Source organism: Citrus clementina, unplaced genomic scaffold (genome assembly GCF_000493195.1).
Source record: "Citrus clementina cultivar Clemenules unplaced genomic scaffold, Citrus_clementina_v1.0 scaffold_2, whole genome shotgun sequence".
NCBI classification, from domain to species: domain Eukaryota; kingdom Viridiplantae; phylum Streptophyta; class Magnoliopsida; order Sapindales; family Rutaceae; genus Citrus; species Citrus x clementina.
In genome coordinates, this window is record NW_006262688.1 from 15,698,636 (window position 1) to 15,768,361 (window position 69,726).

The window sequence follows — 69,726 nt, forward strand, 5'->3', positions numbered from 1 at the left end:
ACTGCAGCATAATGTGACAAAATTTGGAACATACAAATTTTAGTACTTTATTTTATCAACATGGATGCTTGTGGTTTTCATTTTCCTTTTTCTCATAGGACTTTTTTTTTTTTTTGGTTTTCCATTTTATTTTCTGGATAGGATATTACAAAGGTTTTCCTTTTAATTTCCATTCTTATTGCATTATTAACTTATGATCATATAGCCACCTCTTTGGTATGCTTCTCTTGCAGCAATGGTATGTTTTATATCCACAGGAATTTCCTTGGTATGAACTACTGGTCATTCCTTTACGGTTTGAGCTTCTTTGTTCCATCATGATCCCCATATCCATCAAGGTAATCTGCTAGGCATTTTGCTAATAATTTCAGTTTTTTGATAGTCTTTATTGTTGCATGGTTTCACATGATTGTCTTTTATCTTTTGATGTTACTCTTGGTATGTTTAAAAAAGCAAATGTGTATTTCCTACAAGGCTGTATGTGATCAATAGGATGAAAAATAGGCCAATTGCAGGAGAGAAAGAGATTGTGAAGCTAGACTACAGCCAAAAGTCACTTGCACAAACACACACTAAAAATACTACACTGTAGTGAGCCTTGGTGCATTAAAAGCTTGACTTCTATGTTATGTTTTGTAGTTCTGCATTATGCAATACTGAGGGAAGCTAAAAAGTAGTATGTTCGAAATTTTCTGATTTTATGCATTAATGTCAATACCTCCATCAATTTAGATAAACTTGTTTTAATGAAGAAATATTGATTATTTTAATATTTACTGGTCTAACATAATAATACTAGTTCAAAATATTTTGACAAAGAAAAATCTATCACATTACTTTATATGTGCGTAACATAATACTTTGGTCTAAATATCTAGAAATATCATCCCCTTCCACTGAATAGTTTAAAAGGGTCCTGCATGGTTTAAAGATGTGCTGTAATGGATTGAGCCAATAACTAATATATTTGTGCTTATTGGTAGAATGGTCAATTTTTGACCTCTGAAGCTCTGTTACTTATTATGGTTGTTTCTTTAAAAATTCTGTCATGGTGCATCACTTCACAGATTTTGAGAATTCCATATCTAGTTTACTGTAGCACTAAATCAAGTACTTCTATGTGGCAGGTATCTTTGGATCTTGTGAAGAGTTTATATGCAAAATTTATTGATTGGGACTATGAAATGATTGACCCTGAAACTGATACTCCATCCCATGCAACAAAGTAAGATAATGAGTGGAGGGCCATGATTTGTGCTGATTAAAAAAGTACTTTTTTCTACATGTACCTAAAGAGGGGTTTGTTATATATGGCAGCACAGCAATAAGTGAGGACTTGGCACAAGTTGAGTACATTTTGACTGATAAAACTGGAACACTAACGGAAAATAGGATGATCTTTAGAAGATGTTGCATTGGTGGAATTTTCTATGGGAATGAGACTGGAGATGCTTTGAAAGGTTGGTTCACATCATTATTATCATCAACATTTTCTTTCTTTTGGGACTTCTAATTTGCGAATGCCTTTTCTTGCTCTTAGGCAATGTTAGTATTTTTTGTTTACTAAAATTGAAGTACAGTTTAGGAGCATCTATGTTGATTCATCAACTATTTATGAATGTATACATTGGTCGTCTGCATTTCAGGTTGAGTTGTGGCTGTTGCCTGTAAAAATTCCATAGAGTTGAATGTTGCTTTCAAAAAAATAAGGCACGGTAGTCAGGTTTTTTAGATACAGCAGAAAAAGTTAAGAATTTCATTCCTGGAATATTATAAACGTCAAGTTTTCAATTTGGTTTTATGGCTTATCTTAATGAAAGCAAAGATGTTACATTTTACTTGATTAATTTTTCTACCTTTGGGAAAATTTTCTGATGCTAGCCGGTTATTGTAGTCAAGCAAATTTTGCAATCTTACAGCAGAATTCCTCACACTGCATTGCTTGGCTATCTGATGCTGCAGCCTGCCATCATGGTCAAGTGATTCATTAGAGCTCCATCATTATTTCCATCAATTTCCTTCCTCAAGTAGAATTTTAAATGTGGGAATGAGAATCTACTCAAAACTAGTACCATAGTTTGTTGCTGGAATTTGTCACTTGAGAGTTCAGTATAGATGTTATCTTATTTCCTATTTGTACATGTTGTTCAGTTCAATTGACCTGCTAAAGCATTTGAGTAATGCTCCATCATCTGCCTGTTGATCTACTAGCTATGAATACTGTTATGTGTAGGGATTAGAAATTGAGATAATTATGCCTGAGCTGTCAAGTTGAGTTTTTGACTCTGTAATCTCTAGTTTCTCGCTACTGTCTGTAAGCATAATTATTTTATTGACGGGTGCATCTCATTATTCATGCATATTTTATTTCTTTGTTTAATGCTATTTAATAACTATGGGGATCTCTATTCATGAAACATGTAAAGGGTGGTTTCTGACTATTTTACCATTCACATAGATGTGGGGCTGCTCAATGCTATCACTAGTGGATCTCCTGATGTTATCCGTTTTCTTACAGTCATGGCTGTATGTAATACTGTAATACCTGCGAAAAGGTAATAGTAGCTTCTTCTTTGGTAGAATCTAGCCTGGATATTCTCCTTCTAATTCAAGTCATTGCAAATGGTTCATTTCAAGATTCTTTAAGATTATATGCAGTTAACATCATTTTGAAACTTGTTTTCTGTAGCAAAGCTGGAGCGATCTTATACAAGGCGCAATCTCAGGATGAGGAAGCTCTTGTTCATGCTGCTGCGCAGTTGCATATGGTTTTGGTCAACAAGAATGCAAGTATTCTTGGTAAAAGTCTTTTGCTTTTGACTGTTAGGAAGAGGATGAAACTGTTAGTGGAGATGATGAAATAGTTTTTTTTTTCGTTTTTTCCGGGTGCCTTTCAGAGATCAAGTTTAATGGTTCAGTTCTGCAATATGAAATACTGGAAACTCTGGAGTTCACTTCTGATAGAAAAAGAATGTCAGTTGTCGTGAAAGATTGCCACAGTGGAAATATTAGTCTTCTCTCAAAAGGTGCAGATGAAGCAATTCTTCCTTACGCTCATGCTGGTAAACCTATTCCTGAATTTCTTTCTTTTCTTCATAAATCTGTATGTACGTATATCAAAATTATTCACATTTGAGCAAAAATTGGAATTTTCATTGAACAAGTGATGTTTATTTGGTCTGCTGGTACTTACTATGCTGGATTCATAAACTGAAACAATGAGATCAGCAATAAATCAGATACATTTTCAACACTAGTCAAACTGTATTAGGATATCTTAAAGTTGAAATCACATGGGAGTGGATGGGGACCCTGGCATGATGCAGTTGGACTGCGCAAGATAGTTTTCCGCTGTGAGAAACTAAAAATCTTCTGCATATCTATCAGCAGACCACATACTGCTTACGTATTAGTAAATAAAGTCATGACTATATTTTACCGTTGGTGGTGGTAATAATTAATCTGCATATTGGCAATGCTTTTTAAACTGTCTTTGATCTTGATCTTGTTGAATCATTCACGTAGTTTATATGTTTATGTGATGCTAAAATTCTTGCTGTGGCTTTTTGATGTCTGTGGGCCACCTCAAGAATGTTCTGCTACTACATCAATTTGCTCTTGTATTTGATAATACCAAAATTTACTTCAGGACAACAAACAAGGACTTTTGTTGAAGCTGTAGAACAGTATTCTCAATTGGGACTTCGTACGCTATGCTTGGCTTGGCGTGAAGTAGAAGAAGATGAATATCAAGAGTGGTCCTTGATGTTTAAAGAGGCTAGTAGTACATTGATTGATAGGGAGGTAAAGGGTACAATTCAATAATTTTGTCTACTGTAATTATTTGCAAAATTTGCTGATTGTTGGTAATCAACAAACTGAGATCCTCTGATAACTATTTTTATGCAGTGGAGGATAGCTGAGGTCTGTCAACGACTAGAACATGATCTCAAAGTTCTTGGAGTTACTGCAATAGAGGATCGTCTACAGGTGAACATTGTCACAGTTGTGGCATTGAAAAATGAAAGTGTTGCTTCTTATCTAAAATGTTTCCTGGTAGCAATCAGATAAAGTAACATTTGCGAACTTTTTATTCTTAATAAATTTTCAGGATGGTGTACCTGAAACAATTGAGACACTTAGAAAAGCAGGAATTAATTTTTGGATGCTAACAGGAGACAAGCAGAATACCGCTATACAGATCGCTCTTTCATGCAATTTCATTTCCCCTGGTATTTAAATCTTTTTTTTTCCCATATTGCTTTTCTTATGATATTTCATGCCTTGAATTGCTTGGTAGTTGTTTTTGTATTATGTTTCTGCATCCAGTTTTTATTGTTATTGTATCACACTATATTTACAAACTTTGGCTGGACTATGCCAGTCATGAGAGCCCAAATGCTATGTTGTTCATATTAAACAAATTTTTAAGTGTCACTAATTCTGTCCTCTGCCTCCTACTTCTTGACAGAGCCGAAGGGTCAGCTTCTGTCAATTGATGGCAAAACTGAAGATGAAGTTTGTAGAAGTTTGGAGAGAGTTTTGCTAACAATGAGAATAACAACTTCTGAACCAAAGGTACAGCTTAAATCACCTGATTGATTGTAGGTTCATATGTGATGACTTTTCTTTCTCTTTCTATGTTTTGAAAGTTATGCATTTGCCCTTATCATCTCATGATTTCTTTAAATTTGTGACACTCTGTTGTAGATTAAAGTTATTCTGTTATTGCAGTAATTAACCAAGTCTTTTTTTAAATCATAACTTAAGGCCCTGTTTACAATTCACAATCCTAAATGGAGCAGAAAACTAAAACTTTACATCAATTAACTGAAAATAAAATCACTTCAAATAAGAAATCTAGATCCTAATAGAATGAGATAACTTGCAAAATTCAAATTCCACTTGAACAATAATGAATCCTTATATTCCTAAATAAAATTTTGCCTAAATAAATAAGAAAACTCAGATTTTGATTCACAATCACCAAATATGTGCTTATTAATGTATTCCTAATTTTCCCTTTTCTTTTTCATTTTCCTTCCCCGCACAGGATGTGGCGTTTGTTGTCGATGGTTGGGCTCTTGAAATAGCTCTTAAGCATTACCGAAAAGCTTTTACTGAATTAGCAATATTGTCAAGGACTGCTATATGTTGCCGCGTGACACCATCACAGAAAGCACAGGTTGTTCTTACAAACAATGAAACCAAGACTAGATTCTCTCTCTCTAAACAATCATCATTACTGTACATTACAAAGTAATGATGCTTGTCATTTTCTACCAACAGACAATTAAGATTGATTGAATATTCACTTACCATGCCTTTTATCTGAAGAAGAATAATTGTTTAATGTTTCCATAACCTGTTGCAGCTAGTGGAGCTCTTAAAATCCTGTGACTACAGAACATTAGCCATTGGGGATGGAGGGAATGATGTGAGAATGATACAGAAAGCTGATATAGGAGTTGGTATTAGCGGCAGAGAAGGACTGCAGGCAGCTAGGGCAGCCGATTATAGTATTGGAAGTAAGTTTTTTGTGTGTGTGTGTGTGTGCATCTGTTGAAGGGATTTTCATTTATTGATTTATTTTTCCTTGGATAATCTTTTAAGGAAAAAGTTATAATAATTGTTCTGCCCTACACTAAACTTCATGAGTTTTTGAGAATACTTTCTTGAATTGCAGAGTTCAGGTTTCTAAAAAGATTAATACTTGTGCACGGACGGTATTCATACAATCGAACAGCATTTTTGTCGCAGTATTCATTTTATAAATCCCTTCTTATATGTTTCATCCAAATATTGTGAGTTCTGATTAATGCTCTTTATTTGTGTTGATTCTCTTTGACAAATGAGGTTTTTGATTTTTTCCTTATGTACTGACACTGGACTACATTTAGTTTCTCTTTTATCTCAGGTCTATCTGGAACTAGTCTTTTCAATTCTGTTAGCTTGATGGCTTATAATGTATTCTATACTAGCATTCCTGTTCTAGTCAGTACAATTGACAAAGATCTTAGTGAAGGAACTGTGATGCAGCATCCACAAATTTTATTCTACTGCCAGGCAGGAAGGTATGCAGCTTTTTTTTTTGTTGGGGGGGGGTGGGGTGAATTGGAATTTACTGCCCCATGCATTTTACTTCTGAACTTGCTGACCATTGTTCTTGAAACAGGCTGCTTAATCCTAGCACATTTGCCGGATGGTTTGGCCGGCCCCTGTTCCATGGGAGGGAGGTCATTTATTACTTATCATTTTCGAACCCTAGATATATAGGACTCAGAAGGTCTCTGTCGATTACCAGCAGTTATTATTCCAGCCTTTAAGGCAAACCCATATTGTGACTTAATGTTTATGATTCAATCTTTAGATATAAATTTGGAAATAGTTCTGAGAACCCTGCCGAATGAAATCAAACGGCCAACATAATCTGAAATGAAGTACTCTTATGAAGTAGCATGATCCTTGAGAAGAGATCTGTTTATTTTTTAGTTTTCTTAGTGGAAGGCTTGTGCCGGCGGAGAGACTTAAGAGTTTCTGGTACTCTACTGCTTGTTAAGGCATATGATGAGGATACAATTGTTTAATATTTTTGCAGATCAATTCTCTTTCATTCTTCTCTATTTTTATTTTTATTTTTATAGTTATTACTAATATAATGTAAAATAAACCTTGTAGTTGACTTAAGAGGTTTCTTTCCACCGTTAATAGGTGTGTTAGGAATTAGTTTTAACTCTCGCCGGATAGGGATAAAGTAGGTCTGAAGAGAAAAAAATGATCATGTTAGACACTGGACATGACTAAGAATCAGGAAATAGACCTGTTCAGAGAATCCCATGTAAATGGTTGTACCACCAGTATAGAAAATCATGAGTCGGGATAATTTTAAATGCTGATACTCGGAGGTTAGGGTGGGTGCATGGTAACTAAAAAAAATGCCTTCTACCATTGCCCCTTTGTAATATTTACTTGTCGATTCTACCATTTAATCTTGATGTGGTTGCAGGCAATTGTTGCATTTGTAATCAGCATACATGTGTATGCCTATGAAAAAAGTGAAATGGAGGAGGTTTCCATGGTAGCACTCTCAGGATGTATATGGTTGCAGGCATTTGTTGTGGCATTAGAGACCAAGTAAGCTTCCATGTCAAATTATGTATCGCCAATTAATTATTGAAAATAAACAAGGCCATTTCTCAGGTGGATTTGGTAAATTCTATCAATCGCCTGTTATAACAGCCATAAGTTTTGATTCCCATGCAGTTCCTTTACAGTGTTCCAACATCTTGCCATATGGGGTAATTTAGTTGCCTTCTACATCATCAACTGGATCTTCAGTGCTATTCCATCATCTGGGATGTACACAATTATGTTCCGGTTATGTTCACAACCATCTTATTGGATAACTATGTTTGTAAGCTCCATTTCCCTGTTAAAAGACAACTTTATTCACTTGTGTTATCATTTCATTATTATTTGGGTTGCCGACAAGAATGAGAGTGAGAAATTTAAGTTATCAAAGGTAGCCTAGCCCAACTGACCAACTCCAAATTTTTATTTGATTACAACAGCTCATAGTTGCAGCAGGGATGGGTCCGATTGTGGCATTAAAATACTTCCGGTATACATACAGAGCAAGTAAGATCAATATACTTCAGCAGGCTGAGCGTATGGGTGGCCCCATTTTGTCTCTGGGGACTATTGAGCCCCAGCCAAGAGCGATAGAAAAAGATGTTGCTCCTTTATCAATTACTCAACCAAGGAGCAGAAGTCCAGTTTACGAACCTCTGTTATCAGATTCTCCGAACACAAGAAGGTCGTTCGGATCGGGAACTCCATTTGATTTCTTTCAGTCACCGTCTAGATTGTCTTCTATTTACTCCCGAAACTGCAAGGACAACTGAGTGAATAATGTTCTCTAGTCATTCAAAGCCTGAGACCTTGAATAGGTATAGGAATAGTTTAGTTTATGGTTCTTTTTCGGGGGGTACTGCATTCGTTGTATAATTTTTAATGTATAATTTCACACATACATTTATTATTTGCTGCATCAAATTTTTTTTTTTTTTCATTAAACACTGAGGCCTAATGCTACATAACATTCTGAAGCTAATACATATTCTAAAAAATACTAATAATATATGGCATTTCTCCAATTGAGTGTTTTCGGTTCACTGCAGTTTACTGTCTTAATTAACAAATGGTGAGTGATTATTCTTCATTTCCTCTCTTGTTGAATCTTTGAAATCAAACTAAAGTAACGACAATTACTTTTATTTCAAAGGTCAATTTAATAAAATGTTCAAACCTTATTTTGTCTGCTTATTTATATTTTATAGGGTAAATGCCAAGTTAAGAGCAAAGGGAGGAGTTTGATAAGAATGTAATGTGTAAATATGTGTAATAATACACATCAAGTTACTCATAAATCATGGGAGATATGACTATAAATTAATTTTTTGGATCTAAACGAGTAGTAATATTGCATACTAGTTACCACGCCACAATACATAATGCTCCTTAATTAACAGAATTTATATAAATTCATAGTTATACCCCTTTTTTTAATATTATTTTATTAATTTTTTAAATGACTTTTTCCAAAATATATACAAAGGTTTTGTGAAATTTACGAAAATGTTTCAAAATTAGGATGGAATTATACAAACATTCCTTTCTTTCTTTTTTGCTTTAATAATATTTTTTGACAATAAAGCCCCTTAAGTGAAGATTCAAATCAACAATATTTGTTGATTGTGGTGCAACACAATCTGTATGTTGCAATTTGCAGAAGACAATGTTTTTTTTTTTTTTTTGAGAGAGGGAAGACACTATTTGTTAATCATGACATAACAATGTCTATAACAATATATTGTCTAAAGAACATTTTTCTTTAAAATGCTCATTTTAGCTATTACATAGTGAGAAAAATAATAAGTAGATAATATTTAAAATTTGGTCCTAATAGTTGATTTTTTGTTTATTTTTAACCCTAGACTCGATTTTTCTTAAGAAAATTATTCATTTAATTCTTTCTTTTTCTTGAAAAATAGTTGAAATAAAGTATTTTGCTGTGGGTAACATTTATTTTTGAAAGATCCATATGTTTAGTAATTTAAAAATTAGGGCTGGACATTCGGTTTCGTTTGAACCAAACCGAACCACATACCAAATAACCCACGTGGTTCAAATTACAAAAACAGAACCGTTTATGTTTAGTTCGGTTTTCAACCTTTTGGGGAAAAAAAATCATAAATACAACCGAAAGTTAAAAAGAAAAGCCAAAACACTAGGGACCAGGCGCTGCTTCTGCCGTCGCGAAGTCTCCGCAGCCGGCCGTGAAGGTTAGTTTCTGTTTGGCTTGTCTGTTCAATCTTTTTTAATTAAAGTTTTTGAAATACTTGAATGATGAAATTTGAGTTCTTTGTGTTTATTAATCCGATTATGTTTGTTGATCAGATTATCAAAAACCGTAGAACCCGTCGTTGCTGCCGCTGCCACCGTCGAAGGTTTTCTTCTACCCAGAATACTGTCCTTTTAAACTCGTACGTTATCTGGGTTTTGTTTGGAGTTGTCGTTAAATAGAACTTCTGCTTTCGTATGTTCATTTTTGTACCTATCTTATGTGCTTGCCATGAAATGATATGTGCAAGAGAATTAATGTATGTATATTTGTGCATATCAGGATGATACATGCAGCAGTATCTTGCTGAAACTTAGTATAGCTATACTTCAGAGTTCTTATTGCTCGTATGACATTTAAATAGTGAATTGTTTATTTGGATTGGTGTTTCCTTGAAATTTTTTCCCTTTGACTGGATTGTGCTGCTGTGAAAAATGGCCGTTTTTTAGAGTAATAATGTCGGGTCATTTTGGGAAGCATCAGAAATGCTTCAACTGAAAAAATCCAAAGAACCAAACCAAATCGATCTAATGCAGTTCAGGTTTTTTGAAGTTTGGTTTGAAACTTTCCAAATTGATTGGTTTGGTTTCTGAAAAAACCAAAGCAAACTTGAAGTGCCTAGTCCTAATTGAAGTTTCAAAGCTTTGTGTTATTAATTTTTTATAATTTTAAATTGTTGTTGGTATTGCTAGAAAGGTATGATTGGCTGAAATAGTGTTCTTGAATGCAGAGTGAGAGAATATTGTGTTTGAAATTTGTTAAGATTTGAGGAGTTAGAATTTTTAGCGTTTTCCGAATGTCGAGTAAGAAGGAAGATAAGGGTCAGGCTGCAGCTGAGAGAATCAAGGCTGCAGCCTTGAGTGCAGCGAAAGGTTTGAGTCGTGCTCAGGCAGAGAGGGCAGCCACTGCAGCTGCCCGAAACGTGAATGCCTATGGACAGAAGGAAGAAGGGCCAAGTAGATGGCAGGAGAAGAGGGAGGCAAAGAGGCAGATGTATTTGATGAGTACTGAAAAGGCGGTGAGATTGGGCGAAAGAAAGGATATTAAGTCTACAATGTCTACCATCGGTAGTGCAGCTTCCCAGTGCCAGAAGTGCTTTCAAATTGGGCATTGGACATATGAGTGTAAGAATGAGCGGGTTTATATGTCACGACCCTCAAGGACCCAACAACTTAAGAACCCTAAGTTGAAGATGAAGGTCTCAATCTCTTATGATTTGGATAACCCAGATGTTAAAGATAAGAAGGCTGAAGAGCGTTCCAAGAAAAGTAAGAGGAAGCATCGTTCTGATTTGGATTCCGGTAGTGATAGTGAGGCTTCAGTATTTGAAACAGATAGTGGGTCGTCATCTGTGACGGGGTCGGATTATTCTTCTCTTGAGAGTAGCTCATCTGACAGCTCATCATCTGACTCAGAGGAAGAGAGGAGACGGCACAGGAAGAAGAAGAGGCAGAGGAAGGGGCGGCGTAGAAGGTACAGCTCATCTTCTGATTCTTCTGATTCAGATTCGGCATCTGAATCTGACTCTGATGATAGGAGCAGTCGAAGGAAGAGCAGGAGGCACAGCAGAAAGCGCTGAAAGAGGCAACCCTGAAAGGGCCAAGCTACTGTGTTAATCTTTTCTGTGAGAGTTTGTCTTTTTAATTACTGGGAATCTTCATTGGCTCCATATATACCTTCTTTGAGTTCCATTTATAACTTCTTTGAGTCCATTTAGCCGCAGCTGTGGAGTTTACTAGGTGCAGATATTAAAGAATGTTGGAAATTGAGGTTGTAACGTTTCTAAAATAAGTTTGGTGGATGTTTCTTTAATATTTTAAGGCTTCTAAAATACTAATATATGCATTTTTTTGAGTCTTTTCAGTTCACTACAGTTAACTGTCTTTACTAACAAATGACGATTCTTATTTTCCTGTTAATCTTTGCAATCAAATCTCTCTGAGACTTTCGAGAGCCTTCCCCACCAAAAATCCACTGAAACGCACCAACCCAAAGAACTCTTACTCCATCTTTTTGAGTTCCTCCTGTATGGAGGTCGTTTATCCCCAAGATGGGTTCTTTCTTTTTGGATTTTGATGTTTGGTGGCTATGCTTCTCGCCAAGATCTAAGTCTATAATGGATTTTCAACATTTGGATTTAGATATTTGGTGGTTGTGTTTTTCACCATGATCTAAATTTGTAATGGGTTTTCTTCATTTGTATTCAGTCCTTTGGTGGCTGTGGTTGTGTTTGTTGTTGTTTTTATCTTTGTTTGTTATGATGTGTTTTTCTTCCAGGCCTGAACAGATTTGGAGAACTCCAAGTTGTAGACTGATCTCTGTTGATGATCCATACATCAGTTTATTAATTGGTAAATCCCACTATGATGGTGGAGAGTGAGATGAAAGAGCTAAAAGGATCTCTCAAGGAGACCTCTAATTTGTCATATGCTTTACTAGTAATCATAATCTTTACAAAGGTAACTCCTGTGTGCATTGAATTTCTTCTTGGTCCTTTTTATGATTTAGGTCTTGTTTGATATTGAGGTTGGGTAACTGTATCTCTTAAGCTACAGCATTAAAGTATTTGGTAAACACTAATTGTTGTAGCTTGAATGCTAAGTTGGTTTGATCCATCACTTGTATAATAAAAAATCTATAACATTTTTATTATTTTTGGCAAAATTATATTTAAAAATCATATTTACTACAGACTATTAACTTCTGTTTTATAGTTATAGTTTTTGTTTTTTCCATGTTGTTTTAGCTCAAAAGATACAACACCTTAATGACAATCAGGACTTTAGTGGTTTATCAATTGTGTAGTGTAAGAATTGATCTTGATGATCGTTGTTTTATTGGTATTACTTTGATCTAATGAAAAATATGTGGTTACTTGTTTCAAACCAAAAACACTAGAGAATACTTTTATATATTGGGTCTTCCTAAGTTTCATTTAATACAACTTACCGCCTGATAAAATTCATTCCCAGGCTCATCTGGCCTCATTACTCTATTACTCGTTTTTGAATTATTTTACTTGGATAAGTTACAGTACATGTAATTTACACAAAGCATTATTTCAAAGGTCCAATTAATTATATCATGTAGGGTATGTTATCCAAAGGGTAAATGCCCCTTCAGTCCTAAGGTTAGGCATCAATTGTAAATTAGTCCTTGTACTTTAAAAAATACCGATCCTTTATTACTTTAAAGAGTTATATATTACCCTTTTATTTTTGGGTAAATAATGCTACTTTTGTGAGAAGTTGTAAGCATCCATCCCTAGAAACATTTAAAACTAAATAACTAAAGCTGTAATGGTCGTTTTAGGTTGTGGTTGAAAATATGAGGACCAATTGAGAACCGATGCCTAACCTAGGGATGAAAGAGAAGTTTATCCTAATTTAAAATTTGGATTTTAACTGAGGCCTTGTTTTGTATTAACGTTACGTAAGTGTAGCTTAGAAGATACAGTGTTAAAGTGTTTAGTAGACACTAATTGTCGCAACTTAAAGGCTAAGTTGATTTAATCTTGCACTTATATAATGAAAAATCTATAATATTTTTGTTATTTTTATCAAAATTATTATTTTAAAATCATATTTGTTATACACTATTAATCTTTATTTTATAGTTACAATTTTTTTTTTTCACACCAATTGTAGCTTAAAAGCTACTGCAGCTTAATACCAAATAGGATCTTTGTTTTGTAATATCTAAAATTTATAGGAACCAATTGTTTTGTAAGATCTAAAATTTACAGTATTTTAATACTAAACAGGGTTTTAAGATCTATAAATATAGGTGCTTATGAGCAACTGGTGTCGCAGAACGGAGAAGAAGATGGAAGTATTGTTGGGTGGGTGAGCAATCAGTCAATTTAACAGCTTGAACTCTAGCTGTAATGTTGGCAAATATATATTGAGGCTTGTTTGGCAGCTGATTGAAATTCAATGTAGTCCTAGCATTTTTGCTTTATATAATGTTGTTTCTAATTTTAGTTTGGAGATGCAATTACATCATCGTAAATGTGGTTTTATAAATGATGTACCCCCATCTAATTAAAGAGTCAGAAAATTTGTCAAAACCTCAGAATAAGCATTAAGTTAAAGGTGGTGGGTACTTACGGGCTGGAGGTTTTTCTGCCATTAACTACGTATCGTTGTACAATTATTAGCATAATATCATGTGCAGATTAAGCAAATATAGACCCAATACTAATTTTTTTCTTGTCGGTGTTCATCAATTTGAAACCATTAATTGTCGCTAAATTTCGAAAATTTTTACCGTATACAGATCCTTTCGGTTCCATTTAATTTGGCCATTCCTTCAAAAATTGACGACATTTGATGGTTTCTAATTGATGAATACCCTGTTAAAGGTACAAGAAATTTGTGTCCAAACTTCGCTCGTATTTATGGAGAAGAAATTAGGTAGAAAAGCCAAGTCGACCTCACATTCCATTTGAGGGTCTATACCTGAGCTAAAAATCTCAGATATATTGTTATATAGCCTAGATAAGAGCATAAGAAAAAAATTCAGATCAATTCAACCCATTTTTTTTTTATATACGAAATTAAATCTTTCATTTAGAGAATTCATTAAACAAATACAAAAATTGAGGTGGGCCCATCCAACAAACAGGTTCCATATTTTCAAGAGCTAACTTTGCTAAAGAATGAGCAAAGCTATTACAATTTCTTACAACATGCTGGAACTTGATTGTCCTCAAGGATTTTAGCTTGTCTTGAATTTCGGAGATTATCCAAAAAAATTTAGTTCTACTACCTTTCTTGTTTAAAGCCAAGCTCACAATCTCTTGGGCATCTATTTCAAGTATCAAAAGAAGGCAATTCACTTACTCTGCAATTTATATCCCCAGTCTAGCAGCTTCAGCTTCGGCGTACATAACATCTCCGTAAAACTTGGATTGTTGCATGCCAGCGTCTACGAACTTTCCATTTGAGTCTCTAATTATTATACCCAAACCTGCAATCTGATCTTCTAGTTTAGTTGTAGCATCCACATTAACCTTAGTTATAACTTTCTGGTGGAGGATTCCAAGTTTGCTGTCTCGTTGGTTGTTGCATTAATCTCCACTCCTCCTTCAGTGCCTGGATTCTTCTATAAGAGTCAAGAATTGCTTCTGATCTAGCCACTGATAGCCGGAAGTTTTCTCTTTTCCTTTCAAAGACGAAAAGATTTCTTGAGTGCCAAATTGCCCAACACACAGTTACTATCATCTCCAGTTCGTTCGTGTTGTTGCTTCTTTTTAATTCATACAAAATATCCATCATGTTTTGGTGGATGAGGCCTCTTATCGTCTCTCGAACAGGCGTTAATTTCCAAGTCTTCTGTGAGGCTCTACATTCAAAAAGTACGTGATATGTAGTTTCACTTGTCCTTCCACATCTTTTGCATAATGGATCCTGTACACTCTTTCTCCTCCAATGGTTGTCAACTGTAGGGAGCAAGTTCTTGACAGTCCACGTGAATATCTTCACTTTTTCTGGAATTCCAAGTGTCCAAATAGCATTCCATGATGTTTGAGTGCTACTCGAACTACTAGGACAATTTGGAAACTCGATCTTCAAAGCCACTTGATAACTACTTTTAACTGAGTAGTTGCCTGATTTATCATAGTGCCATAGTGGTTGGTCCAATTGTGATGCTCTTGGGAGAGGAATTTTCAACATTTATTCTGCATCATCTGGTAAAAAATGATGTTGTATCATATTTTCCTTCCATTTGTTGTCCTGATCGATTAGGTCAGACACCTTAGTTTCCATAGGCAAAGTTGGTGGCAATATTACCTTGAAAGTTTCAGGTCTAGGAATCCAGCAACTATTGTCGATTTGCGCTTGATCACCATTGCCTATTCTCTATCTTAGTCCATTTTGAAAAACCATTCTTCCCCACAAAATACTTCTCCACACAAATGAGGGTTGTGATCCCACTTTGGCATTCAAGAAACAAGAATGCTTAAAGTACTTTGCCTTTAAGATTCTAGCCATCAAAGAGTCTGGATATTGCAAAATCCTCCAGCCTTGTTTTGCAATTAGAGCTTGATTGAAGCTAGACAAGTCCCGAAACCCCATACCACCTCTGCTCTTGGCCTTGCACAGTCTCTCCCATTTTGCCTAATGGATTGTTCTTTGGTCTTTTTTAGCTGCCCACCAAAAGTTTGCGATAACTTTTTGGATGTCATCACAAAGGCCCGAAGGTATCCTAAACACACTCATGGCATAGGCAGGAACTGCCTGTGCCACTGCTTTGATGAGGGTCTCTTTGCCACCACTTGAGAAAATTTTATCTCTCCAATTTGATATCTTGCTCAATACCCTAAGTTTGATGTCCTTGAAAAAAGTATTTCTTTTCCTTCCCACCATGGATGGTAATCCTAAGTATTTTTCATGCTTGGATACAACATTAAACTGAAAAATACTTTGGATTGCAGCAACTTGGGAACTTTGAACTTGTCCGCTGAAGAACATGGAGGACTTTTCGTAGTTGAAAATTTGGCCCGATGCTGTTGCATAGCAGTCAAATAAAGCCTTCAAATGAGTGTAGTCTTCTGTTGTTGCCCTTGTGAATATCAAACTATCATCGGCAAATAACAAGTGAGAGATAGACAAGTCTCCACTAAATTTTAGGCCATGGATGAGTTGCTTGGTCTCAGCCTGCATCAAAAGATTGGAGAATAGTTCTACACACAAAATAAACAAATAAGGGGATAAAGGGCAGCCTTGTCTCAAACCCCTTTGAGGCTGAATTAAGCCCTTCGCAGCTCCATTAATCAAAACAGAGAAGGATGATGTTGTAACACACCTCAAAACTAGGTCAATCCATTTCCTAGAAAATCCCAACCTTTCCATTGTAAATTGCAGAAAACCCCATTCCACTCTATAATGTGCCTTACTAATATCTAGCTTCAAGGCTGCTAATCCATTTTTTCTCCCCTTACTAAGCCTAATTTTATGAAGACACTCATACCCAATAATAATGTTATCAATGATGAGTCTATTTGGGATAAAAGCACTTCGGTTTGGTGAGATAATTTGGTGAAGTGTTTCAGCTTATTTGCTATAGTTTTTGCTATTATCCTATAAATGACATTGCAAAGGCTGATGGGTCTAAAATCAGTAACTCTCTCAGGCTTAGTAACTTTAGGGATCAAGGCAATATAAGTGTGATTGAGTGGGGTGATATTACCTCCTTCGTTAAGAATGTGGAGACATGTTGATGTAACTCCTTTCCCAACTGATTTCCAGTGTTTTTGAAAAAAAGCAGCTAGAAAACCATCTGGTCCAAGAGCTTTCATGGGTCACATTTGCGCTAAAATTGCGGCTAGTTCTTCCTTTGTGAATAGTTGGTCTAGCTGCTCATTCATCTCCCCATCCACTTTAACTGGCATATAATTGACAGGTGCTTCGAAGCTTTCTCGAGTAGGATTTGTAGTGGTGAAGAGGCCGTCAAAATACTCGCAAAACATTTTCTCTACCTCCTTAGTGTCTTCAGTCCATTTGTCTTGCTCGTCTCGGATTCCTCGTATTCAATTTTTCTGTTTCCTTGCAGAGGCTTTGGCATGGAAAAACTTAGTGTTCTTGTCTCCTGCTCTCAGCCAATCCGCTATAGAACGTTGCTTCTAGTAAATTTCTTCATCCACTAACAGATTGTCAATTTGCCTCTCAAGCTTTTTTATGCTTTCTTCATCCACATACTGCAAGTGCTGCTGTCTGGAAGTCTCCAAGTCGGTAAGCAGCTTGTCTAATTGCTTTGTTCTTCCTCCAAACTCCTCCTTGCTCCACAGCTTCAATTCAGCCATGGTATCTCTAATTTTCTTTTGAAACAGAGAAACAACATTTTCACCCTCCCAGCCACTGTGATCCATCCATTCCCGCTTGACAATCTCTTGGCATTGTGCATATGGGCTCCACATGTCCTCGTAGTGCACTCTCGAGAAAGATCTTTTTTCATACCTTGAATCTCTGTTCCTTTCTGTTACCTCCATCATAATCGGGTTGTGATCCGATGATTATGTTATTAAATTTTCAGCAATTTTCTCCTGGAAAACACTTCCCCAATTTTTGCAACATAAGAATCTATCCAATCTTTCTTCAATCAAAGAAGGCCCGTACCTCTTATTGGACCAGGTAAAAGGATATCCTTTACAACCGATATCAGTTAACCCACAATCATGGACTGCGTCTCTAAATTCACTGACCATGCTGAGACATCTAGTATTACTATCGGTTTTTTCATTTAGCTGCAAAATCTCGTTAAAATCTCCAAAACACAACCAGGGCAAAGAAGATAAAGCAGCCAATCTCCTCATCAAAGTCCAGGTGTGGTGTTTTTGCCCAGTTTCAGGGTGCCCATATTCCCGTACATCTCCAGTAACTTGCACTATCAGTATGAACTACAGCATCTATGTGATACTTACTATAAGATTTAATATCCACGGTTGTATCATAATGCCATTTCTACCAACTACAAAACAATTTTCAAACATTAACTCAGTACCTTTTTGCCTCATTAGTCCAGCCTCCCATCTTTGTTTCACACAGGAACAGGATTTGAGGCTTGTGCCTTTGGAGAATTTTGTTTTGCTTCGCGGAACGTTCGGTCATTCCCCAATCCCGAAACGTTTCAGCTGATGATTTTCATGGCCGTTGCTTTTTCCATCGTTGGTGTTTCAACTTCCAAACTTCCATCACTCTGAATTTCCCTCCTCTGCTCGTGTTTAGCTTCTAGCGCTAAATTAAGAAAGAGTCTTTTTGTATTGCACAGCTTTCTCCTCTTTACTTCTGGGCTTTGTTTCAAAAACTTCAGTCATCGGCCTTTTAACACGCGTTGGCCCAAGCTTGGGAACTTCTTTTTTCTCCCTATTTCTAGCTTCCAATTTCCACCGTCTTTTCTTTTGTTTGATAGCAGCTACGCTTACCCCATTATTCAACCCATCTACTTTAGATTCTGCTTGGGCCGAAACCGAGCCCACCTCAAGTTGAAAATCCATTGCTTGGGAACCCCTCTGATTATGCTCACTTTTCTGCACCTTTCGGCTTACCTCAAAATCTTCGAAGTTCAATTTAAGGTTCGCCTTTTTCTAAAATTCCCACCGTCTTGTACTGTCACTTTTTTTTGCCGCCCCAAGTTCCTCTTTTCTTGGGGACCTGTCTACGTTACAGATTCTGTAACAAACATCTCCCGTCATTAAATGCTCACTCTGATCCGGGTCTAACCATTTGTTTTTTTACTTCCTTTTTTCTGGCATTTTCAGACTTCCAGGCGGCTTCATTAAATGCTCACTCTGATCCGGGTCTAACCATTTGTTTTTTTTAAGAGCAGTGATATTTAATCCCCTTATTATATTTTATTAGCTTTCACTTTTTAATTAATCTCGTTAAAAATTTTAAACTAATTATTATCTCTCAACATACACCCAATCCCGAATTTAACCATATTATAATTTTTATCTTTTTTTCAAACGCTCATCATATAAAACTTATAAAATTTATTTGAAAAAAAATTAAAGTCACTATAATCTCTTTTTTTCTCTTTAAAAAATTTATCCATCATTGCCATAGCCAAATATTTCATACTTCTTATCACCCTCTGCTCAATACCGTTAAATTTATTTCTTCTGTGATTAAAAAAGTAAAACATACAATATTTAAAAAGAGATAATAATTTAAAAAGTTAAAGAAATTAGCGTTTAAAAAATTAAATTTTTTAAATTAGATATTAATAGAAATTATCACGTGGATGCACTTAAAAATTATTTACCTTTTAAAGTCATTTCATTTAAAGATAAAATAGATATTAGTATAAAAGTAATTAGTGGAGACTAGTGAAATATAACGAGGGAGTCAAATATCACAACTCTTTTTTTTTTTAAATAATTGAATTTTAAATTTTAAATTAAAATCTAAAAAATGCAATAAAAAAATTTAAAAAGAAAAAAAATCCTAACTCTTAAATCAATGTGTTTGGGAGGGATACTGTTTGGGACAAATGCGTCGAAGGGACCAGGAATGACGAGCAGACATCTGATGGCGGAGTTCTGCGAACCGGTGTGTTCCGTTAAAGCCTGGCGCGTGGAAGAACAGGAGCAGAAACATCCTGCTCGTCCACGATGTTGCCGTCCGCGAGGCCAATTCCTATAAAAGGCATGAGGCCATTCCGGCTAGAGATCGAGAGGCGAGGAGACCCGGTCGATGGCAGTTGGCAAGACGTGCTCTCCAGCACGAGAATCTAGGCACAACAGCCACGCTTTCCCCAGAACCGCGACGTAACACGCAAGATCTCACAGAGCCATGACAGCCACACTTTCCCCAGAACCGTGGCGTAACACGCAAGGTCTCCCAGAGCCATGGCAGCCACGCTTTCCCCTGAACCGTGGCGTAACACGCTAGATCCCATGTTTTGCCCATAACGCAGCAGTTGGAGTCCCATACCGTCTCGAAAAGAGCGGAAGACTGAGATTCAGAGGAAGCCTATAAAAAGGTAGCCAACGAAGGTAAAAGGGTTGGCATTCTTGAGAAAAGGGGAGAAAACCACAAGAAACGCCATAAGACCTGTGGCAAGCTTTTCCCGAACCTTCATATCTGACTTGAGCGTCGGAGGGTTTGCGCCGGGAAAACAACCGGCATACTCTGACTTATCTGTGTACGCAGGGACCTCCGGGGAAGAAGCCTGACGAGGAGACCTCCTGGTCGTGACGAAGTTGATCGAGCAGAGATCCTGATCGTAGAACGAGGAGAACCGGAATCTCGCATCAACATTTTGGCGCCGTCTGTGGGGATCCAGAGCAAAAAGCTTCTGTCGATAGCAAGAAGAGGGGTGGAGTAAGCGAAAGGCAATGGAGATAGGAGGAAGTAGCGCACAAGGGGGTGACATAAGGCTTAACGATTCCGTGACGCTGAGGGAGGTAATCAGCGAAGCACGGGAAAAAGTCATGTTCGACCGGATGGAGCGAATGGAAAAGCAGATGGAAACCTTGACAACCATCCTGCATGAGCTGCGGAACGAGCGAAGGGTAACCCAAGAGGGAAGGGTGAGAGGCGGTGGAGCGGCACCAGGTACCGATAGTGCGGAGAGAAGTCAAACCGCTGGGAGATTTGGTGGTGAGAGAGGTAACGTACCTCTGCGGGGAGAATTTCATAGAGAAAGAGAGCAGTCCCCGGTAAGACAGACTTGTGACGGGGGCGACGGGGTGGTGAATGCAGAGGAAACAGAACTGAGGCAACACTTACATGATGTAGAGCGAGAGCGGGATCAAGCTGCAGCGCGCGACCCTGGTCGCGCAGGACAGCTGGAGGAGGAAGTGCGAAGGCTAGCGCAAATAATTGATGACATGCAAGGGAGGAACAGAGCCCCTGGTTGGAGGATAATGCTGGACGGGGAATCACCGCTCGCAGCAGAGATCATGAGGGCAGTTATTCCGAGAGATTTCCGCCTCCCCGACCTCAGATACTCGGGAAGAACTGACCCGCTGATGCACATGGAGCGCTTCAACGACATAACGGGGGTACAGGGATTATCTCCATCCCAAAGGTGCAGGGTGTTCCCACTATCCCTTGAGGGACGTGCACGAGAATGGTACAGGAAACTTCCTCGGGGCAGCATAAAAACCTTCGAGCAGATGTGCCAGGAATTCGCAGAGCAGTTTAGTGGGGCAATGTCACCGGAAGATGACATGATGGAGCTGAAGAGCATGAAACAGGGGGAGCAAGAAACCCTTCGGGAATTCATCAAGAGGTTTCATCGGGCTGTCCTCGACTTGGGAGCCTTCAACCACCCTCAGGCGTTAAGGGGACTGAAAGAAGGGGTGAAGATAGGAAGGCTGTGGTACAATTTGAGAAGCCCAGCTATTCAAACGTATGCAGCCGCATACGAACAGGCTAAAAGAGACATCGAGATTGAAGAGGAGAAGGCTGCACGGATCAAGACAGACCAGTTGGAAGGGTTAGGGAGGAAAGAGAAGAAAGCATTACCAACTAATGGGCCGATCAGGAGGAGGGACCACCAGATCTCCGGTAGTGGAGCAGGAGGTAGGGTAATTGCTTACCAGCCTCATCAGAGGCCGCCACAGTATCAGCGCAGCAGGGCGCCACCTCCTCGTTCCCCAGCCAGGGAGCCTTGGAGAAGACATGATCCGGCATCCGGCGATCTTCATCAACATTCCCACGGTAGCAGGACGAGCAGACCAGAAGCACTCCCACCGCCCCCAACTCACAGTGGGGCAAACAGAGAAAGAGCAGTGCATCTGGTCGACCAGAACCAGGACTATGGGCGGTACACTCCCTTGAAGATGCCCCTGGATGAGGTGTACGAGGCCATAAAGGGTCGAGGGCTGCTGCACCTCCCTACACCAATAACAAAGCTACCCAACAGGAGGGATAGAGGACGTTATTGTAAGTTCCATGGCACCCATGGCCATACCACAGCAGAGTGTAGAGATCTCAAGACCCAGGTCGAAGATTTGGTGAGAAATCGGTACCTGGACGAGTTTATGGATGGGACTTTCCCGATGGTGGCCACAACGGATGAAGGGGAGCAGAGTGAAGGAATCTTGAGACGCGAGCCGCCCGCAGCGAGGGTGATAGCTGGGGGCCCAACGTTAGCCGGAGATTCGAACAGATCGAGAAAAAATTATGCCAGATACGCCATGACCAGTAAAGAGATACTCTTCAACACCCCAGCAGCCAAACGAGCAAGGGTCAGGCAAGTGCCAATCATGTGGACGGATGAGGATGAGGAAGGGATTCTATACCCCCACGAGGACGCTTTAGTCATCAAGGCTACGATCGCTAGCAAGAAGTTTGACCGGATACTGGTTGATACGGGGAGCTCAGTTGATGTGCTATTTAAATCAACTTTGGAAGAAATGGGAATAGCCGACCGGAAGTTGGAATACACCAACACCTCCTTGAAGGGGTTCGGAGGAGGGAAGCTGGTCCCTCTGGGCGTGGTCGAACTGCCTATCACAATCGGGGGCCCCCCGACAGAAAGAACAATGATACTGGACTTCGTCGTAGTGGACGAGGAAGGTCCTTACCAGATGATCCTAGGTCGGCCATTTTTAAGGATGAGCAAAGCGGTGCTGTCCAACCATTATCTGGCTCTGAAGTACCGGGTGAATGGGGTAGTCGGAGTGGTACGAGGAGACCAGAGGATCGCAAGAAGCTGCTACTCCTCGGCAGCAAGGGAGGCGATGCAGATAACATCCCTCGATACCCGAGTGGAAAACAAGACTGGCAGACAAGAACCCGTAGAGGATCTGGAAACAGTAAGCATGGGACCAGAGAACCCGGGAAAGACGATCAGAATCGGGTCGAGACTTGAGGGAGAGCAAAAGCAGGAGTTGGTGAAATGCTTACAGGCTCACGCCGACGTGTTTGCCTGGACACATGAGGACATGCCAGGGATTGACCTAGAGGTAGCATGTCATAGGCTGGCAATAAAGAAAGGTGCTCGGGCAGTAAGGCAGAAGAGGAGGTGCTTCAACCAGGAGAGGTATGAGGCTGTAAATGATGAGGTGGAGAAGCTTCTGAGAGCAGGGTTCATTCGGGAAGTCAATTACCCAGAGTGGATATCAAATGTGGTGTTGGTAAAGAAGGCAAACGGCAAGTGGAGGATGTGTGTGGATTTCACAGACCTCAATAAGGCGTGCCCAAAAGACAGCTTCCCTTTACCAAAGATCGATCAGCTAGTAGATTCAACGGCTGGACATGGTCTGCTTAGCTTCATGGACGCATTCTCGGGATACAACCAGATCCCCATGTACGAGCCGGATGAGGAGAGCACGGCTTTCATCACTAACCAAGGTCTGTTCTGTTACAGGGTGATGCCATTCGGTCTCAAGAATGCTGGGGCCACCTATCAAAGGCTGGTGAATAAAGTCTTTAAGCCCTTGATCGGGAAAACCATGGAGGTGTACGTGGACGACATGATCACCAAGTCCAAAATCCCGAAGGAACATGTCAGACATATCGAGGAGACGTTCGAGCTTTTGAGGAAGTATAAGATGAAGCTCAACCCGGAGAAGTGTGCTTTTGGGGTCGAGTCAGGGAAATTCCTGGGATTCATGGTGAGCCATAGGGGGATTGAAGCAAATCCCGAGAAGATCCAGGCGATTGTGCAAATGACGTCTCCTCGAAACCTGAAGGAGATGCAGAGCCTCACGGGGAGGCTGGCGGCGTTGAGCAGATTCATATCCAAGGCTACAGATAAGTGTCAGCCATTCTTTCAAGTGATAAGGAGGGGAAAGAAAACGGAATGGACCCCAGAATGCGAGGAAGCCTTCCGGAACTTGAAGCATTACTTGCAGCAAGCTCCGCTACTGTCCACACCGAGGGATGGGGACAAGTTGAATCTGTATTTGGCGGTATCTGATCGGGCCGCCAGTTCCGTTCTAGTGAGAGAGGAAGAAGGAATTCAGTATCCGATATACTACACCAGCAAGGCCCTGCTCGACGCTGAGACCAGATACCCAACGATGGAGAAATGGGCACTGGCCCTTGTGGTTGCTGCTCGGAAGTTGAGGCCGTACTTTCAAGCATTCCCGGTCTCGGTAATAACCAACCAGCCATTGCGTCAAATTCTGCACAAGCCGGATGCCTCTGGTCGGCTCGTCAAATGGGCTGTAGAGCTGAGCGAATTCGACTTAGACTATAAACCCCGCGCGGCGATAAAGGCCCAGGCAATGGCCGATTTCGTAGCTGAGTTCGCGGAGCCCGAAGTATGCTTGGGTCAGCAAGATGCAGATATAGGCAACGACGAAACTCAAGTATGGCAGATATCTGTGGATGGGTCATCAGGAGAGCGGGGTTCAGGAGCAGGGATTGTCCTGGAAGGCCCAGAGGGGGAGGAGATCTCTTATGCTGTAAAGTTGGAATTTGCAGCCACAAATAATCAGGCAGAATATGAAGCCTTGATAGCAGGGCTGGAATTGGCTAGGGCCGTGAAAGCGGACAGAGTTAAGATCAGAACCGATTCCCAGCTGGTTGCGAATCATGTCAGTGAAAGATTCCAACCAAGAGAGGAGAAGATGGAACAGTACCTAAGGATAGTCAGGCAGATGATGGGGAAGTTCGAAGCAGTGGAGGTGATACAAATCCCCAGGGAGCAGAATAGTCGAGCAGACATTTTGGCTAGGATGGCAGCCGTCGCCGACCCAAAAATGTCAAAGTCGGTCCCCCTAGAAGTGAAGTCTCGCCCGAGTATCGAGCAAAATTTGGGGGTGTTGCGGATAGAACAAAAAAGCTCGTGGAGGGACCCGATAGTTTCATACCTTAGAGACGGGGTCTTACCACCAGATAAGCTACGGGCTCGGAAGATTAGAGCTCAGGCCTCGAGATACACGATGATCGATGGGGTACTGTATCGACGAGGATATACATTACCGTTCCTTCGGTGTTTGGACGATGACGACGCGGATTACGTGCTGAGGGAAGTGCATGAAGGAATTTGCGGAAATCATTCTGGCGGGAGGTCCCTGGCCCACAAGGTTCTAAGGCAGGGATATTTCTGGCCGACGATGCACCAGGATGCGCAAAGGAAGACCAGGAGCTGTGCAAGCTGCCAGAGTTTTGCAAATTTCTCTAACCAACCACCAGAGAAGCTCACCTCCATGGCCTCCCCTTGGCCATTCGCTCAATGGGGAATTGATCTGATCGGCCCATTGCCAAAGGGACGAGGAGCAGCAACACATGCGATAGTCGCTATAGATTACTTCACGAAGTGGATAGAGGTAGAAGCCCTTAGCAGGATCACAGAGAAGAAAACAACAGACTTCGTGTGGAGAAACCTGGTCTGTCGATACGGGATCCCATATGCCTTGGTAACGGATAATGGCAGGCAGTTCGATAATCACAGCTTCAGGGATTTCTGCCAGAACCTCGGGATAGAACTGAAGTATTGCTCGCCTGCTCACCCTCAATCGAATGGACAAGTAGAAGCAGCCAACAAGACAGTCAAGAGGCTTCTGAAAACCAGGCTCGGAGCAAAAAAGGGTGCGTGGGTTGACGAGCTGTCAGGTGTGCTATGGGCATACAGAACAACCCACAAAACCGCAACGGGGGAGACACCGTTCGCTTTGGCTTTCGGACATGAAGCGGTCGTGCCGGCTGAGGTAGGAACGACCACACACCGGACAGATCATTTCAATGAACAGGAGAACGACGAGCAGATATGCTTGAATCTTGATCTGCTAATGGAGAGGAGGGAACAAGCAGCCGAGCGATCAGTCACTTACCAACAGAGGGTTGCTCGGTATTATAACCAGAAGGTGAACATACGGCAATTCAGGGTCGGAGACTGGGTACTGAGAAGAGTGAATCAGAGCACCAAAGATTCGACTCAAGGAGTGCTGGGACCGAATTGGGAAGGGCCGTATAGAGTCAAGCAGATAGCGGGGCCCGGAGCTTACAAGCTGGTTCGCGCAGACGGCCACGAAGTGAAACGCCCATGGAACGCAGCACACCTCCGAAAATACTTCCAGTAAGACTTGCTCACATTTTAAAGCAATTTCTGCTCATGCTGTCTATCTTTTATTTTTATGTTTTATGTCCGAACAATTTCATGTAAGTCAAATCCTGCCATTAATGTAACGTCGACGAATTTTATTCGCTTGAAACCGAAAAAAATCCTGAGGCATGCAAAGGCTCGCCAAGTCTCAGAGCCTGTCTTATGGCGAGACAGGAGCCAAGCATGCCAGGATCTGCTCGGCCACGAGAAGGCAGCAGAATCCAAATCGTTTGAAGAAAATCCTGAGGCATGCAAAGGCTCGCCAAGTCTCAGAGCCTGTCTTATGGCGAGACAGAAGCCACGCATGCCAGGATCTGCTCGGCCACGAGAAGGCAGCAGAATCCAAATCGTTTGAAGAAAATCCTGAGGCAGGCAAAGGCTCGCCAAGTCTCAGAGCCTGTCTTATGGCGAGACAGGAGCCAAGCATGCCAGGATCTGCTCGGCCACGAGAAGGCAGCAGAATCCAAATCGTTTGAAGAAAATCCTGAGGCATGCAAAGGCTCGCCAAGTCTCAGAGCCTGTCTTATGGCGAGACAGAAGCCAAGCATGCCAGGATCTGCTCGGCCACGAGAAGGCAGCAGAATCCAAATCGTTTGAAGAAAATCCTAAGGCATGCAAAGGCTCGCCAAGTCTCAGAGCCTGTCTTATGGCGAGACAGAAGCCAAGCATGCCAGGATCTGCTCGGCCACGAGAAGGCAGCAGAGTCCAAATCGTTTGAAGAAAACCCAAGGCACGCAAAGGCTCACCAAGTCTCAAAGCCTGTCTTATGGCGAGACAGAAGCCAAGCGTGTCAGGATCTGCTCGGCCACGAGAAGGCAGCAGAATCCCAATCCTCGAAAAACCCAAGGCACGCAAAGGCTCACCGAGTCTCAAAGCCTGTCTTATGGCGAGACAGAAGCCAAGCATGGCGGGATCTGCTCGACCGCGTAAAGGCGAGCAGAATCCCGAACATCGGAAAATTTTCTAAGGCATGTGGCGAAATCATATACCAAGCCATAGCCGGCTCGACCAGACGAGGACGAGCAGGCTCTCGTAATTACCACACAAGAGAGTAATCAAAAACATTTCTATTAATTTGTTAATAATTAACAAAGCAGATAATCTTCACAAACATTGTTCATTACAATACAAGAAACATATCAGGAAGGTCGTGGATCAGTAAGCCCAGCAGCGTCGGTTGGCTGGACCTCCTCAGGTGCAGGAGGAGTATCACCCGTCGCATCCAGAGGGGCGCTCGCCTCGCCAACATCAGCAGGGACTGCACGAGGAGGAGAGTCTCCCTCCTCAATCACGATCGGCTCTACCCCTTCGGCATCTTCCTTGGCCGCCTCCTCGTCCATATGTTGAGCAACACCAGCTGCAAGGTCATCCATCTTCAGATCAGGGTGTTGCTTCCCGAGGACGGCCATGATACAACGATAGGAATGCCGAAGTCCCTGGTCGTACTGGTTGTCGGCCTCCCTCTCCAAGTTCTCTATATGAGCTCGGTGGGAATCGCGGAGAGATTCGAGCTGAGCCTCATACATAGCCCTCTGCCCTTGGAGATCCTCCTTAACCTTGGTCAGCTCCTCCTCGAGGGTAATGGCTTTTGCTTGAGCAAGGGACTCTTGCTCTATCAGCTTGAGGTTCTCAACGTTTAGCTCCCCCGCTTTTTTCTCGGCAACGTCAGCTCTGGTCGTCGCCGATTGAATGTCCTCCTTCATCTTCCTGTCGTAACGGCCAACCTTGGCCTTATAGTAGGTGGCCATGCAGCCGAGATGGAAAGCACTATACTGCATGGCTCCCACCAGCTCGCCCAGGGTACAACCGTCAAAGCCCTCCAGGTCCTTCTTGCTCACGAGTTTAGACAACTCATTGAGATAGGGAACCAAGTGTTCTGGTCGGCTGTCGGGTAAGCGAGACTGAGGCACAACAGGCGGAGAAGAGGAAGCAGGATCAGTGGCTGCTCTACTGGATTCCCCGACTTTAGCAGAGGCAGGAGGGAGAGCCTGCAAGGGAGGAACCTGCTGCACGATGTTCTTTCGCTTCGCAGCGGGAGCATCTTTGTCCTGGTCCCTATCGGTTGTTGGAGGCCGAGAGCGTTTCCTGGTCAGAGCTCCAATCACTGCGTCCTCCATCTTATGGCCAGGAAGTATCAACCGAGACTCGAGGAAGTTGTATGTAGATAGCAGTTCTCGGCTCGAGCAGGAATTGGCCAATACAGCCTCGACCCGTTTAAGCTGACCAGGTCGGAGCGGGAAGTGAACACCCCAGGAAACTGCAGCACAAACGGACACTTGGTTAGAGACAAACCAATACAGCAGGAACAATTATGGATACAAGACATCTAAAGCGAGCAGGCAACCTGGGACCGTGAAACGGGGTGGGACGCGACAATCCTTCCCGTCTATTTGTGCAACTTGACCCCAGGGACCCCCAGCAAAAAAGAATTTCCTCTTCCAAGTCCCACCACCACCAGTTGGAAGATCAGTTATGGGTTTCCTGCTCTTGGTACCAGATTGGAAGTAGTACCAGCCGGCATCTTTAGGGCTGCTCTTCAGCTGGTACAGGTGCTTCACCTCATCAACCGTGGGCTCGCTTTGGCAACATCTGTCCCACAATATGAACAGACCAGAGAGCACTCTCCACCCGTTGGGGTTCAGCTGACCAGGAGCCAGATTTAGCCCGTTAAGTATCCGGGCAAAGTAAGGCTGCAAGGGACACCTCAGCCCATACTTAAAGCTCTCCAGATACAGGGTAACGTATCCCCTGGGAGGCCGGCTAGGTGTATCCTTCTTTCCTGGGATCTTAAGAGGTATCTCACCAGGAATACTATACCTAAGTCGGAGGTCATTGAGCTCGTCAAACGTGGTCGTACACGACATGTAATCAATGGCATAATCACGCGACAAGGCTCTACCTCCTACTGTACCCCGTTCTTCTGGTCGTGATGCTCCTGATGGGGACGCCTCACTAGAATCATCCCCTTGACCCTCACTCAAGGTGTTCTCCGATCCAGAAGATCCTTCTTCATCGCTACTGTCGCTCGAGGAGGTTGTTTGGGGAGACATCCTCCTAGCGCTAGTACCAACACTAGACCTAATGGGCTCTAAGGGGATCCCGGGATCAAAAGCAAAATCAGCGGGCAGACTAGGCAAAAAACCTAGTTCGTCGTCACCAACCTCAACGACCTTCTCCTTACCCTTCGACATATCCTAAGTTCTAACCAAAACACCACCGCCAACTACAACCTCAAGCAAAGCAGAGAGAAAGGAAATTACCTACAACTAACCAATACCGAAAAAAATAGAAGAAATACCTGAAGCAGGGACTCGGTCAGAGAGAGACAGGGATGACAGCTTTGGCGCCGAGGTTCATTCGCCGGAGAGACAAGAATGGAGAAAATGACGAGTTCGTGTTTGAAGATTTTGGGTTTCCTTACTGAGAAGCAAACTCTTGGGCTGCCAGCATTTAATGACGCATATTCCGAGAATCCCGTAACCGTCGATTTGAAATTCAAATGGAGGGGGGGATTTCTGCCACGTCACCTCGTCCGCAATTAAATGCGACATGACTCCTGGCAGCCTTTTCCAAACCACGCGAGCGAGTACTATCGAGTTTCTACTGCTGGTCCACTACATTACCCAACACCAGAAACTGGGGGACCGGTGTTTGGGAGGGATACTGTTTGGGACAAATGCGTCGAAGGGACCAGGAATGACGAGCAGACATCTGATGGCGGAGTTCTGCGAACCGGTGTGTTCCGTTAAAGCCTGGCGCGTGGAAGAACAGGAGCAGAAACATCCTGCTCGTCCACGATGTTGCCGTCCGCGAGGCCAATTCCTATAAAAGGCATGAGGCCATTCCGGCTAGAGATCGAGAGGCGAGGAGACCCGGTCGACGGCAGTTGGCAAGACGTGCTCTCCAGCACGAGAATCTAGGCACAACAGCCACGCTTTCCCCAGAACCGCGACGTAACACGCAAGATCTCACAGAGCCATGACAGCCACACTTTCCCCAGAACCGTGGCGTAACACGCAAGGTCTCACAGAGCCGTGGCAGCCACGCTTTCCCCTGAACCGTGGCGTAACACGCTAGATCCCATGTTTTGCCCATAACGCAGCAGTTGGAGTCCCATACCGTCTCGAAAAGAGCGGAAGACTGAGATTCAGAGGAAGCCTATAAAAAGGTAGCCAACGAAGGTAAAAGGGTTGGCATTCTTGAGAAAAGGGGAGAAAACCACAAGAAACGCCATAAGACCTGTGGCAAGCTTTTCCCGAACCTTCATATCTGACTTGAGCGTCGGAGGGTTTGCGCCGGGAAAACAACCGGCGTACTCTGACTTATCTGTGTACGCAGGGACCTCTGGAGAAGAAGCCTGGCGAGGAGACCTCCTGGTCGTGACGAAGTTGATCGAGCAGAGATCCTGATCGTAGAACGAGGAGAACCGGAATCTCGCATCAACACAATGAATAATAAAAAAGACCTAAAAGTATAATATTGAATTGACACATACACATTGTTACACTCACACACACCCTTGATCCATTGTCGATTGAATTAGATCACCACTAGCACCGATCTTGTCCACCCCACCAACCCCTTATAAAGATGCTTATTCCATCATTTTCATTCAATTTCCACCAACTTAGAGTTGCTTTGTTATGGAATACTATTATTTAAACTTACTATCTTTGAAAGTTTTCACTTAAGTATCTGTTGTTAACCAATTTCCTACCATTTCAGTTTCTCATCTGGTTTATTAAATTCAAAGTCAACTAATTTAAGACCTTTAGGTTTTAGGTAGTCTTAATTAATTAAGAAAATGCTTAAATTAAAGAATCTAGTTCTAAAAAAAATTAAAAATATAAGCTTTTATTTGCTTTATTTTTTTATTTTAATTTTGGAACAGTCATTTTCTTTCATTTATTTTTATTATAGCAACTTATTGATTATTAATGTATTACAAATTTATAAACAAATTTTAAAATAATTAGAAAAAAGAAGTCTGTGGAAGGCCAGGCAATGGGCTTGAGCCGTTTAAACTTGGAGGGGCTTATAGAGGGTCTAGACCTAGTTTTACTAACTTGTGCTAAAGTATGTCTCAGTCTATCAATTTGTCATCTCTACTTAATATGTATCCTACAAATTAATCAAAATCAATTTATTTATATTAATATATTCAAATAATTAAACCAAAACCAAAACTATTACACTTAATTAAGAACTTTTTTTGAAATTCTTAAGTTCGGATGCTTAAATGCAGAATTTATGCAGATTCGTTATTCAACCATATAGCATACTAATTAATTGAATAGAAATATTATAACACTACATGGTGTAAAAGTGAATCCGTACGCCCAAGCACGGTTGAATTTCGTACAAATTCACTTTTACACCATGTAGTGTTATGTATGTATGTTCATTTTCTAGTGAGAATATTGCCATTAAAATATAAAAAGCACATATTTCAATATATTGATGACTCTGTTTCTTGTTTGTTGATGCATTAAACTGTATTTTTTTTATATTTATTAATATTCTTGTTTTATTAAAATAAAGATGTCCTTATTAGAAAATTATTATTAATATTATTATATATGTTTATATATATAAACGCACTCAACAAATTCTTCTATAAACTCTAGATTATTCTTAAATATTTGTACTGTCATTTCCTTTTAATTTGCTTCTAACCTTTTATTGCTCTGTAATTTTCAACTTCATACATGCCTTTGAAACATATATTCACTCATACAACGTCTATGCATGTACTATATATGAAGATTCTTACCTGTGAAGATTTAGTAGAACTTTTATTTTTTCACAATTTTCATCATTTCACTTGCAAATACACCATAGCTCGAAGATGCTTTTTATCTTTACCATGATAAGATTTTCTCCCACATTCTAAAAAGAAAAGGACAGTAATTTTTCTGTTTCCAAACAATAACAATTGCAATAGTATAGATCCATATGTACAAATACATAGAAGTGAGAGATGTGATGAGCCATACCTTTTGTGAAGCAAAGTCATAAACAGTAGGACAAAAGTATGGAGCTAGAGTGTCCCATTAATAGAGCATTGAATTCATCCAACAAATCAAATTATTACAAAATGTGACCCTCAAAATGTGGGGATAAAAAAAGGGGTCTAAGGTAGGGGGACCCCTGAACCCTTATCTAATAAGGTCATTTTTGCATGGGCTGCTCCCCCACACTCCCCACACACCCCCACACCCATACCATATTCTTGTGACAATCACCTAAACCCAACACTGCACCAAAAAACAAAGAATCATTCCAAAACACCCTTATGGTCCCTTCCCTACCTTCTTAGCTGTCTTTCTGATCAAGTTTCCTTCGTAGGAAACAAATAATATTGGTTTAATTCAGTGATACCGTCATCCCCCATTAATACCCTAATAAATAGCTTTTAGGTATTCTCATATCGGCAGATAATCACGCAATTGCGTTGCATTGAGCATTAATTGACACCTCAATTGTAATTGTATTCTGTAAAAAGAAAACTTAGTAGCATCATTAAAATACTCTTTTAATTTAAATTTTTAAATACTTATTTATTTATTTATATAAATAATAAATAGATGAGTGAAAAAAAAATTATCTCCTAAAAACTCTTCATATAAAATAAAAATACATTATTTCCATCAAACTTTTTTCTCCACAACGGTGATAGCAATTATAACACTTCTTCTCTCTCTTCGCGAATTATGAAATAAAAGTAATAGAATACTAAATTAAAAGCTTCAAAAGGTTCTCTAAAAGAATATTTTACTACATATTGAAGAGAGAAAATAATTATCTCATTTAGAAAACCTCATTTGGAGAGTTTTTTAAAACTCTTTTTGTTGATGTAACTCTTCAAATGACTAATAAAATCTCATTTAAAGAGCATTTTGGCAATGCGTTGACATGCATATTAGTATAGCTAGTTCAGTTTGACAGGCATCTACTGGTGTGGAAGAACAATTTTGTATAAATTTTAGAATAAGAAAAATTTGAATCCTGTCTTAAACTAAACTATGCATGATAATTTCTTTTTACGTACTATATACTTATAACGTATATATGTCAGTATAAAATTAAGAATTAATTTTATGTAATTTCTTATTCAATAGTTACAAACCTAGTAAAAGGTTAAGCATACAAATAATGACAGGACCACAAACGCATTTATAGATAAGTACGTACAAACTGAGGTGACATAAGGAGAATAGTAGTGGGTCTAGGTCCGAAAATGACGATGCTTGGACCCCGGATGTAATTTCATGCAATAGAAAAACCCAGGCGACCTTTGCCAAATGGAGACAGAAAAAAGCTTATATTTATAGGCGTTGGAGGCCTTAACCCCTTTTATTAGTAAGATAAGTTGTCTTGGTTCCTGTTCTTTTCTTTCCCCGTTGTTCTGTTCCTGGCACAAGAAAGACGTATAAAATATCTCTCCCAAATTAATGAAAGGGAGAAGTTAGTTGATTCTTCTGAAGAACCGGCAGCCAAGCACTATGCCGGGCTGGTACCGAATTTTTTAATTTGGGGATTTTTTTACACGAATTTGATATTTTAAAAAATTTTATATGTATATATATATATTTTTTATAATTTTATAATTTTTAAATTTACTTCAATGAAGTTGGACATGAAAATATGAACTTTAAATATTTAAAACTTTACATATATGTAATACATAGGTGAAGTAAATATAATTATTTAAAAAATAAATAGATTTTATAATTTTTTTAACAAAATTCGAGTTTCAGACTGAGTCCCAGACCTATCTAGTGATAACTGGATCGAACTAGACCGGCGGTACCCAACCTACATCGCTCGGGTTTGGACTATGTTTGACATCCTTAAAGATTAGTTATATAAAACTATCATAAATACACATAATTAAAAAAAGTAGTTGTTATCACTTTTCGAGCCACCATTTCATACTACATAAGTTTGTACACAATGATTTTGTATAAAAATTCTACCACTACTCTTAGCATATGTAAAATTTAGCTCAAGAATGAATCTAAAACTATATTAATAAAAGAAAATATTATCAAATTACATTATAGATAAGCTTAAATCTTCCTCAGTCTTCTTCCCTCACATTACATGCGCATATATGATGCATACATATAAATGATATATCGTATATGCATCTGAACAAACTATGCGCAATTGTATTGCTGCTCTTACATATAGCACTAGGGGACAAATTGTCAAAGGTTCAGCAGGGCAATTAATTAAATTCATACTTTTTAACTTCTTGGACTTCTCCATTTGGTTCTAGTAAATTTAAGCAGCAGCTAGGGTTTTCTTTTTCTTTAAAACTTTTTCCCTTGACTTGTTTGATTGAAAGTTTCATCGCGTAAGATCACGAAGTATCCTGAAGCTACTAAAGAAATATCTGCGGAATCAAAGCAGAACCTGTAAATTCTAAAGAAAAATCCCAAAAACAAATCTTAGTCACCATTCTCTCTCTCCACATGTGCGCCACGTATGAGAATCAGATCCACCATGCATGCTTAGTGCTAATCCCAACCGGTCTCTCGGTAAAAATAATAAAAAATAAAACAAAAAAGTCACAAACACGATTGTTTTGACCTCAAATATCGCATGCAGTTAGGTTAAACACGTACACAGTAGGTATTATATGTTATGTGTAAACACACAAAAAAAAGAAAAAAAAAAAAAAAGGAACATACTTCATTAATTGATTTCACTTACAATATTGAGTAAACAATTCAAAGTCAGTACAATAAAGAAACGATTAGAACAAAGATCATTTCAAATCCCTCTCTTCTCATGTGCTTAATTAAGAGAGAAATTAAACGGCAGATACTTAATTAAAGAAAGACAACAACAAAGTACTTGAAAGCAATAATAATATTTAACAATAATTCTCACCAAATCACATATATATACTGGGATATTTATATGTATATATATATATATACGGCTGGTGCAAAGGCAGTATAATGTGTACTTCACAGTGATCTCACTCAATCTTCATCTTCAACTTTTATCATACGATCTTGATCTTACGTCAAGAGCTCATTGACCCACCCAAGATCAGGATCAGGAGTATCACTAGCCAGCTGGCAGCTACCATTACTATTATTATGAATATGATTATGATAATTAATCATCTTCTGATCATCATCAAGAAAAGACTTGTTAGAAAAGTAATCATGATGAGCAGCAACGGGATTCATGATTGACCCAGCTGATGGGCTTGGTGTCGAAGGTGAAAGAACAAACTGCTGCTGATCTTCAACATTGAATGAACTCACATCAATCCAAGGACAAGCATTAACATCATTACTAGGTGTCAGTGACATTGGAGATGAAACTTCATTGAAACTGATTGCATCCATAGAAGTCATCAGCTCATTGAGCACATCTTTGTAACTCATGGACATTTCTGATGAGTTGCTAAACTTGCTTAAGCGATCAGCAGGAACAGGAGTAGTAGCACTGTACCTAGAAATCGGCGAGATCAACCCATGTTTCACCGGCGACAATGGAGGTGAAAGAGAAGGGGAACGTGATAAATGAGACATGTTGCCCAACAAAGTGCTTGTTGGGGATGAATTGACAGAGTGGTGATGACAATACATGCAACAATGGCTACTGATCTTCTGATTGTTGTTGTTAACAGAGGAGGGAGAGCTGGAGTACTGTGATGAAATTTCTGGCAAAATGCGAAGCTGACGAGGAGAATGAGCAAAGAAACAGACCTTGCGCTTGCAATTCTTGCCATCTTTGCAGGCTTCAGTTCTGTACCTTGAAGGGTGAAGCCAGCACTCGAAGACTCCGTGAGCAAACTCACAGTCATCTCCAAGGCTGCAGCCGCCGCCACGGCGGTACTCGGAGCAAACGGCCCCGGAGTAATGATACCGGCGGGGGTCACGGCGGCGGGCCTTCTCGCTGGGATGGGCGAAAGGACAGTCTGTCCAGTCGTGGCTGCGGCTGCGGGTGCAGCGGCGGATCTTGAACTCGTACATACGGAAATGGTCAGATGCGTAAGGATCGGAGTCGGGGTCTGAGTCGGCGTCAGTGTTGTTGAAAGGTAAGAATTTATTATGAAGGATGTTCATTTCTTGTTGATCGGGATAGAATAAGTAAGAGGCTGAGTCAGAGCCAGAGCCAGAGCGAGGGCTACCGCTGCAGATATCTTGATGATGATGGTGGTGGTGGTGGTGGTGGTGGGATTTCTTGTTTTGAAGGAGAAGCTTTCTTGGAGGGACTTCAATGTCTTTGAATAAGAGTTTTGCACCATTACTCTTTGGTGAAAGAAGCTTATGTTGCTGATCAGCAGCACTGCTCATAGCTAGAAGCCTAGAAAAAGAAAATGAAAAATGAATGGGAATCTAGAAGAGAGAGAATTAGTTGTTGTTGTGTGATGAATTTTGGAGTGATAAATTTTGGAGTGTGATAATGTTATGGGAGGAGGGAACAAAGGGGATATATATAGATGGTTATGGAATAGAGAGAATGAAGGGGTCACAAGGATGGAGTACTTGAGGGGGAGATGAGATGCGTGGCAGCTTATTATTTGGGATCAGCATGCAAAAGGGTGTATGTGGCAGCTTCACAATGCGTAACACTCAAGACTTGCTATGTGTATGCTTTTTGCTCAAATTAACAATCTGATCAGTCTGATCAGCTACTCAATACCTGAGCTAGCTAGCTAGGGCATTTTGGATTTTTCTCAGGGATTGAGGGGTAATGATGGGGTGACAGGGGTGGTGTTGCGCTTGGTGAAGGCCATGCCAGTGCACCTTTCTAACTAGCTAAGCTAGCTACCATCTTGTGAGTTGTAACAAGTTTAATTCTTGTGTTTGCTGGTAGATGCATATTCTAGTTTTGTATTGTGGATGTGGGTGTTCGTTCTTAATTAGGAAAATAAAATTTAATAAGTGCTACAACAAGTAGGATCAAATTTTGCTTACTAGAGCTTCAAAATGTCTCGTTTTATCGATTGATTAAAAAAAGAAAGAGAATTAGATTTCATTTGATATATTGCGATGTTTTTTTTATTTTTCCATATGTTAATTAGTTAAAATAAGGGTTAAAGCACATAACCAAATCCGAATTGTTTCGCTGAAAATGAGAAATCTGATGAAAGAAAATTTTAAAAAATTAAATAAATTGGTAGTATTTTAGGAAGCTCATATGGAAAATAACAAATCTATTAATATATTTTTAAAATTATAAAATATTACATAATATATACAAAATAAGATCTTATTTGGTGTTGAGAGGGTAATTACAGCTTAAAAGGTACAATATTAAAAAGTTTGATAAATACTAATTGTGGTGGCTTCCAAACTAAGTTAATTTAATCTCACACTTGTATATTAAGAAATATACAATATTTATATAATTCTATCAAAATTATTATTTAAAAATCATATTTACTACACACTATAAATTTTTATTTTCTTATTATAGCTTTTTCTCTGCAATAGTTGTACTTAAAAGTTACAGTGCTTAAATTCCACACACGAACTAATTCTCTGATGCAACAATTTAGATATTTGAGTTCAAAACAATGTGGATTTTGTCAATGGGAATAGGATTCCTTCATAATCTAATTTCTGAGTAAAAATTCACATGTATAATTGGTAGTTAATATAAAAAGAAGAATTAAGAAGAATAAAGGTAGTTAAACTTTATCTATATAATATAATTGTAAGACACATCGCATAAAATATATATATATATTAACTACATGAGAATAATGCTCAAATTACAACTCATATTACATGAGATTATTATTAATATATTTACAATCAAATAATTATTGGGACTAATTTTACATTAAATTTTATGTAACACTACCCAGATTTTAACCTTCTTTAACATTCGAGAAATATTTACTCTACTCTCATATCGAAAGGGAAAAAACAGCTTTCACTCAATTATTATTCATAATTAAGAAGGAATTTAATCCTTCACAAAGTATTGTGGGGACTCTAACCACAATTGTTTGCATGACCAAGCACCTCACAATTTTACTTAGAAGCTTAGGTCAAGAAAAGAGCTCAATTCTTGTTGAGAAGTTATTGAGATTTGAAATAAGTTTTGTGATAAATGAACTTGAACATTCACTTAAAATGAATTAAATGTTCAATTATCTAAAGGAAAAGAAGTATCTTTTCACGACCAAATACTATTGGCCAGTTACCAAAAATGTTCAAAAGTTACAATTAATAATATCTTTTGGGCTAGTTGAAATAAAACAATCCATTAAAAGAGATAAAGATTTTCTCATAATATTTTTTTTCTTTTTAATCTCTCTTCATAAAATAAGTAGCTAAAGTTAAATTTTTAAATTTTAATCTTAACAGTTAAACTACTTTTTTTTTTTCAGTTCATTTATCATTGAACCATTTTTTTCACTAAATTTAAAAGACTGAAAAAAAAACAATAAAGAAATATTCCTCATCCCAATTGAAGTTAAGAGTACAAAACGCAAATTATGTGCATTGTCTTGTTGTACGTCAAGGGAATAAATAGTTTTGACAGAGTGCAGCTTGGAACTTTGCAAAAACATGACAAATGTACTCTAAAGTACTAAATTAATTAGTTTTGCCAACACGAAAGCACATTTATGGCCACGTTGTCAAGAAGAGAATAATAGATAAGGAAACAACAGTTGTCATCTTGCATTTCCACCCACCCAATACCGTGAGCCCTAGTGAGTAGTGACACATTATTCCACCGGTTAAAATAACCTAACTCTCTGCAACTCTTCTTTAACCTAACTCATTGATTAAAAAAAATTAATAATACAATCTTTACAAAATATTCTTATTGATGACTAAATAATTAGAGATTTTCATTTCCTTTGATTGAAATCTTTACTAATAAAAGATCTAGTTGCAAAAGACTTTAGTTGAAAGGTGCTTGATCATGCAAATATCGATTTGAATACATGATAAAGCACTTTTGAATCAAGCAGTGACATGCAGTTTCTAATTGGGAAACTCCGGTGAGTCTTGTATTATCCTTATCCTATTGATTTTTCATTAAATCCAACAGCTCACGCACCAAATATAAAGGCTCAACTGTTGTGACTACACAGTCCTGTTTCCAGGGAAAAATCTACAACTTTCAGTTATTTCCTGGAAAGCACAAATTGCATGATAAACATTTGGGTAATTGGGCAGCTTGCAAGCAAAGGCCGAAAGCAAGCCAACAAAGTTACTTGTGCTTACACTGCAAGCCATCAAGCAAAACTGTCTTCTGTAATTGCCTTTGCTTCTGGGTTCTACACTCTCATGTGCAGTAGTTCTTGGTAAAGAATAAATAGCAAAAGTGATAAGCCATGAACGATATTTGACGCTTTTCCGGCATCACATATGCATCAGTGAACTTTGATCGAACCAAAATCATCAAATATCATTTAGTTGGACAATGCAACTGCTAGGCTTGCCTAAAATGACTGACAAATCTACTCTTTCTACGTTGGTACTCACAAGTTGCTACTTGCAATGCTATAGCTTAGCTATGAAAATGCTAGCAAAATTTAAGAACACAAAAACAATTTGAAGATTATCCTCTGTTTATTTCTTTTAATCAACAAAATGATTGACGAGAACTTATGATGCAAAGCAGTCATAATTGAGCAGCAATATGCATTCAACTATTCCAAAATGGTTTAGCAACAAAATGTCTACAGTTAATGACAGAACCTCCAGAAAATTAAACAGATAAGAATAGAGATTGCTATTTGCTAATATACTCCCATCTTAGTGAGAAGTGCACAAGCTATTTTGTTAAAATCACATGATCTCGTGTTCTATTCAGATCCTCAACTTTTGACAAACTCCAATCGATCCAAAGACATATCAATGGCTGCATCATTATGCAACACGGAACCATTAAATTAACTTAACTGGAAGTTCAAATTCAAGCAATCAATTTCATAATGCTCTATCGTGCAAACAACAGTTTAGTGACACATTTCATGTATCTCCACGCAGAAACAAATTTATCCACAATATACAGACATCTCGTCTAATAATTTTCCTCCATCAAAGACAGACCACGAAATTTATCGATGGAACTTTACAACTATGCAAGATATGTCATCCTTACTTTTCCTAGAAACTGCGTGTTCTATCAAGTGCTTTGCTGCTGACTTAGCATCTTTTACATGTTTGATACAGTCTACGGCTTCTTGGTTTGTCATCACCTGTTAGAGAAGTCCAGAAAAAACCAACCAAAACTGTAGCAGACAAATTGGAGGTTGAACAGAATAGACTAGCTTAAAAAATTTGGTTATTCTGATTTTTCCTTAATTACAAATAAGTTTAGCCTGCCATTTTTGAATTGATTGAAACAACCTGAAGGTGATAATCAATGTAAAAGTTACCTTACCTTCCATATCCCATCACTTGCTAGTATTATGAACTCTGTATCATCAGTAATCATCTCCACTTTCACATCAGGTTCTGAGCTAAGGTGTATTTTCAAACTCTTGTCACCAAATGCCCTTGCTACAGCCAGTTGCCCATCAACACGTGGAACGTCCCCTGCAGTCAATAGACTGGGAACTTCATTCCAGAGACCTATATATAGGTAAACATATATCAAGCTAAAAGAAAGGGTAGATTTTCCGTTTAGAAGCTGCTACCGGGAATGTTCGATACAAAGCCACCGCGGCTCTCAATCAGTCTCTTTTCCTTGCTTGGTTCGTGGTCAACAGACAGTTGTTTGGCCACACCATTCTTGGATATAACAGCCCGAGAATCTCCCACATTTGCAACTACTAGTTTCTGACCATTAATAAGAATTGCTGTTACTGCTGTTGATCCCCCTTTTCCCAGGACAAATGCTTGCTCCAATATCTTAGTGTCTGTCATATGATAAGCTCTCCTGATTGCACTTTCCGTATCAGTCCAAAAGTCAGGCTGCTTGCAGAAAATAAAGAAAGTATATAGATATATATTCACAATGTTCCTCCTGAAAGAAGTTTAATAGATAGAAAAACAGCGGGACGCAACAAAAGCTCAAGAGAAGAACTAGAAAAATGAAAAGAAATCTGAAATAGGATGAAACAAAGTACCTCTTTCAAAATATTATCAAACAGGTGAGTTTGCAAGTAATTTGCTACATCATGGCCCAAATGGCCATCAAATATGGCAAATAAGCCCAGCTCATTGTCTTTTTCTTGCTTGAATTCTGAAACGAGATAATCTTCCATGGCATGGTTTGATTTTCCCTTCACTAGATGATATCCATGCGTGATATGTTTCGACATTTTGCTTTTACCTTTCCCTGTGTCCAATGCAGATGTACAAAACCCAGCCTTAACCTAAAATAATCATAAGCAATGACGCCATACGACAGAAGTTAGTGTTTTCCAATAACTAAACAGCAAATCTTAGACTCCTCTCATGAGGAAACGTGATCTTTTTTTTTTAATCTCTTTTTAATTAAAGCAAGAATCAGATGAGTAGTTCAATTGTAAAGAATCAACTCGAAAGCCATGAAAATGACAACTAGCACATACATCTTGTGGCTAAGTTTTGAGACAGGCCCAGTTTTAGCAAGAGTCCCACCAGAATTTAGTCCTTATCTGAGCAAACGTTCAACCATAGCATATCTTTCCTCACAAAAATTGATCCTCATAATAAAGGGAGCACAAGCATACAAAATTTCTCAAGTAGTTCTACTGTTCAAATGTTAAATTTCTTAGCTGTCACTGATAGCAAATTTCTGAGGATTCCATTAAATTTTCCCACAACATGATGTCGCCAACAACACCTACTTTGTTGTGAAACTACTCTTAAAACTTATTTGTTGTGAAACTCTAAAGTGAGTTCACCCAAATCAAATGCAATGACATAAGAAGTAGATTCAAATTTCTTTCCTTACAAGCACCAAAACACCTTTCCTCATCCTACTTAAAGGGTATATAGAGGATCTTTGCGCTTCTACATAACTTTGAAAGCATAACCGTTAAAGTTTTTAGTGAACACTCACTTTTTACTCTGCAACTAATGTTTACTACTCATCCTTCTACTTATATTTAACAACTAGTGATCGGCCATGGATTCCATCCCGCAGCACGTCAGTCACAAACATGACTCAAAATAAGGTGTTAAGAGCATATACATAAATAGTAAACTGCATCTCTACATCATAACATGTAAGCTTTTTTCTCCCAACTAAAATATGCACTGTTGATTTTCTAGATCAAAACATACACACAAAAACATCTCAATAAAAAGATTAAAAAAAAAAAAAAAAAAGATTATCATATCTTTATCACCACTTCTCCAGATATAACAAAAGTCAAAGACAAAGAGGAATTCCCAAATTTACAAATTCAAAAATGGGAAAACAGAAATTAGCTTTAGTTACACAACCTTGACTTCATTTTATCAACAGAATTTTCTTTTTCACATAAATTAATAAACAGAAATTGGGAACATTGACAAGAGCATGAATTTGTGTACATAAGAGTGCTTAACTATGTGATTAAAAATAAAAAAATCTAGGAGTTAAAAGTACGCAACAGACCTTCATCTTCTGAAGAATTTCTTTGCCATTCATTTTGATCTGTTCTGTTCTGCTCTCTGTTATTATTTATGTAAATGGATTTATAATAATTAAAGAAGGCTTTGTTTGACTTTAAGGAAACCACATGACTTGCCTCCGGGGGCGGGCGCGTTGCTTTCTCTACAAATTAGCGCGTACTTGCCGACGACTTTTCATTTTTAACTATTTCTGTTTTATGAATTATTTAATAATTGATAGATATATATGTCATATTTAGGGATCGTAAAATGACCCTCAAATCAGTCTAAATCTACCGCAGATATCCATTCCCTTAGATAATTTTGCCGATTATGGACGGATTTAGTATTTTAAATTTAAACGCGCAGCGCATTGTGACAAATCTGTTGGATAGCTACGCAGTTATCTATTGACCCGCATTTTTTATAATTATTTATGCTTTTAATTTTAATTACCCAACCTTAATCACTCTAGCCACATGTCCTGCTCCTTCTTGAATTCTACACACACACTATGCTTTAATAAGTAGAAATTTTTATAATTTTCAAGTTTAATATTACTGATATTTTATTAACGGTAATCGTCCATAATTTACTTCTTAATATTGTTGACGATACTTGTATATTGATTAAAAAATGAAGCAAGACATTGATCTTAGTGATAATGATTCACCTATAACAGATTCATTTTGTGTCAGATTGATATATTTTGTGTATTTATTTGAATGTTGAAACTTTAGTTTCTTAGTTACATTGATAAAATCTAGAACTGCATATTTTATGTTTTTGGGCTACTACTATAAATTTATAGTTTGAATCATTTATTTTAAATTTTTGTGTATTATTAAAAGTATTTTTAAAAATATTTATGATTTTAAATGCAAAACTCATAAAAAAAAACTTGTTGGCGGTTGTGTATAGGTTTTGTAATTGTTAAAATCCGCAACGGACAAGTTTTTTAAAAAATAAAAATCCGCTATGGGTTGTAGGTGGGTTATTTATTTAAATTTTTTATAAATACGAGTTTGGTAATGACCAACCTTGCAACGAGTAGTATCCATTGCCATCCCTATTTATGCACAAAGTTTTTGGGGACAATTTCCTTTTTCTAATTTCCCTTATTTGTCTTTGAGAGAATTATTTGTCTTTCTTTTAATTTTGCTCTATTTGTTAGTAGCATGATGTTAATCAACTCTCCTCCCAATTTATGTGAGCCCAATTTGACCTTTGACCCCTTTATCATATGATAAGAGATCTTAAAATTTAACTAATTTACTTTCACGTTTAATTAGCTAATGTGACATTAATAAATTACTTTCATCGACTCGGTGACATTTATAAATATATGATTTTAAAAGGACCTCCTATGTTGCAATAGTTGCACCATACCATACTGTTTGTCTTCATTCAGAATTGCCATTTGATGTAAAGTGAGTTCATATAATGGTTGAGATGAATCAGTGGATAAAAAATGTATGCACCGGCAACCGTTGAAGCCAGTTATATACTCATTTAATTGTTGTTGAGGGAACATTGGTTTGAAAAATTTGCTCAGGAAAAAGAAGAGCTATATTTTATGTATGAGAAAAAAAAAATAAGGGTTCAACAAACCGTGGTTTAGAAAAAATCTACAAACACTGAAATCAAAAGAAGACGATTGCATTTTTTTAGGGGGAAAAGGTTTTGAGGATTCATCTACATTGCAACTTGGGATGTGAGCCGTACGATTTCAATGGTGAGTTTGTTACTACATCGAGTGTTACCGATTTCATTTGACAAATAATCAGGAGACACCAAACACAGGAGAGGATGATTGCAATTTCTCTCCTGAAAAAGATTCCAATGATTTGTTTATAAACTAGGGCTCTCATGGGTATGAATTTGATGGTGATTTTGTAAATGTAGCAGCCAACTGCAACCTATATTTTACTGTGTTGAAAGTTCAGGAATGAGGCATATCTGAAAAGAAAGGGAATATCACATCTATTTGATCTGTTGATTTGTAGTTCAAAGCGGATGCAAGAGGTAATTCATGAAAAAAAAAAGATTAAATTTGTTTGAAAAATTTAACAGCTATAGTTAGATTAGGAAAACCGTTATGTTTATTTATTAGAATGCGAGGAGATGAGATCGGTAACAAGGAGTCAACATTTAATTTCATGGCAACAAGCGGTGAATTGAAGGAGCAAGAGATAGTTAATTTCATGGAGAAGAAAATGAAGAACGATCCTACATTTACCTTTAAATAAACTATGCATGTAGATATTACTTTATTTTAGTAAAGATCATTTGTTTATATAGGTAATTGATGAGGTTTTATTTCTACGACATGTTGTTATATGTTTATTTATTTATTTATTTTGTATTCTCTTCTGGTGACCAATTCAGTAAGGTGGATATTGGGATTATGAATTTAAATTTAGTTCTATTACTGGACTGCATCTCATTGATGTAAACATAAATTGCTTAGTTATAAAAGCAAGCATATCGATGGGCTTTAGGGATGAACCCCCTTTAAATGAAATCAATAGTGGGGCAAAATAGCAGAATTTGCTGATAAAAGCAATTAAATTTTGTTTTAGATCTTCATGGGCCATGAGTCTTTGTTTATGATTGCTTTACATTGCAGGCATCGACATGTTTGTTTTTTATAGACTATTGTATTTGTGGAGTCTTATATTGTTATTCCTCTTTGACATATAGACTGCAATCTCGGAAATGAATCAGTTATAGAAGAGGAACTTCAGGCAATTAAGATTGAAGTATTGAAAATTCTTTTTATTTTATTTCAATTGGCTGTTCCAAATATAACATATCTAAATAGGAGATTGCTCAATGACCATTGTTAAATTGAAGGAGTGAAGGTGATGCTAATTGATGGTGTATTGCTATTTTAATTTATTCCAATTATATGCCATAACTATATCACTTTGTAGAACATTATACAACTCTTGCCATTTGTAGTAGTCCATGCAATATTTAATGGACAGATAAAATTAATATTATGAAGTGTTAATAAGGGTTTTCCAAGTTTTGTCAGCCTGTGTGACCAATTAATGATTTCATCTTGTAAAGGTTGACATGGTGATGAAGGAGAATCTGCAATTGAGAATGTTTTCCATTGAGGAGATCGATGAACACTTGATTGCCTGCAATTTCGACCCTGCAATTAGTTGTGCAAGAGGAATTAAAGGTTTGTGAGGTTAAGGTATTGAAAATTTGCTCTGTTTTTTAACTTCAATTGGTTGCAACAAATGTAAGATGATATGGAGGTTCCCTGTGAATCAACATTATTAAATTAATGTAATGAAGGTGTTGTCATTTGATGGCATATCTATTTTTTCAGTTTCTTTTCCAATTATATGTCATGGTTGTATTAGTGTACAGAACATTAAACATCACTTGCACATATTAATACTTAATGCAATAAGAGAGTAGATACTATTACTGTTTTGAATCCTTGGAAAGAGTATTTCGAATTTTGTTAGGTATGTGACCGTTTCATGCTTCCTTCATCTTTTACAGGTTATGTGGTGAGGAAAAAGAATCTAGAATTTAGAGTATTGCCCATCGACGAGATGGATGAGCAATTGGTTGCCTATAATTTCCACCTTAGTATCAGTTCTATAGTAGGAATTTAAGGTTTAGGAGATTGAGGTATTGAATATTCCCCCTCATTCTGGATTTTTTTTTCTTCATTTGCTTGTTAAAAATGTGATATGGTAAGATGGTGCCCTTTCAGTGAGATTTGTTAAATTGATGGAGTGAAAGTGCCAATTTGAAGGCGTATCTATTTCTTTTTAATATTTTCCAATTCTGTGCATGGTTGTATCCTTTTGTAGAAGATTATAGAACTTATGCATAATTTAGTAGTTAATGCTTTAAGATAGCAAATAAGATTGATATTATGAAGTCTTGATAAGGGTATACAGAGTTATGATTGTTTGTGTGACCATATCATGCTTCCTTGATCTTTTATAGGTTTCCATGGTGAGTAAGGAGAACCCACAATTCAAGGTGTTGTCCATTGAGGAGATCGATGAGTAATTGATTGATATAACCAAACAAGAATAAGAGCTACTATCATGGGCCATCATAAATGATGGATCTGAAAAGCAAAAAAGCATTTTTCCATGTATGATGAATTTATAACTTTAAGTGCATTTGATGATGCACTCGACCATTGCGTCCAAAGAAGGCAAAAACAACATTGAAAAATAGGTTAATGTTTGTGATAGTGCCAAGCAAGGGGAAAGTGCTTTGTGTTAGTAGTAGCAGGTGATTTTTACTGGGCTATTTGATTAATGATAATTATTTAGTTGCGTCTTTGATGGTCATTGTTATAATAATAATGAATGCAATTTGAGTAAGGTTGTGCCATGTATGATACATGCTAAGATGATAAATTATTGTAAGAAATTTAAAATGCCTTGAAGTAACACCTTATGAATTAGCCATATAACCAAATGATCCTAACAAAAACAAAACAATATCTACCTACACAGTTTTTTCAAAGTTGAATGCAGGATCATTCTTCATTTTCTTTGCCAAGAAATTGATTGCCTCTTCCTTCTTCAATCTTGTGCTTCTTGCAATGAAATTAAACAATAAGTACTTGTTACCATTCTCCCATTTTCTAATTCTAACACATAAACATAATGGGCTCTCCTAATCTAATTACCACCATTAAATCTTTTAAACAAAATTAACAATTTCTTATGAGGAGTTACTAGTTGTATTTGATCAAATGTCTTATCAACAGATCAAACAAACATCTTTCCACTCTTTTTTCATATAATGAGATATGCCCAATTCCAAAAGTTTTAGTTTTATCCAATATTTGGTTCAATTGGCTGCCATCACCATATATTCCCTTTCAATTTAGCTGACATCATTTCAGATTACTTTCCCCCTAATACGATCACAATTCAATGGCCAAAAGATTTGGATCATTGGAATTTTATATGTGTGGAAAAGATTTCGGCACTTTTTGGGTTTTGGATAAACTTTTGATGATGGCCTCTCAAAATAGAGTTAATAAAGAACCCCTATTTTGATCTTTATTTGTTTGTTATAGTTTTCTACAGTCTTTTTTAGCGACTGGCTTCTTTAATTATCTATTGATTCATCTCAACTGTTAGGTAAACTCTCTTTACATCGAAGGACGATTCTAATAAAGACAAAAAGTGTGGTATGTTGCAACAGTTGCAACATAGGCAAGTTCTATTTTAAATGGTGTTCATTGATTCAACTCGTAAAAAAATAATATCGCAATAGTAGGCGTATGAACTTGCACTAATAAATTGTAGTGGTAGGAGTAAGTACAACCAACTGATCAAGATTAAGACCAAAGTGAAACTTTGTCCAACGATTGAGGGATCCTAATCTAATGATATACCACAATTAAATGGAAAATGGTTATTTCTCTCTAAAATTTCATTCAATATATAAACAACCAACCTACCATTTTCAAGACATTTATACAAACTAAAAGCATACACGTAATAGATCCTTTGGGAGTATTCAAAACCGTTCAAGAGAATATTATAGTGCTCTTAGAAATGACTTAATGCACCTTTTGTCTCATTTTCCTTCATTTTCTCTTAATCAACTGTTTGACTTGCGTATCATAATATCTTTGATAGTTATTCAATTCTTGGACCGGAGCTTGAGGACAAAGAAAGGTAAATTGAATATTTTAGGTTTGAAGATCTCCTTATCCTTATGACTATATAAGGGATTTGGTTTACTCATAATTTATACTCGTGTAATTTATTATTATTATTTTTTAACCATAATGTGATGATAAGTCAATCCTTCCACACACCTATGTGAGCAAATTTGAAGTCCAAACTTTTTGTATCACCACAAGAAGTTTTACAAGTGAAACTAACACACACTCACCTACTCATATTCGCATAATTTAAAGGAAAATGAGCGAAATTCCCCAATTGTTTAACAAAATTAATCGAAATTTTCCTAAAATTTTAGCACACATCTAAACCCTCTTTGAGTGTCAACCTTTTTGCTAATCTTACTATTTTACCCTTGGTGGGTTGTTTGATGTTGGAAATATAAATACTTTAATTATTTACTTACTGAATATTTCTAATATTAATTAGTTGAAAATAAAATAAAAATTATGGAAAAGGAGTAAGGGAGTTGTCATAATTTTCCAATTAATTCTTAAAAAATTTTCAAAATTAATTAAACAACTATGACAATTCTCTTTCTTTTTCCTATAAATTTTCAATTAATTCTGATTAGAAAAAATTGTTCAATTAATTAAATAATTATATGCATTCTTATTTCCATTATGAAACGATCACTAGGAGTAAAATAATAAAATTAATAAAAAAGTTGACACTCAAAAAAATTTAGATGCATTCTAAAATAATATAGATGTTTCAATTAGTTTTGTCAAATAATATAGGTTCACTCTCACTCCTTTTTCTCCACAATTTAAATATTAAAAAACTAAATAACATTATGCAACTATTTTTACAGATCAGTTTTTTAGTTTTTGTTTTCTTGTGGATTGAGTCAAAGATGCTCCCTTTCTGTTTGACAAGTGGGCGGCTAGTAGCTACATCCTATTGGCAAGTAGACGAGGATGAATAATTATTTTTAGCACTACTATTTGTCCCAATTGCCAGTTGGTCCTTTAACTAACAAAAGAGAGGTTGTTCATTAATGAGAGTATTAATGCGGAGGGAGCCTCTAAATTATAATTATTGTAACTTACACCTCTTATGTAAACCACATAAAATTATAGGATCTATAATTTATGTGGTTCACATAAGAGATATAATTATAACTTAGCATTTGCCTAATGCGGATGGATAGATACTTTATAAAAAGATTTGAAACAATTTTAGAAGAGATGTTTTTAATTTATATGTATATATATAGTTCCAATTATGTTAGAACTGCTCTAAAGTAGTTTACCGTTTCATAACCATATAATTAAAGTTATAATAATTTTTTTATTATTTATCACTTTATGTGTGTGATTATGATTCATGCTCTACCTTAAAGTAACTCTAAGATAGGCATAATATATATATATATATATATATATATATATATATATATATATATATATATATATATATATATATATATATATATATATATATATATAGTGAAAGTTTATTTTGAAGAGATATTTTTAGACAATAGCCTTATAAATGTGTGTGTACGAATAGAAGACTTTAGTGTTATTTTTGGACTTAAAAGTAATTTTATCATTAATTTTAAAATAATTTGGTAATATCAAGAAAAACTTAAAAAAAATATCTACTATAGAATAGCTGTTAGTAAAGTTAAAAATAAGGTAAGGTACAATTAATCATAGGTTAATGTTGTTTTGTTGGCCCTTGTTCACTCTAGCTCAATTGTTTGGCCAAGATCAATTCAAGGTTTGGTGAACTTTGGTAATTGAATTCATAATTTGCGATTAATAAAAGAATATACACATGACGTGTTTCATTATCGTTTAATTAGACTAGTGAAGTTATCTTCTTATCAACAAAATGATAAAAGTTTGATTGGGCTCCATTAAGATGGAAATATAAATTTAATGAAATGTGATAAATGAATATCACAATCATAGGATTAGAATTGCGTTTTGTGATTGAGATGCCCTGCTTTCTTTCTTATCAACAATTTTTATTTATAATAAAAGTTCTACCATAGTCTTCTTGTCCAATCTCCATTATGGGGCATGAATCTTGTTGTGCAGATGATTTATGTGTAAAATTTTCAAACCTTTTGATTTTTTAGAATTTCAATACACAACCAAATTAACACATTCTACCTTCAAAATTACTCTTCCGTTAGATTTAAAGGTGAAAGTAGAAAAAAGTCAAAAAGATTTTAAATTTTATCCATGAAATGTGTGAATCATTGAAAGCTTCTTGCAATTTGCAAAATGCTATTTGGACATTAAATTAAAGAAGAAAAGAAAAGCATGCAGGGTAGGTCAAAGGCACAGGTTAATTTACAGGTAAGAACATCATTGGGACTGTGAGGATCCATCCAGACACAGCCACCTGGCCTTTCGATGGGGAAAAAAATATTAAATAAAACGATTTACTAGGAACGTCGTGATCAACTGAATACGTGGCAAAATTTGATAAAATGCATGAACATTATTTTTTATATTGCTTGATTGTGTGGTGAATGATGTAACCAGTTGGGTTGTATACGTGTCTCAATTTGAAGGTATATAAATAATAGAAGGTTTCAATTCTAAAACATATTTTTATTATCGTAACTCGCCAGAGCTCAACTCTGATGCGTGATTGATGAAGGCATGTGTCGGAGATTGCGGTCACGGATAAAATAAATTGTTTTTATTATACAAATCAAATAAGTTGTTGATTAAAAATATAATTTATTATTTTATAAATTATGTTGTTGTTGCTGTAATGAATGTGAAAAATAAAGTATGTGTATTTAGTAAATTTTTTTTGTAAAATATAATAATCAAAATAAATTTAAGTTTAAAATACGTTTTATTTATATATTAGAGTTTATGAAAAAGTAAAATTATAATTGTCTTTTTGTTAAAATATTAAATTATAATAGAAATTTTAAAAAAGTCTGGTGGTTTATTTAACAAGGTGTGGTTTATAGAAAAATAACCTCTACTTATTTTTATAAGCTTTTGTCGAAATAAAAAAACTAATATAATGAGTGATTTTTAAAAAATTTACCAAACATAATTTTCGTCAAAAGATATAAAATAGGTTGCCTATAATATTTCAACCACAATCGCAAATTGAGTTTAATTTTTAATTTCTTCAAATCCCCGTCTGTTGTCACTTTTTTTAATTAATTATCATTAATATTGAATTTGAATTTAGTGCCATTTGCTAAATTGAATTTTTTTTTTTTTTGGCTAATCTTTTAAAAAGATGTAATTGGCAGCCATTGAATACAAATATAAAATTAATTAAATCTTAATCACATATGACTTTTATGGATGATTAGGAGAAGATTATGAAAATGTGAGCATAACTCAACTCAGCCGTTAAATCGAAATATTTAAATAAGGAGGAGAGTGCCAGCCGTTTAATAACTTGGCTTATATTATCATGCATGATGACAGGTTCTTTATTACACAATATTAATATTTGTTATCATTAATCGTATATAATCAACTGTAAATTTACCATCACTTTGGAATCGGTCTCATGCATCTTATTAACTTGTTCCCGCATCGCCTCACATGCATTATGCAATTAATCTGCTCAATCAATTAAACCCTGCAGAAATTAATCAATCAAGAAAAAACATTAGGTAATTAATCAAGGGGAACATGTACACACACACATATATATTTTAAGTGCAGGCTCCATTTTTTTTTTCATGTGGATATGTTATTTAGTCATATGATTTAATTAAGTTAATGTTCAATCCACTGTAAAATTATATGGCTGAATAGATTGTCTACACTGTCTCTATAAAATAATACGAATCAATAACATATGTGTATAAAAAAATAAGGGCGCCTGCATGCAGTGGCGGATCTAGAAAAATAATTTACCGGGGGTTATTAGATAATAGTAAAATATGAAAAACTAAAATTTTGAATACATAAAATATTTGCTAATACATTTATAATTATTCTCTGCGCATTGTCGTATTTTAAAAATGTTATACAATAGACTCATTATCAATATTATTAAATTTTATTGTTTCCTATATAAACAACTAAACTATCATTTATCCCATCCGATTCCAAAGATGATTCTTCATAAGTTTTATTATTAAAAACGTTCGCTCTAGTATTATTATAGAGACTGGAAGAATTAATCCTATTTTTGAGAATATAAAATATTTTGAGTGATGGACTATCATTATTTTTAATTAAAATATAAGTTTTTATAATTCTTAAAAGTTAAATTTTAAATTTTATGGGAGTTTATAATTTATAATGATTATTTCAATAAATTTTTTATGGGAACTAATTAGAAAACTAAAATATTTTTATTTTTTAATTTTAAAATTTTTTTTGGCTAGTGGGGGCTTGAGCCCCCAGTGGTCACATGCTACATCCGCCCCTGCCTGCATGTATATGGACGATGATGAGGATGATGATTTTACTTGGAGCAATCCATGGCGTTGGAAATGGGAAAGCTTAAGTGAGTACGGCAGTGGATGCGAAGAGACTGAATCCTGGAGGCATCGAATGGAATATGCATGACACGAGCAAGATCCTCAATGCACTGGCAAATTTGGGCAGGACCAGCTTCATTTTGGTTGGCCACTTGCTTCAGATTAATGATGCCGGAGCAACACCCGCTCGCTGGCTCATTTATAGACAAATCCGATACATATCTTACGCAATGAATAAAATTATTGAATACGTTGTCACAGAAGCTTGATTCACGAGCTTTTGATACTGAAACTAGCATCAATGCAAATGTTGCCAAGTACAACAGATGGCGGGCCATTTATATATATCTTTCCAGCTAGTATATATGGTGTAGCACATGTATGCTAGCTGATCGTCCCAATGAGGCTTAGCTGATCGTGCCAATGAGGCTATGTATATATAATTAGAACCTAGAATATTTGGTTAATTATTGGCTATTTAATTTGTTAACATGCATGTAAATAGAATGGTCCATGAATTAAGTGCCCGTTGTGGCAGCATGCGTGAGCGTGTGTGAGCGATCCTCGGCTGTCCTATAGCATGCACAGCCTTTTTGTGATGTGGATACATACGTTATAGTGAGTTTCTGAGTTCATCGCGTAAGTTTTAAAACACCGAGATTTTAGTGCTCTAGCCAGTAAACACCAGCTTCTGTAAGAAATTAAAGCACTTTACAGTAGCACTCTTAGATTAGCGATACATAAAAATTCTCAGGTGTGGGAGCTCCCTTTTTTCTTTTTTTTTTTTTTTTTCTTTGTATGGACATGCTATTAAGTATTAAGTTATATGGTTTACTAATGAATTAAATACTGACTCTATTAAATTTATAACTTAATAACAAATCCGCATTTAAAACAAAAAAAGAAGCCTGCAATAAGTACAACTCACTTTGACGGAAAAACCTAAATAAGAAGAAAAAAAAAGCAAAAATTAGTAACTAAATTACGTAAATTGAAAGTTTCGTCACCTTCGTCTATGATATCATACACTCTCAATTTGTAGTGTTTTTATGGTTGTGGCTCTACTTGATCATTTCAAAGAAATATATATATGTGTGTGTGTGTGTGTGTGTCTTTTTTCTAGAAATTACATGTACACAAAAACATTGATATAGTAAACCTGCATCTAGATCAAGTTGAATACTTAGAAAACCATTTTTGAAAAAATAATCACAACATACGCGTAAGTAGCAGTTTGAAGCTTCGATTGGTGGTTTTAAATTACAAGACTGAAGTGTTTAATAAATACTTATAATTTTACGGTAATTGTCCGAAGCATATTTGACTGATGATTAATGAAGAAGACCAGCTTAAATATTTTCCCACGATTCAAAACAGGCGGCCTTCTTATAACTCTTGTTGATTGATTCCATGGCATCCTCTTCCTCCAGCTGCATCAATTTGGTTTCAGTATATCGTATATTGCTATAATTACATCGATCACATATAAATTAAGTTGATCATGATCATCCAGTTATATATAATTAAAAATTAATTAACCTTCAGATTCATAACTTAAATATATACTATGCCCCATGTATACACTTTCTGTTATTGTATTTTTATGCTGTATAATTTGTGGCGAAACGATAACAACAACAATAACAATAATAATAATAATAATAATAATAATAATAATAAAAATGCAGTTTATTCTAATTCTAATTTTTATAATTAAAGTAAATAACTTATTTTCATTATCATTCTCTATTTTAATTATCAATCGATAAATCCACTATTAAAGTATTAAAACAACAGTCCATAATCAATAATAATAACAATGAATAATAATAAAGTTTATTTAACGTATAATTAAATAAGCGAAATTCAACCCGTTACCCTGCAATATATATATAAATAGACGTCGGAGAAGTTAAGCTGCTACAAATTTCAACTCGTTACCCTGCAGTTAATTGATTAATTAATGACATATTAGGTAGTTAGTTCAATTAATTAATTAATTAGTGAGTAGAAAAAAGAGATGAAATTTTAAAAAAAAAAAAGAGAGATGAAAGCTGTTGTTACTGGGAGCAATCCATGCTTGCAGAGATGGGGAAACTGAGAGAAGTGTTGCATGTGATGGGAAGTTGTTGGATACGCGAAGCGAGCAAAGGAGGTTGAGTTCCCCTCACCATGGCCTCGATGCAATAGCAGAACCTCTGTGCATTACCCTTTCTGTGCTTTGCTATCATGTTTAGTTTCTTGATGTGGTTGCAGCACTTTCGCGACGGCTTGTAGTACAAACCTGTCAGAAACTCCAAGCAATAAGGAAATGCCGTAAACACATACTCACAACCCTGCTTGCTCTCGATGTATTCATCTTCACCCATTATTATTGCTGATGATTCTGAAGCTAATAATAAGAGGAAAATGATTATTGTAAACCCAATAAATTGGCGACCGCCACCAGCCATTAATTGACGCATCTGCATGTGTGCTTTGTGATGATGAGTATATATATATATATATATATATATAAAGTGTCCTTTTATGCGGGTGATTTTTTTTTTTTTATACAGACACATTGTTGAATCATGTGATTTAATAAAATAAATACATTTATATTATTAAATCGTATAGTTTTATAATGAATTGAAAACTGACTCTATTAAAGTACATATTAAATCACGTAATTTAATAGTGCGTTTGCAATTAAAAAAATAAGAATACCCGCATTTGAGAATTTCGTGTTGCAATAAGTTGATGGCAATTGGATTAGGGTACTTGCCATGAGAATTTCATGCTGCAGCATTTGAGAAGGTTCAGTTAACAAGTTATTACTTGTTTCAATTTCTAAGAGGAAGTATTATGTGCATGTGTGTTGTCGTCACGGTCACATTAAAGGAGCGTATGAGAAAGTGATTAAACAATATAACCAACCAAAACAAACGACGGCGTTTTGGGGTGGTTAGGACTTCGGACACAGAATATAGCCGTTAGAAAAACACAGAACAGAAACGAACTGTTTCCGTTGCACTCCCAGCCCAAATTCAAAACTTTTGACCGTTGGAGATCTTAACGTTATACTTCTTTCCGGCCCCCAACTCCCCATTCATTTTTTCTTCATATCATCTCTCTCTAAACACGATATCAGATTCCCCCAAGCCTCTCTCTATCTCCAATAAGAGCCTATCGCAATTAATCCGCCATGTCGGTTGCAGAGGAACCAGCGGGTACGACAATGACGACGATGGCTATGATCGACGACGCGTACGAGTTCTCGGCGCCGCGGTTTTTTGATTTCACAAAAGAAGAGTCCGAGGAAGAAATGCAGAAGGCCGAGCTCTGGTTCGAGTCCGCTCTAAGCTACGCGCCGTCTCGTACGTTATTCTTTTTCTTTGATTGATTTCTCTTGAAGCATTTAGATCAAGAAAGTAAGGGTTTAGGTTTTCTGTGGATCAGAATCTTGAAACGTATTTCAAGTTAGGGTTTTGTAGTAGTATCGGATCTCAACTCAATTGATGTTTCGAATTTTCTTATCATCCAAGCAGAGTTATGGGTTGATTTTGCCTCATGGATTTTTGAACTGATTGGAAGAATTGAGAAAGGAGTGTTCTAATTAAAGTTCTCTAGATTTTAATGGTACTCAATTTAGGATTAATTACAGTTTGCTTGATTTGTTATTATGCATCCATGCAGCTTTTATGCCTAGAATTAAAGCAGAAAGATCCTTCAAGGTTGAAAGCTTATGCAATTTTAGTGAGGCAGCCGACCAAATTCAGAAGGTGAAGGTTCTCTTTTATCCTCAATTTTTGGGATTTCGATCTTGGATATTCTAATTCTGGTGTGTGTAATTTCTTTCGCTTTATTCTTTTTCAGGCCTCGGAATCATCAGACTCAACATCCACTGATTGTTCCAAAGAAATGAAGCATCCATCGGAGCTCGTTTCGGCTGAAACAAGGAAAGTTGAAGTGACACCCAGTGAAGCAACAGAAGAGAAAAGTGGACACTTGGTAATTTACTTTTTTTTTTTTGGTTCAAAATGCCTTATTGTTCTTGTTTTTGCTATCTTTCTCACAATTCAGTTTCTTTCAGCTTTCTGCTGATAAGGATACCACCAGTGAAGAACATATAGGGGACAGTAAATGTACTCAAGATAATGGAAGGTTTGTTGCTAATGGTTTATCTATCAAGACTGATTATTGCAACTATAAGATAGAAGAGCTGCATAAGTAAATCAAAACTCAGTTCTTTTTCTCTTCCAGTGTGATCATAGAACCAGTTGCTGGTGATAAAGAGAAGGGTAAAGCCTCTGTCCAAGTAGGAAGTGAAGTATGCACCCCAAAATCAATGATCAATTCTGGTAAAGGAGTAACTGATGCCAAGAAGCAGCAGACGGCCAAGAAGATAGCGAGTCTGATTAAAAATCCATCGGCACTAAAGCCAAAAAATCAATTGCAGTCATCACAAGCTAAGAGGTTGGGATCTATATTTAGACTTACTGCTTAATTCATTTGTGGACTGATTATTGCAAGTATAAGATAGAAGAGCTGCATAAGAAAACCAAAACTTGTTCTTTTTCTCTTTGGTTTTTAAATTCCTTTTCTATTTGATTGTATGTTATTTTACTTATTTTGTCTCAATTCTCATTTTAGAGATGCTATTATGAAAAAGATTGCTGGAACTCCTACTAACTTTGCTCTAGAAAACCAAGCCATCAAGAGGCAAAAGCTTGACGGAGGAAGATCTAGACAGGTTTCCCATTACTGTTTTTTGGCATCTCCTTTATTATTATTGTTTCTGTTGAGCTTTATCTGAACTGTTCTTTTTCCTGTCTGTTTCCCAAAAAAATCTCAGATTCTTAATGTCAAACCCCAAATTTTACCCCACAAGTCCAAACTGGGTCTTGCTAATAACAGTTCCAGTTTATGCACTTCGACTGCTAAAACTCGCAGAGATGAGAGAAAGGTTTGTTATTTTCCACAACCCTTTTGCATTTTCAACTCTCTGGCGTCACACTTCTCACTGAAACTCGCTTATTTTGAAGGTTTATGTTCGAGAACGGGAACCAGCTGCACCATTTGTCTCAATGGCTGAGATGATGCAGAAGTTTAATTCTAGTACTAGAGACTTGTCACTGCCACAAAATACTTCACTCTCACATGTAAACAGAAGGAATCTCGTTTTTTCTTAATTGCAGTTGAAGCCTGTTTTTCCTTGCATTTCTTCTTTCTTCTTGAGTTTTTCACCCCTTTTTTCGCTTCTGGTTTATCCAGGGGAAGCCTAAACTCACATTGACAAGACCTAAGGAACCCGAACTGGAAACATCTCAGAGGGTCCGGTCAGTCAGGGTTAAGAGTACAGCGGAACTTGAAGAAGAGATGATGGCAAAGATTCCCAAGTTCAAAGCTCGCCCACTGAACAAGAAGGTATATTTTCTACTTACATAGTTCCCCCATAAATCTCACCTAAACTGGATTGGTCCTTAACATGTGGCATGTACTTCTCTACACAGATTCTTGAAGCTCCAATGTTACCTGCTGTACCCAGAAGTGCACCACAGCCACCTGAATTTCGGGTAAGCTATATTGAGGAATGACCAATGATGAAAAATTTGTTGTAATAATAGGGGGTAGTCTCTCATTTGGAGTTTCATTTGATTAATTTTGCAGGAATTTCATTTAGAGACAATGGCAAGGGCTAATCAACATGCTGAAACATCTTCGGTAGCTTCAACAGAAGTTTCTCGTCAGGTAAGGAATATACTGATGCCATTACAGAACTAATTAACTGATTTAGTTCACTCACTGACCCTTTTTTTTCTTCATCTTAACAGGAAAATCAGTGGAAACCATGGTGCCTTACTGAACCTAAAAGCCCTGTACTCCAAACATTATTGAGAGCCCGTCCACCAAAGGTTAAAAGTTCCGCCGAACTTGAGCAAGAGGAACTTGAAAAAGCCCCTAAATTTAAGGCTAGGCCACTTAATAGAAAGGTGTGTTTCCACATTTTCAATGAATGGAAAGAAATTCTTTTTGGACCATTGTCCCTCTTCTAAATTCAATTAACAAAAAATTCTTTTGTAGATCTTTGAAAGTAAAGGGGAACTGGGGATTTCATGTACAGAAAAGAAACATGCGACCAGGCCCCAAGAATTCCATTTCAGTATCAATGAGAGGATTCCATTACCAAGTTCTATCTTTGAGTCATTTGAAAAGGTAATTTATCGACTTTACTTTTACCTAGCGCATTAAAAAGTGAGTTTTTGTTGTTATTTTAATTTTTAATTTGTTTTTCTTTTCCAGCTCTCTTTGAATTCAGAACCTGGACATGAGAAGCCACTTCCAAGAAATACAAAGCCAAATCCATTCCATCTATTTACTGAGGTTTGTTCCACTTGCACAATCTTATTATCCCTGACCACATTCTTATTTGCTATTTTAATGACTTGCTGCAGGTAAGAGGAGCAGAGAAAGAGAAGAAATTTGTGATGGAACTTGTGCAAAAACAGTTGGAAGAGGAAAGAGCCAGACTTCCAAAGGCTAATCCATATCCCTATACGACTGACTTTCCAGTGGTAAAGAAATTTACTTATTTTTCATATCAAATTTAGTTACGAGCATTTTGTGCATGTTAGTGTTATACTTATTACCAATCCTTCTATAAATGCAGATTCCACCAAAGCCAGAGCTGAAGCAATGCACGAGACCAGAACCATTTCAATTGGAGAGTCTGGTCAGACATGAGGAGGAAATGCAGAGGGAAATGGAGGAGCGGTGGAGGAAGGAGAAGGAAAAGGCTGAGATGAGAAAATTCAAGGCACAGCCAGTTATGAAAGAGTAGGTTAAATTGTTGCGTATGATGCACTATGCTGAAGAGAACATAAATCGGTTCCTTATATCATATGGCTTTGTCTTGTAGAGACCCAATTCCAGTTCCAGAGAAAGTACGAAAACCCCTGACAGCAGTCAAGGAATTTAACCTTAATCTGGACCACCGAGCCGAGGAGAGAGCAGAGTTTGATCAGAAGGTAAAAATGAATTATATTTTATAGCTAAAAGATATTCTTGTTCAACGAGTGTTTTGTTTTAAACTTGTACAGATTAAAGAAAAGGAAATGATGTACAAAAGGTATAGAGAGGAAAGCGAGGCTGCAAGAATGGTATGTGACATTCTGATACCATTCTGACACATTTTTCAATTTACCATTTTTGTTCTGATGATTATATGATGACTTTGATTTGTGTTATACAAAAACATTGTAGATGGAGGAAGAAAAAGCATTGAAACAGTTGAGAAGGACGATGGTTCCACATGCTAGGCCTCTCCCCAAATTCGACAATCCCTTTTGCCCACAAAAGTAAAAATTCAGATTTTTGACACATGTTTTAGTAAGCCGTTATTCTTCTTTCTTTCTCAGTTTTTTGACTGATGGATGATCTTTGCTCCACATAATAGGTCAACTAGAGAAATCACGAAGGCAAAGTCACCACAGTTGCGTGTGCTCCAGAGAAAAGAGAGAAGAAAATTTCTGGGTGCAATTTCCAGCGCCACTGCCCATAGGTGATGAGGTTGATGAAAAATTTGGTTGGCTTGTTCAAGAACTCTTGAACCTCTACAGAGATATAGTGAACTTTAAATGTATTCACAGCACAGCTACTGTATTTGTTTTAGGGATTATGAAATTCTTTTATGTCCATAGTGGTGATGGGAGGAGAGAGAAGTGAAAAATAACATTGGTTCTTGAACAGTGACTTGCTACGGGAACAGAACATTGGTCCCTTTTTAAATTCCTGCTTTCCCATGCACATCAGAAGAATTCCATTCACAAATATATTCTCATAGGAGAAAACGGACCAAATAAAGATTTGGTTCGCTTGTTCAAGAACTCTTGAACCTGAACTGCTGAGATATAGTGAACTTCAAATGTATTCACAGCACATGGGAGGAGAGAAAAGTGAAAAATTAACAATGGTTGCTTCTTGATGCACAGAACACATAACCCACTTCACAAATAAAAATCATGGATGTTTTGCACAATACTTCAAACGGAAGTAACAAGTGTTTGATGGGAGGAGAGAAAAGTGAAAAATTAACAATGGTTGCTTCTTGATGCACAGAACTTGACTCACTACGGGAACACATATAACACATAAGTCCCTTTTTAAATTCCTGAGATATAGTGAACATCAGAAGAATTCCAGCCACGTGAAAATTCCATTCACAAATATTCTCATAGGAGAAAACGGAATGAACCATGAAAGCTCCCACTTCACAAGTAACAAGTGGCATTTTAAGAGCAACCACAACTTCTGAAAAATTTTGCTGCTACCTACTCTGCTTCTGCCTATATGCTAGTATCTGCAATGAGGTAAGAAAAGATAAAATTAGTTGGTGCACTATGAGCCAATAAGAAACTATCATGTAAGGCATTTCTGAGAAAATGAAGTTAAGCACAAAGAATTTGCTTCACAGCAGAATATAAAGTACAGTGGCAACCAATCAATTACTTTAAATTTAATAGTGAAGTCAAAATAGTGGAGTTACCGCATTTTAAAACAAGTCCAAATATTTAGTGTGGAGTTTTTCTGAGAAATTAATTACAATCAATTCATGCTCACCAAATGATCTGTATTGGAAGTGTGATTGACTCTAAGCCCTGCCAAAGTTTCTTGACCTTCCAAAATTTGCAGCTGATCTGTTGTAGGAATTGGCGTGGACTGGTTGCCTTTGGCGTCAAGCCGCTCTTTCACCATTAATATTTCAACTTCTTCAGCTTGCAAAGGTGTCTGGAGCGAGACATACTACATATATACACTACAAATTTAGATAAAGCACCAAAGAAGACATGAAAAAATCTTAAAATTTCATTATATACAGAGAAAGATAGAGCAGTGTACCAAGTGCAATATATTGCATAGGTTCAGGTCAGATCATAATTTGGACAAGCTCAAAACTCGTACAAATTCAAAAGACCTGACATGTTACTTCTCTAAAATAGCACAGTTAAAAATTATAGTAGGAGAGAAATCTCACTTCGCATAGCTGTTTAACTGACAAACTAGGTTGACAACAAAGGTAAGGTTGCTGCAAACTTGGTGCACATTGGGTATCCGCAGAAACAAGCATGAGACGAACATCTAACTGCAAGAAAGGGGAAATGGAGGATTTAATTTGAGAGGATGTGCCCACTGACTGGTGAAGGAACCAATGAATTAATTAGATCAGGCCATTGCAATGCTTATGAAAGATAAATAAAAGATAGATTTCATTGCATCACCAATTTTTCATCACCTCTTGAAAGTACTCTTCAGCAACGATAATTCCAATTGTGGTTTGTACGAACCATGATTGACATAATTTTACTCAATAAACAGTCCAACAGCAGCCAATCATACCTCATCGTTATTTTCCTGCAAGCTCCGGAGATATTCTACAAGCTTATTTAGGCGAGTGCTGCGCGAGCTCTTAATATTGCAGCCACTAGCACTGCCATGCCGTGTGTTACTCCTAGTACCACCCCTGCCCCAAGCAAGCATTTCTGGGTTCCAAACAAGCCCAGGAGAAATTCCTCTGCTTTCTCTACCCACTTCTAAATCATTTTCAATGCATCCGCCATCTGAGTTTGCGGCCGATGAAGAAGGCTGGGATGACCGAATTCCTGACCTTCTTTTACGCCTTCTCGGCCTGACTTCTGCTGAGCGTTCATCATTAGAAGAGGAATCTTTGCCTCCGTTATCATCATTTTCATCCTCATTGTCTTCAGATCCCTGATGTTCAGTGCCACGGCTGTTTCTTCTCCTTCTCAAATGAGCAGTACGAGGATTCCGCTGCGGTCTTGTCATAAATGGGCTCACTGTATCTTTACCAGGTGTGCGTCTCTTAACTAGTGCTTCTGATTGTCGTTGAAATATTTTGGCAATTGATGCTTGAATCTGTTGAATAAATCAGATAAACAACATATAAGAACAAGAAAACCAACATACACCCATTCTCATCAAGCAAGGTTTTAAGTTAAATCTCCCCTTGGCAGAGCTAGCGAAAATGAAATCTGAATGAAATTCCAACTAGTGACTAACTAAAAATGCTCAGAAATGTATGACTCAGGACTTAGGGCCATTAATGAACTGACAAGTAATCAAGTGGATGTGAGTATATTACGCTATTCATGCTTACCTCACAAGCATAAAATTCCACCATTACATGCTACCTTCGTCTCATTAACGCACAGTTGTGATGTTCAGTGGTCACCATGGTTGACAAAAGCTCATAGCCAAGCAATTAGTGAATCCTTCAAGCAGGTCAATAGGCATGGATTGTTTCTCATTGAGCTTGTCAACGAAAGTTGGCTTTATTTCATTGACCTTAAACACTCTTACCCGAATATCTAAGCTTGCTTTCAGAACCCCCTCCCCCCCCCAAAAAAAAAGAAAAAAGGCAAGCTACGGCCCAGCTGAATTTGAATGGTTGGGATTATTTGCGGCTGTAATAGTAGCAGTGGCAGTGGCAGTATAACAACAAATTTTGAGAGTTAAGCATCCATGTCACAAGAAAACAGTACAACCAAATTTCGAAATCAAAATTTTCCAGCCTAAAGCAAGCAGCACAAATGCCAGTGATGATTATCATAAATGCTTTAATGATCTTAAATTAAGGAGCATAATCATGGGGTGATACGACAATATTCACAGGATGTGTGTTACTCCAAGCATGTGTCAAAGATCTTCATGAAAAGATATCAAAATCGGTTTTTGATGAATGCTTCCCTGCGTTAGAATTATTTAAACCTAAGTTTGAACATGAATCATGCATTTAAACAGAGCAACAAAAACATAAATACAGAGATTGGCAAGCACACAGAAATCATTTGTAATTTGTCATCCAACCTGCTTATTCCGAGTCCTTTCTTCTTCATGAAAAGCCAATTCCTGAGGACAATACTCAGCAAATTAGTTTGCCATATGCAAAAACACCATAAACTAAATCTGAACAAGTAAATAAATAATGAAGGAAATTCATACCTCTTCCTCATATTTATCAATGTCTGGATATAGAGCAGAAATTAGGGCATCGTAGTTTGGGTCATCTCTCAAAGAACGTCGACTGGCACAGTGTGTGCGGCAAGCAGGACACTCATTGTTCCTGCAGTTGAATGTCAATTTAAGTACAAAAATTCAATTAACAAATAATCTACAGAATCATAAATTTTGAGTCACTGATACAATTAGCTGGGACAAAGGCATGAACACAGAATATTTAACAATAATATGGCCAATGTTGTCACATACCCTAGTCGCATTGACTTGTCTATGCATTCCCTGCAAAAGCGGTGCAGGCATTCCATTACAGTTCGTGTTTTTTTTATAATCCCTGTACAGGGAAAAAATGAAAATTATATCCTTAGCCTGTACAATAAAAGTTAAGACTCCCAAAAGATTCTCAACTTTATCAATGTTCTACTTATATGCTGGCACAATGCTCCTGCCTTTCTCGGGCATCTTTGTTTTCTGTTTCAATAAAAGCTTTGCTTAAGTTGACACATTTTGAAAATTAAAATAACCCATTAAACTAAGGCAGCACCCTGCATTCCTCCCAGGTAATATCACTTTTAACTCAAGATCTCAAATACTACAGCAATGATGATTGAATCAGCCAACATGATAGCATCATAGCATTCAATTCAATTTGTAGAATTATTTTATCAAAGTATTTCACTCATATTAAGTTACCTCAATTCAATTATCTGAGGTAGCTATTCCATTGTTCTCCGACAATTCAATTTGGTCAAGGTCATGCTTTTTAACTAAAGTTTTCTTTTGCAAGTTTCAAAACCATTATTTAAAAGTTAGAGCCAGTTTCCGAACGTTGAAGGATGCCACTTCACTAGATTAGTAATTTACTAAATTGACAAACATATCATCATTAGTATAACTGGGAGAACATTGTATTGGACTGAATTGAGCAATCCCAAATAGCCTCTTGAATAGGAATTAATTAGAGCCGGCTAAGTTTTTTTTTTTTTAATAATAAAAAGAGCATGTTGAAGAATAAGGCCAAAAAGGAAAGGAAGAAAAGTTTCAGATGGTGCAAAGCAGAAAGTACCTAGACAAATTGGACATTGTACATCCTTACGAATTTCTGGAAGTTCAACAAAAACAAATCTGCAAAAGAAACCAGAAAACTTAAGTGGAATATTGTACTTGGCCATTGACAATTCCAATTATAGTAACAATTCAAACAAACTGCTAAATTGATAAATGACGATGTTATCTTGGCTATAGCCATAAAGTACAGAAGCAATCAACTAGTTATCAATAGATTTAAACTTCATGGTAAGACTTCATTGATAGGAAACACATATTATTGTTCAACAAAAAAATATATATAGATATAGATATAGATATAGATATATAAGGCCAACATTTGTCAGCCACCTAACCCTTCATGCACATTTAAGATCCCAACCTAGATTTCTTAGGTATTTTCCCTCTATTCAGTGTCTTACTGAAATCTTAATGAGAAACAGTTATCGAAGAGGGCTTATTGTTTTCACCCTTGACATCAGTCAACCCAGCAGCTTAAAGACAATGAGAGCAGTATGTATATTATAATCAGCACAAAATTAAGGCCATAACTAGCATAAGAAGCCAATGATCAAACAAAAAAATTCTAAGCAACTACTTGGAATATAAGGAAGTAATATTTTATTGAATTAGAATTGATTCTTGCAAGCAGTGACAAACTTTAAGCCATACGAGTTGAATGCTAGTGCCAGCCAAAGATACTACAAGGAATTCAATGATCAACTTTCAAGGTGATTCTCCAACATTGTACTTATGCCCAGTTTACAGTGTAAAGAAGAATCTTCTCTGATCCACAATCAGAAAGTAAAACAGCAGGATAAAACATCTTCATATATGCATCAGTAATAATTGCCCAGACATTTTTAAGGCTCCTTAAAGGATAAATCAGTGGTTTTCACCAGTATGATAACTTTGCTAATATCTTTCTCATTGTTTCTAGAATCAAGGCACCATCATCCTCAACCTCATAGAAAATAATCAAAGCTGACTAGCCTTGACATATTTTCTATTAGCAAAATGCTCAGACAAACTTTTGAAACAGAACTGCATACTACTACATAATTCTAACAGATATTCATATCAGCCCTTAAAACATGTTTGCATCCTGACATGGATACTGGTAGTCAACAGTCTCACCAGATACAAGGCTAAGCAGTTGACATACAAAAACATAATAGGCTCTTAAGAATGCAAGTATCATTATATTTCGTTAACGAACAAGCAAGTAGAAAGCAGGGCAGAAGTAGTGTTTTTACATACAAGATTATCAATAAGTATAGCACAAAAACAATATTAGAATACCAGATAGAAGATGGGAAAGGAGTTCCCCACAGCAGTTTGGCAAATATATATTCAGTTTAATTCAATAAGTGAAATTATAGCTGCCTTAACAGATGTTGTTAGCCTTGCTAGAATAGAAAAAGACTATTAACACCAGTATTAGAGACATTCAAACTTTTACAATCTTCTTAAGCTAGTTGGTGCATGTGAAATGTTTCTGACAACCAATTAATCCACCTACTACAATATATCAGTTCATATTATATACAGGTAAAAACGCCTGAAAAGAATAACAACAAATGAGTTTTCATGCATGTAAATAGCCAGTTACTCGACACAGATGGCTCCATGCAATAAACTGGCGGGCACTGACCCAAGAAGAGCAAAAACATAAACCCAGACAGTAATCTCTTCACAGAAACAAAAGGAACCCATCAAGAGCCAATTTGCAAGAAACGTATTTGAACTGCAACCCAGAAGAGAATAAACACTCGTTGAAAGAGCGAAATCTAACAGACCCAGATGCCAAAAACTCATTGATAAGCTAACAAAATAAGGAAAATGTAAAAAACAAAGAAGCTTTAACAAAAGAGAGAGAGTGTATATACTCGGGTTTTTCTCCTGAAGTGTCAGATGAAGGTCCCTCAGAATCTGCAAAAAGAAATGCAATCAATTCAATCAATCAAACTTCACATCCCATTTACATACACGTGTAAACAGAAACAAAGGAACGTTACCATCTTCATTTTCCTCATCTTCTTCATCCCCTTCACCTTCCACTTCTTCGTCGTCTTTCTGATCTTCTTCAAGCTGCTGCTGTTCATTTTGTTGAAGCTCTAGCTGTTGTCGTTCATGTCGAGATTGCTTGGCGTGGCTCTGTTGAAAAGAGTCTTGCCGTTGTTGTTCTTCTCCTTGTAGCTGTTCACCGTTGTTGGCGTGATGACTTTCTTGCAACGACCGCTTCTGTGCAGGCATTGATATTGGTAATGATGAAAGATTTGCACGAGACAAGACAAAGCCGAAGCACCAAAGCAAGAGATGGCAAGAGATTTATGAGCTTTTCTTTTCTTTTCTTTTTTTAATTATTTAATTTAATTAAATAAAAAATTATTTCCTTTTTTTCGTGTGTGTTTTGGTCTTGGAGTTTGGAGAAAGCAGCAGCAGAATCAGATGTTGCGGCAACTATAAGAAGCACTTGTTGGCTTTGGTGGCCGGCCTTCTGTCTCTCTCTCTCTTCTTTGGTTACTTTTGTCATTTCCAACCCCCAGTTGTTACAATTTTATTTTTATTACTGATATTATACGTATAATTATTAGGACTATTTTAATTAAATTTTATGAAGTACAATCTAGATTTTTTGCCCGCACTTTAAAAGATATTTGTCTCCCTTAAATTATTTTAATTGAAGAAAAAATTTAATTCTATATTTTTTTTTAAACTTGAAAATGTGAGAGTAGCAAGCCACCATTTAGCCTAAGGGGTGTTCAGAATCCGATCTGATCCGCTCAATCCGTTTGATTCATAAAAATTCAATCTGCAAGCTTAGGGGTGTTCAGAATCAGATCTGATATGCTCAATCTATCTAATCCGTAAAAATTTGATCCGTAAAAATCTGATCCCGGTTGGATTAGATTGAAAATTTGATAATTCGCAATCGGTGGATTGGATATGGATCTACTTCTGTAAATCCGCAGAAATCCACAAGTCCACAAAAAAATAAAAAATATTTATTTAATTAAAAATTAAAACTTGTAAATATGACATTAGTACTTACAAGTAAATAAATAAGTTAAAATATAGTGACATTAATACTATATTATATCTTATATGATAATAATATAAAATAAAAAATAATTAAGTAAACAAATATAGTTTCCTAAATTATTAATTTCCATATATTGATCTAAACAAATGAGTTTTTTTTTATGTGCTATATTTTGAAACTTTAAATGTATTATCAAGCTTTATTTAAACAATTAATTTTATTTAAATCTTATTTAATTTTAAATTTGATCGATAGTAAAATTATTTTTATATTAATTTTTTTATTTAGTTAATTTGTGTATTGGACAGAATTAAAAATTTTCAGTCCGTAAACTAATCCGCAAAATGGTGAATTAGATATGGATTGGGTCAAATCCGCATCCGATTCACAGACATGGATTGAATTTGGATTGAATTTCACCGATCTGTGGATTGAATTGAATTGGATTGAAAATTTATAATCCGTAAAATCGTGGATCGAATATGAATTGATGTCCAATCCGTAAAATCCGATCCACGAACACTCCTAGTTCAGCCAAAGGTCGAATGACTAATTTATTTTACTTTTGATTTTTAAATAGGATATATCTTTAATTTATTATTATAAATTCTCTATATTATTAACATATTGTTATTTATTTATTTTTTTTCATTCAATGCAATTATGCATGCAATTCAAATACATATATTGGGAGTTTACCACTAAGGCCATTAGCAAGGTGTAAAATCCTCATTTTTTCCCTACCATAGAGAAAAGTTAATATAGCACACTATATATAGATATTGTCTTTATTTAATGCAAATTAAATATATCTGATAAGTTTTATAATGTGCTAAAATTATAAAAAGTTTGAACTCTTGATGATTCTGATGGTAATACTAGTATATTATAATAAAAGCATATTAGATTGCTAATAAATTTATTTGCGTACGTAATTGAGAAAATTTTGTGAGGTAATACATTGCAATGAGATCATATTCAAAATAAGATGCGGTATTTAATTGAGAGGTTCTCATATATTAGAATATGAATTTAGTAAGAATTTATTTTATCATTTTAAAATTTTGAGAACTCAAACTTAGGCCTCAGCTCAAATTATTATATTTTTCTCAAATTAGCTTTTTTAATCTAAAAATAGTAAATCAAAACTATTTCTTATCTTTCTCGATTTTTCGATCATATCTTTGTGACATATTCTTTTACATTATGATGAGATGCCATAATTTTTTTCATTAGTGGGAGATACCACTCCACGCTGAAGTATAAACAATATATATATTTTTAGCAAAGATTACAGGATTTTTTTTTTTTTGGTTTTAAGTTAAATGTATTAAAAAAAGAGTAATGGTATAGCTACAAATTTTTATATAATTTTATTTTGTATAAACTGATGTGGCGTGATAAGATTGTTTGAATTAAATATCACTTAACCCACATGATTTGTTTTTATTATTTTATATTTTTATTCAACTAATGAATTAATATTACATCAATTTATATAAAATAAATTTATACAAGAGTTTGTGACTGTATCATCACTCTTAAAAAAGAAAAAGAGGAATTTTAGAAGGAAAAAAGAAAAAAGAAAAGGGCAAAAGCAAGATTGAGGAAAGTAATTTTCACTTTTTTGAGGAAATTAATGCAATTAAAATGTTAACGCATCTATCGAGTTGATTACAAAAAAACACCGTCTATTTGCTAAAAAATAATATCGAAGGAAACATGCAAGCTGTCAAATGTGGTTCACGTGTACAGTCAATCATGTTCGTCCAGTGAACCCACATTTTTTTTTTCTTTAAACATTTAAAAGCATTTTGTTAAATGAAGTTTAAGTCAAACAATGGCATCTGGAGATGCGGATAATTATTATATATTATAAATTCTAATTAAAGAGTGCATGTTCAGGCATTATCTCTACCGTAAAAGAATTTCATTTTCATCAACTAGCCATTTATTCGTTTCCATCAACTCGTTGGTCATTTCTTCATTTCTTGCATGCCTGCCAATGAAAAAATAGTTCTGTAAGTCACATCTCTTCTCTATCACAA

At 36.8% G+C, this 69,726-nt stretch overlaps 8 protein-coding genes and 1 long non-coding RNA gene across 15 annotated transcripts in view; 3 read left to right on the forward strand and 6 right to left on the reverse strand.

Annotated features, from left to right (window-relative positions):
- Positions 1-8,121, forward strand: part of LOC18052833 (phospholipid-transporting ATPase 2) — a 14,623-nt gene extending 6,502 nt beyond the window's left edge. For 2 of the 3 annotated variants that reach the window (XM_024190475.1, XM_024190476.1), the window contains exons 8-25: positions 234-338; positions 1,128-1,225; positions 1,318-1,460; positions 2,459-2,555; positions 2,690-2,799; positions 2,898-3,062; positions 3,650-3,804; positions 3,910-3,990; positions 4,112-4,232; positions 4,472-4,578; positions 5,054-5,185; positions 5,375-5,528; positions 5,687-5,804; positions 5,901-6,074; positions 6,176-6,227; positions 7,007-7,134; positions 7,264-7,414; positions 7,572-8,121. In XM_024190475.1, coding sequence (XP_024046243.1) covers positions 234-338; positions 1,128-1,225; positions 1,318-1,460; positions 2,459-2,555; positions 2,690-2,799; positions 2,898-3,062; positions 3,650-3,804; positions 3,910-3,990; positions 4,112-4,232; positions 4,472-4,578; positions 5,054-5,185; positions 5,375-5,528; positions 5,687-5,804; positions 5,901-6,074; positions 6,176-6,227; positions 7,007-7,134; positions 7,264-7,414; positions 7,572-7,904 — 2,424 coding nt within the window. In that variant the 3' untranslated portion in view covers positions 7,905-8,121. The remainder of the gene's footprint in view (positions 1-233; positions 339-1,127; positions 1,226-1,317; positions 1,461-2,458; positions 2,556-2,689; positions 2,800-2,897; positions 3,063-3,649; positions 3,805-3,909; positions 3,991-4,111; positions 4,233-4,471; positions 4,579-5,053; positions 5,186-5,374; positions 5,529-5,686; positions 5,805-5,900; positions 6,075-6,175; positions 6,228-7,006; positions 7,135-7,263; positions 7,415-7,571) is intronic. The other variant, XM_024190477.1, reaches the window with a different exon arrangement.
- Positions 8,122-9,249: 1,128 nt separating this feature from the next.
- On the forward strand, positions 9,250-13,399 carry LOC18052834 (zinc finger CCHC domain-containing protein 10). 4 transcript variants are annotated; one of them, XR_002907252.1, is made up of 4 exons: positions 9,250-9,344; positions 9,460-9,545; positions 11,681-11,862; positions 13,190-13,399. XR_002907252.1 is itself a non-coding variant. In XM_006447182.2 (3 exons), the coding sequence occupies exon 3, from the start codon at positions 10,200-10,202 to the stop codon at positions 10,980-10,982; it is 783 nt and encodes a 260-aa protein (XP_006447245.1). In that variant the 5' UTR covers positions 9,250-9,344; positions 9,460-9,545; positions 10,134-10,199; the 3' UTR covers positions 10,983-11,625. The 4 variants fall into 4 exon arrangements, 2 of the variants coding, with proteins under 2 accessions (XP_006447245.1, XP_006447246.1); XR_002907253.1 differs by having other exon boundaries at positions 9,460-9,509; XM_006447182.2 differs by lacking the exons at positions 11,681-11,862; positions 13,190-13,399 and adding an exon at positions 10,134-11,625.
- A 14,570-nt stretch (positions 13,400-27,969) lies between these two features.
- LOC112101145 lies at positions 27,970-29,390 on the reverse strand. The gene is made up of 2 exons (XR_002907236.1): positions 29,214-29,390; positions 27,970-28,172 (listed from the first exon to the last, which is right to left on the reverse strand). It is a non-coding gene; the product is annotated as an uncharacterized LOC112101145 (long non-coding RNA).
- Positions 29,391-34,620: 5,230 nt separating this feature from the next.
- Positions 34,621-36,334, reverse strand: LOC18052835 (zinc finger CCCH domain-containing protein 2). Its single transcript, XM_006447184.2, has one exon. It carries the CDS (start codon positions 36,238-36,240, stop codon positions 34,951-34,953), a length of 1,290 nt encoding a protein of 429 aa, XP_006447247.1. The 5' UTR covers positions 36,241-36,334; the 3' UTR covers positions 34,621-34,950.
- Positions 36,335-39,820: 3,486 nt separating this feature from the next.
- LOC18052836 (probable protein phosphatase 2C 58) lies at positions 39,821-42,623 on the reverse strand. Of its 2 annotated transcripts, none has more exons than XM_006447193.2 (5): positions 42,449-42,623; positions 40,989-41,237; positions 40,557-40,833; positions 40,301-40,455; positions 39,821-40,115 (listed from the first exon to the last, which is right to left on the reverse strand). In XM_006447193.2, exons 1-5 carry the CDS (start codon positions 42,479-42,481, stop codon positions 39,975-39,977), a joined length of 855 nt encoding a protein of 284 aa, XP_006447256.1. In that variant the 5' UTR covers positions 42,482-42,623; the 3' UTR covers positions 39,821-39,974. The 2 variants fall into 2 exon arrangements, with proteins under 2 accessions (XP_006447256.1, XP_024047336.1); XM_024191568.1 differs by lacking the exon at positions 42,449-42,623 and adding an exon at positions 41,436-42,127.
- An 8,846-nt stretch (positions 42,624-51,469) lies between these two features.
- On the reverse strand, positions 51,470-53,013 carry LOC18052837 (non-specific lipid-transfer protein 13). Its single transcript, XM_006447196.2, has 2 exons — positions 52,558-53,013; positions 51,470-51,716 (listed from the first exon to the last, which is right to left on the reverse strand). The coding sequence occupies exons 1-2, from the start codon at positions 52,905-52,907 to the stop codon at positions 51,710-51,712; spliced, it is 357 nt and encodes a 118-aa protein (XP_006447259.2). The 5' UTR covers positions 52,908-53,013; the 3' UTR covers positions 51,470-51,709.
- Positions 53,014-53,796: 783 nt separating this feature from the next.
- Positions 53,797-55,042, reverse strand: LOC18052838 (non-specific lipid-transfer protein 13). Its single transcript, XM_006447197.2, has 3 exons — positions 54,634-55,042; positions 54,448-54,511; positions 53,797-53,999 (listed from the first exon to the last, which is right to left on the reverse strand). Exons 1-2 carry the CDS (start codon positions 55,038-55,040, stop codon positions 54,499-54,501), a joined length of 420 nt encoding a protein of 139 aa, XP_006447260.2. The 5' UTR covers positions 55,041-55,042; the 3' UTR covers positions 53,797-53,999; positions 54,448-54,498.
- Positions 55,043-55,592: 550 nt separating this feature from the next.
- Positions 55,593-60,299, forward strand: LOC18052839 (protein TPX2). Its single transcript, XM_006447198.2, has 20 exons — positions 55,593-55,928; positions 56,248-56,333; positions 56,428-56,562; positions 56,645-56,715; positions 56,815-57,027; positions 57,205-57,304; positions 57,407-57,517; positions 57,597-57,713; positions 57,826-57,978; positions 58,065-58,127; positions 58,222-58,302; positions 58,386-58,544; positions 58,636-58,767; positions 58,855-58,935; positions 59,007-59,126; positions 59,222-59,388; positions 59,471-59,579; positions 59,652-59,711; positions 59,815-59,909; positions 60,008-60,299. The coding sequence occupies exons 1-20, from the start codon at positions 55,757-55,759 to the stop codon at positions 60,114-60,116; spliced, it is 2,334 nt and encodes a 777-aa protein (XP_006447261.1). The 5' UTR covers positions 55,593-55,756; the 3' UTR covers positions 60,117-60,299.
- A 40-nt stretch (positions 60,300-60,339) lies between these two features.
- LOC18052840 (putative E3 ubiquitin-protein ligase RING1a) lies at positions 60,340-67,055 on the reverse strand. The gene is made up of 10 exons (XM_006447200.2): positions 66,651-67,055; positions 66,522-66,564; positions 64,652-64,710; positions 63,838-63,919; positions 63,571-63,691; positions 63,436-63,477; positions 61,948-62,484; positions 61,586-61,693; positions 61,171-61,353; positions 60,340-60,910 (listed from the first exon to the last, which is right to left on the reverse strand). Exons 1-10 carry the CDS (start codon positions 66,886-66,888, stop codon positions 60,878-60,880), a joined length of 1,446 nt encoding a protein of 481 aa, XP_006447263.1. The 5' UTR covers positions 66,889-67,055; the 3' UTR covers positions 60,340-60,877.
- Positions 67,056-69,726: the final 2,671 nt, after the last annotated feature.

Coding starts and splice junctions, on each gene's coding strand:
- LOC18052834 (XM_006447182.2), top strand. CDS start 10,200: ATGTCGAGTAAGAAGGAAGATAAGGGTCAGGCTGCAGCTGAGAGAATC.
- LOC18052835 (XM_006447184.2), bottom strand. CDS start 36,240: ATGAGCAGTGCTGCTGATCAGCAACATAAGCTTCTTTCACCAAAGAGT.
- LOC18052836 (XM_006447193.2), bottom strand. CDS start 42,481: ATGAATGGCAAAGAAATTCTTCAGAAGATGAAG. Junction 41,238..42,448: donor AAATTCTTCAGAAGATGAAG/GTCTGTTGCGTA, acceptor TGATTATTTTAG/GTTAAGGCTGGGTTTTGTAC. Junction 40,834..40,988: donor TTGATAATATTTTGAAAGAG/GTACTTTGTTTC, acceptor TTCTGCAAGCAG/CCTGACTTTTGGACTGATAC.
- LOC18052837 (XM_006447196.2), bottom strand. CDS start 52,907: ATGGCCCGCCATCTGTTGTACTTGGCAACATTTGCATTGATGCTAGTT.
- LOC18052838 (XM_006447197.2), bottom strand. CDS start 55,040: ATGCAGATGCGTCAATTAATGGCTGGTGGCGGTCGCCAATTTATTGGG.
- LOC18052839 (XM_006447198.2), top strand. CDS start 55,757: ATGTCGGTTGCAGAGGAACCAGCGGGTACGACAATGACGACGATGGCT. Junction 57,979..58,064: donor CTCGCCCACTGAACAAGAAG/GTATATTTTCTA, acceptor TTCTCTACACAG/ATTCTTGAAGCTCCAATGTT. Junction 58,128..58,221: donor CACAGCCACCTGAATTTCGG/GTAAGCTATATT, acceptor TTAATTTTGCAG/GAATTTCATTTAGAGACAAT.
- LOC18052840 (XM_006447200.2), bottom strand. CDS start 66,888: ATGCCTGCACAGAAGCGGTCGTTGCAAGAAAGTCATCACGCCAACAAC. Junction 64,711..66,521: donor ACTTCAGGAGAAAAACCCGA/GTATATACACTC, acceptor TTTCTTTTGCAG/ATTTGTTTTTGTTGAACTTC. Junction 61,694..61,947: donor TGCAGGAAAATAACGATGAG/GTATGATTGGCT, acceptor CCTTTCTTGCAG/TTAGATGTTCGTCTCATGCT.